This window comes from Miscanthus floridulus, chromosome 10 (assembly GCF_019320115.1).
Source record: "Miscanthus floridulus cultivar M001 chromosome 10, ASM1932011v1, whole genome shotgun sequence".
Classification (NCBI taxonomy): Eukaryota; Viridiplantae; Streptophyta; class Magnoliopsida; order Poales; family Poaceae; genus Miscanthus; species Miscanthus floridulus.
This window is the reverse complement of record NC_089589.1, coordinates 54,235,694-54,301,985: the sequence shown is the minus strand read 5'-3', so window position 1 is coordinate 54,301,985 and position 66,292 is coordinate 54,235,694. Positions and strand designations below refer to the sequence as shown.

General features: G+C 45.2%; 3 protein-coding genes across 5 annotated transcripts; 2 read left to right on the top strand and 1 right to left on the bottom strand.

Moving 5' to 3' along the window:
- Nucleotides 1-12,673: 12,673 nt before the first annotated feature.
- On the bottom strand, nucleotides 12,674-20,258 carry LOC136486610 (transcriptional corepressor SEUSS-like). 2 transcript variants are annotated; one of them, XR_010766897.1, is made up of 11 exons: nucleotides 19,888-20,258; nucleotides 18,158-19,503; nucleotides 17,938-18,057; nucleotides 17,747-17,795; nucleotides 17,455-17,669; nucleotides 17,292-17,360; nucleotides 17,087-17,181; nucleotides 15,562-15,655; nucleotides 15,255-15,324; nucleotides 13,088-14,595; nucleotides 12,677-12,945 (listed from the first exon to the last, which is right to left on the bottom strand). XR_010766897.1 is itself a non-coding variant. In XM_066483552.1 (10 exons), the coding sequence occupies exons 2-10, from the start codon at nucleotides 19,355-19,357 to the stop codon at nucleotides 13,679-13,681; spliced, it is 2,829 nt and encodes a 942-aa protein (XP_066339649.1). In that variant the 5' UTR covers nucleotides 19,358-19,503; nucleotides 19,888-20,258; the 3' UTR covers nucleotides 12,674-13,678. The 2 variants fall into 2 exon arrangements, 1 of the variants encoding a protein (XP_066339649.1); XM_066483552.1 differs by having other exon boundaries at nucleotides 12,674-14,595.
- A 33,694-nt stretch (nucleotides 20,259-53,952) lies between these two features.
- On the top strand, nucleotides 53,953-58,497 carry LOC136490260 (pentatricopeptide repeat-containing protein CRR2, chloroplastic-like). Of its 2 annotated transcripts, none has more exons than XM_066486744.1 (3): nucleotides 53,953-54,115; nucleotides 54,899-54,985; nucleotides 57,208-58,497. In XM_066486744.1, exons 2-3 carry the CDS (start codon nucleotides 54,971-54,973, stop codon nucleotides 57,808-57,810), a joined length of 618 nt encoding a protein of 205 aa, XP_066342841.1. In that variant the 5' UTR covers nucleotides 53,953-54,115; nucleotides 54,899-54,970; the 3' UTR covers nucleotides 57,811-58,497. The 2 variants fall into 2 exon arrangements, with proteins under 2 accessions (XP_066342841.1, XP_066342840.1); XM_066486743.1 differs by having other exon boundaries at nucleotides 54,848-54,985.
- Nucleotides 58,498-59,342: 845 nt separating this feature from the next.
- Nucleotides 59,343-60,270, top strand: LOC136490259 (uncharacterized). Its single transcript, XM_066486742.1, has 2 exons — nucleotides 59,343-59,881; nucleotides 59,965-60,270. The coding sequence occupies exons 1-2, from the start codon at nucleotides 59,618-59,620 to the stop codon at nucleotides 60,106-60,108; spliced, it is 408 nt and encodes a 135-aa protein (XP_066342839.1). The 5' UTR covers nucleotides 59,343-59,617; the 3' UTR covers nucleotides 60,109-60,270.
- The last annotated feature ends 6,022 nt before the right edge of the window (nucleotides 60,271-66,292 follow it).

Here is a 66,292-nt window from a genome sequence, read left to right as displayed (position 1 = left end):
TATGGGTTTGCTGTTTTCTTTTTGTTTGCAAAAAGCATTACTAGAAGTACGTCCTTAAAATCAAGTTTAATTAGCAGTCATGATTACTTCATTAGCTAACCATTCTAGGCAAACACATGTTCTACTTTCAAGCAAGGGTTGAGCAATCAGAATCAATTTACCATCTTTCATATTCTAGTTCTTACTACGGTGCTAGACCATAGCCAAGTCGTACCATCTCACAAAAACAGCGATTCATGAACCAATGTATCCCAGCTGGGTACCCCAAAACACACGCCCTATTTATACCCCAGGCACAAACAAGACCAACCCATTCCACTCCTGTCACGGGGTCCAGGTCTCTGTCCAAACTTAGACTTCAAGCCCCCACACTTGAGACCCGGTCTCAATATGGTGCTTAGACATCCACCTTTCCCCGCCTCCATTCAGTTGGTCCGGAAAGAGCCGGAACCCACGACAAGAGCGTAACGAGCCTTTTCGCTCCCATAAGCAAGTATGTGCTTAGGATAATAAGTTTGTGACCTGACTACCATCCATAGCAACGGACGGTCCTCAATCGACATGAACAGAGAAAATAGTGTGACCAAGCTAAGCCCCATGGCCGCGGGACACAACTCGTTACACCCACCAATACCCATACCATATCCCTATCCGGTCTCCATTTTCCTTTCATCATTCTTATCATGAGTAATTATAATAATCACCTATTGTGAGTAACTCCTCTTCCCTCGCGGTGTAGGATCACAAGAGCGAGAGGTTCCAGAGACCCGCTCTTCCTTCGCGGTGCAGGATCACAAGAGCGAGAGGTTCCATAAACCTAGTCTCCCAATTATCGAAGCACACCGGTGATTGGGGTGGAATAGACTACTTTGGTGGCGCAATAGAGAGTGGGGGGAATCTAATTGACTACCTTAGGGATTCCAAAACCTAGGGGCTCCCTATATATAGTATAGTAGTTCTAGTGTGTCTTTTCTATGAGGGTACCTCCACATTAACTAGTAATACAATACTAATTGATTTTGCACCTTCTACCTCTACTCATGGGCTTAAATATTATATCCCATTAGGTAACATAGGCAATGGCCAATCTATACATATGGGCTTAGGTGATCTAGCCCATATAAATTCTAACAATCCCCCACCAAATCTCAAATGCCCAATATATATATTTTCCTTGTCCTGCTACTGTTTATATACCAATATTTCACTAGAGACGGTTAAGTTGAACATCCACCTAGAGCTTCAAGGATGCCGTCAGGGTAAATTCATCTTTAATGATAGTTTCTTCAGGCTAACGCTAGTAGAAATCATGTATTATGCTAGCAATTCTCTTAACCTACCTTTAGGGTAAGCTCGATTCCTACTAGCGGCATCCTTAAGAGAACTACCAGTGTAAATACATGATTTCTATTGGCGTTGGCCTTAAGAAACCACCGATAAAGATGAATTTGCGCTGGCAGTTTACAACCTTGGGCCCAAAGTTTCATTTCTACTAATGCTTATACATTAAAAATCGCAAGTGTCAGCAGATATCGTTTCTGTACTAAGCATCCGCAATAGTCGAGTCAAGTCAGTGCCATGTCATGTACCTAAATAACCTTTTTATTTTTCTTTAGCATTAAAGTTTTGTTTCATGAGTGAAATGGGAGGAACTAAAGAGAGAAATCTGATAAGTGAAGCTTGCATCCCATATCTCTCTCTCATATGATGTCTCTACTACAGCATGTTTTATCGGAAACGCTGCAACTCAAGCGTCCGGTGATCCCAAAAATATAGGACTGACTCAAGGCTCATCTCAACCACTCATTCTCTACGTTAATTTTTATCCACTCATTTCTCAGCCACCACCAGCACCGTCGCCACCATCCACACCGCATCCACCTCCACCACCATGCCCCCCGCCACTGCGCCGCAGCTCTCGGCTAGGGGCTGCAGCTCGCCCCTGGCCCGTGCAACCGTCCCCTCCGCCGCTTGGGGTGCGCCGCCGCCGGCCCCCCTCCTTGGATCTTGCCGTTGGGGGAGGGAGGGAGGGAGGGTGAAACATCCTCAATTTTCCACGAAGGGAAGATCCACAGAATGAATTATAATATGATAAAACCAAGAACTGATTCCATCATATTATCATATTTCAGTCGATGTCACAGTCATACATCGTAAGATTACAAGAATACAAGATATTACATCATTGGGGAACACACCTATTACAGAGTTAATCTAGTGGAAGACTATCGAGTGAAGGCTCCTCCTTCATGGGCATCATCAGAGTTGGCGTAGTGCAGCGTAGATTCCATCTTCGAACCAAACTTGAGCGTAGGCACGAGACCTCCTAATCCTTCTAAAGTCAGCATCTCTGAGAAGCAGGAAATCTGCACACCGCCAGATGTGTGCAGGCCATGGTCAGCACCGATGAGCTTTAGTGGAAAAAGATAAATAAGGGATCTGGCGATCCTAATATTTGGTTGTGGTTTGCATTCTTAGCGCATGAGAAGTAAATAACAATTGTATTATAATAATAATATCCAATTTTAACACATTCACCACCACACCATCCATATCCATCCACCAACCATCCATCCCAAACCATCTCCACACCACCACACCTCATCTCATCTCACACACTCAGGTCGACAGGCCAACTCCCTCTCAGCCTTGTCTCAACGGCCCGCAACCCCCAAGGCTCACGACCGGAATATACCCCAACCCTGGAGGGAGGAAAGAAGGACTCATCTCCTATCTAGTTTAAGCAAAACCCAGGAAAGGTCCATAGCCGACAAGTCGGCATATGTATCGATCGATCAACCAAACACTCTGCAGAGGTTTTACATACCCACAAGATAGCCATCCTCGACGGTGCCCCGTCTAGGTAGATTCCGGCCGCTTGCTAGCCTAGAACGATGCCACCCTACCTCTCAGCCCTGGTACATCCCAAGTCTAGTCTGGGATGGCTGATAATGTGAGTCGTAGACAGAGCCGGGGCCCATCGGATGTCAAGAGCCAGGTCCACAAGGCCTCCTGAAGTCTCGGAAGGGTATGGGGAAAACCGCGCGCCTCGTACCTCCTTGCACACATTCGCCTAGCAGTAGTGGCATTGTTCTACCAAGTAGTCCGACCATCCCGCACTATATAGGGCGAGTGGGATGTAAAGGATTCCCGGTGAGTCTGAGTACTAGTAAGTCCTTAGGGATTGACCAAGCCAAAATGTCTCCATCAGGGTTTCCATTTTATGTGCCACCACTGCACCTCTACCCTGGGCTCCACCTCTCCGAGGTTCACACCCAAGGACACCTCCAATTACCATTTACCCGCCACAGGTATTCCACATCCAAGTGCCCAGGTAGCACCACATGGCAAGACTCGCCCCAGGCTCGTCGTTATTCCAGCTCGGTCGACACAACCCTCACTCTCCATGCACCCAAGGCACACACGCAGCACGCTCTCACACCACCTAGTTCGGCACCCATGGCCAAACCATTCCTAGGGCGTTCACCACCAGCATCATATCCCCGATATAATGCGAAGTGGAGTTAATAATAAGTATAGTGGTGTAATATGCAAGCAAGCAGGCAAGTAAGCATATATAAGCAAGCGAATGCGCAAAGCAGGGTGACATGGTAGAGTGGGTTGCATCAGGGTAATAATGGCTCAGGTAGTAGCATGCATCAAAGTACTAGCAAAGGAATAATTATAAAGCGCTAGCAGTTCTAGATATTATGCAATGTCTAATAGGATTCTCTAAAAGAGGGTACTGCCATGACACCTGTGATGTAGAGGTAGTAGTGGTACAATTCTCCATCTATTGGTGTTCAATTAGTGGGGTCGTCTCCTCCTGAGTCGACTCCAGTCCACAGTCTTTGTCATCATTCCCGTTCTTTTGATCCGATCGCTAGCTACTTCGCGAAGCGACATGCAAAGCTAGCGAACACACAACACTTGAAAAGATGACAAGACATAGGGTGACCCAATAATACCAATGGCACACTAAAAGATTCACAGCTTAGCCCTCTCGGCGGTTGTCCAATTTCCTCGGGCCAAGAATCACAAGTGGTGGTTTGCTAAGCACAAGCTTAAGTCATGGCCAAGCCGGTATGGCTTTATGATAAACGGTTTAAGCTAGAGCTTACCCAGAGCAAACTCCACGGCTCACGATCTTTCGATCCCATGTCATTGACTTGATGGGGATTGGAAGTCGAGCCCCAAGAAAGAAGAACGACGGGGTTTGGCTCTTATAGCCTTATCCCGCAGGTCACAATTGGACACGAGTAGCAAACAAGAACGATTAACACTATTGTAACTTGGCTCCAATGTACTTCGGCTCACCCGCTATGGTAGAAAGCGGTAGCGCAAAGAGATTGGACATCAACGGGTTCTCTCGATCCTCACGACATAATAACGTTGGGAGCCAAGAAGAGAGTTGCTCAGCAAAACAAAAGAAGTGGGGGTTAGCTAGGTACATCCATGTCATGTTCTCAGACACATCTTCAGGAAGATGGTTTTAGACGGCTGATCGGGTCGACACGCACGGGTCCGAGGTACGACATAGACTATAGCTTTGCTAGCTAAAAAGAGATAGTCTGGTCTTTGATCCAATCGCCATGGACACAGCGGGATCGAACAGAGCAGCTAATAGGGCAATAACAGCAAGGAACTGAGGTCTGCTCCTTCCAACACACACGCCACGACAGAAGACAGGGCATCGGAAGGAGCGACTCACTAAAGAGTACAAGTGCGCAAACCACTCGTCGGGTACCCGACTTAGGTGCACTAGCACTAAGACATCTCTCTAATTCATAGCGGTGCGGTTGTCACCGCGGGAATCAAGGAAATGCGATGGTCATACAAGGTACAAGCATATGGGGGTTTGTGCACAAAGAGGCAAGTAAAAGTAAAAGAGTGGCGTAGCTCCATGGTCATGGCGAGGCGAACTCGCGGCCATAAGCTATACCAACGGGTTGGCACCCATCGTTCCACGATTGTTATCTCCAGGTCATCTCCCACAGGACTTGGTCATGGAGGGCTCAAGGCGTGCGGGTGATATCCGCATCGATGTTAGTATCGACATTGAATCCATCACGACCATGTTCTAGGGCCGAAGGCAAGAGCTAACACTCATGGTACTATGAAGACAACTAAAAGCAATGGGTCGAGTTACACTCGGCATCACGGTCATGGCGAGACGGATCCCATGATCATAATGCCCGAACGAGGTACGATCCCTCAGCCAGCTCGAAGGCTCGGCACACCGGCAACAACACCAACAATCAGCGATAAGAACCAAATGCGACCAAAGACGCAACAACTCGACACGACTGTGGAGTAGCACATTCCATAGTGAGGGGGATGGGTAGACCTGCACAAGGGCACGGTGCAGACAGATATAGATAGATTAAGATCACGTATTGTAAGTGTACAAACGAGTATAGGAATGAGCAGGAAAGGGCTTTCGTCAATGACGGGGGTGTCGTTCGACTAGGATTCATCTTTGCGGCAAAGATGTGGCAGCCCAAGGGTTGTTGTAACTTGTCTCGGAGGGTTGTGGCTTCTTCTGGCCAACTGAGGCCAGCTACGGCCTGCTGTGGCTAGTTGTGGCTTACTGCAGCTTGCTGTGGCTAGCTGTGGCTGGCTACAGGTGGCTATGGTTGGCCAAGGGCTGACTATGGTTGGCTGGGCATGGCAGCAACTGGCTAAGATGTGCCTGCTATTGTCAAATACCGCAAGGGTTAGTGAAGAAAGCGTCCAGCAAGACGATGGGGTCTTCCCGTTGGTCTGAGAGAGGCAGGTCGGAGTGGTCGCTGAGGTGGTTGGAGAGGTCACCAACGTGGTCGGAGGGTACTTAAGGGTTGGTCCACATCATGGTGCTCGTCTTTAGAAAAATTATGAAACTGGTTTCATAATTTTTCGACAACGTATGAATTTTCTATGAATTTCAAAGATTAAATCCATTCCTGAAAAAGAAGAGGGAGGCCACGGTTTCTACTGGGCCACTACTAGGCTGCTGTTGGGCTTGGCTTATGCGAAGAGAAAAGGCAGGCCGGCCTGTTTGTCGGCCCAACTGCAAGGAAGAGAGAGGGGGCCAGCACGGGGCCACTAGGCCGATGTTGCAGCTGCCGCAGTCGGCCCAAGAGAGAAGAGAGGGTGCTGGTGCTGGGCATTGGGCCGGCTAGCCTTGGTACTTTCCCGCAAGCCGCTCATTAAGGTAGGGTCTGGGACTGGGGCTGCTCGCGACGCGTGCGTCCGCGGTGATGGTGTCGCGCGCGACGTTCTCTGAGGCCTTGGGTGAGCAGCTCGTGACCATGCCCAGTGGTGTTTGACCGAAGAGCCTAGGGACACGGACACAGTGCGTGCTTGGCTCGCCGTGACGCTGCTCGGTGCATGAGTGCCACCGTGGCCAAGGTCGGCCTTTGGGTCTGTGTGTGCGTGCGTCCGAGCGGTGGCCATGGTCGTGAGTGTGGTGGCAGGGTCTGAGGTCACGGAGGTGTAGGGGTCGGCTGAGCTCACCATGGTGAGGCCGCGATGGCGGTATGTGCATGGGCGTGGTCATGGCCATGACGAGGTTTGCCGACGGCGTGGCGTCGAGGCAAGGCAGGGTCTTGTCAAGCGATGGCAGTGGCTAGTGTGGGTGTCAGCGCGGTGCTCCTGGCAGTGTGATGGCCATGGGCGGCAAGGTCTGTGTAGCAAGTCAGCCGAGCATGCCGACATGCCATCAAGGGGCCAAGAGGGTGGAGCTTGGCCCAGGATGAGCTCACCGGTGCATGGTCGTACCTTGGTCGTGCAGCACTGCGTGTAGGAAGGGCTCGGTGCACGGAATCAAGGCAGATCTCGACGGCCAGATCCCACGTCACAGGGTGGCTGGGGATGGGGGAAAAAGGTCCATGGCACGATGGTGGCTTGGTCTCGACACAGGGCTAGAAGGCGGCGCTGGGGCTCCAGGCGGCCGGCTGCGTTCCCAGGCGCCATCGGCCCGGCAAGGCAAGGCCGTGGCCGTGTACGTGAGTGCGCATGTGTGTCCTGGAGCGGGGTAGCTCCGGGGTCAAGCCGGCGTTGAAGGCCGGGACAGGGTCGGCGCTTGGCATGGTCACTGCCGTGGACGAGGCGGTGCTCCGACGGTGCACGGGCAGGCATGATCAGCGGCTCGAAGGCCGGCCAGGCAAGCGTCAAGACATTAGACAAGGGTGGGGTTTGGGGAAGGCTCACCGTCCGCTTGTGTAGGCCGTGATGGAGTTGAGGTGGTTGGCGGCTCGATGTGGATCCGTGGCCGCGAGGTCGTGGATTTCCTAAGGTCGCGCGGCTCGAGGACGCGCCCGGTGTTGCAGGCTTGTCGGCGAGGTCGCGTGGTGCGGCTGGTGGCGTGGTCGCAGCATGGCAAGGGGGCTCGGGACGACGCGACGGGGACGACGCGGCCTCTGAGCGACACGGCTTGGCGACGAGGCCGCCATGGCGGAGAACGCTGTCGGCGTCGGGTGGTGAGGTCGTCGCGGTTCGGGGATGCTCGACGCTGTGACGTGCCCCGACACGCCACGACAAAGCAGAGGTGGTTGGCGTGCTTGACGACGTTCATGCGGCTCTGGCGTGGCATGGATGTCATCGCCGTGGCGATGTCGGCGTGGTGAGGCGCTGCGGTCTCCAGCTTGGCGTTCGGCGAGGACGTGGACGACGTCGTCGTGGCGAGGCACCAGCGGCGGCGCGGGCTCGAGGTGGAGGAAGGTAAGCGCGTGCGCCATCATTGGCTTGGCGAGACCGAGGTGGTGGCGAGGCCAGCTGTGGTGGGTGGAACGGCACCGCGTGGTGCCGGTGGTGGGGTTGCTGAACATGGGGAGGCTTGAGGCGGCTGGGGAAGGGAGAGGGTGCCGGCTGTTGGGGCTTCTTATGCTCGCGGCGCTAGGGCTTCCAGGGGCTCTGTCCATCCTCGACGTCCGTGCACAGTCAGAGACACGCGGCGCGCATCAAGCGGCGTGGAAGCCAAGGCGCGTGGGGTCGCGAGCTTGCATGCGGTGCGCGTGCGCGTGGGTCAGAGCGAGCGGCGACAGCGGCGACTGGGAGCGGCTGCTCTGCCCTAGGGTCGGTGGGGCGTGCGGATGCTGGCCAGGATGGGCCAAGGCGGGTTGGTGCGGGGGCGACGCGGGCCGGCTGCGTGGGAGGCCTGCGAGCGCCACTGGGCTTATGGCCTTGCTGGGTCGGCCGGTTGATGGTCGGGCCACGCGGCCGGGAGAAGAGGCTGGCGCGCGAGCGGGCCGAGGGCGAGCGGGTTGGCGGGGCAAGCTGGGCCGAGGCCGAGGACGAGCGGGCTGGCGCTTTGGGCTGCTGCACCGGTCGGGCCAAGCAGGCCGCGCGCGCGCGAGCGGGCCAGAAGCAGGGTGGGCTGGTTCGGTTATTTGGGCCAGGTGCCCCTTTTCTTTTCTAATTTCTTGCTACATTATATTTGCTTCCAAAAGCTCCTAAATTGGTATACATGGGTTACCAACATGTACAGCTCCTAGTGGGGTCCTCTAGGGATTATCTATGGGTTAGTGGGGTCCATGTCGAGGGTCGGCAATTCACAGGCATTGATTTACAAGGAAGGTCGATTGGCTTTATGAGTTTGGTTAAGGGATTCGAATGAGGTTCAAAAGCAAGAAGGTGAATTAAGAGAGATGAAAAAGGGTTCTTAAAATATTCTAGAAGGGATCAACAGGATTTGCTACGGACTTGTGCTCTCTAACACAAAGCACTAAACCAACAAAAGATCTCCGGCAAACTCCTACAAGTAATTCTATATGCAAGCAACAATTTGTTTATAAATTGTTCTTAGTTTGACCTAGCGTCTACATGCTTCACACATTGCAGGAAAAAATTTAAAAAGTTAGTATTTTTGGCTTCTCCAAAAACCCGGGTTGTTACAGAGGGGGCGGCACCTGCCGTCGGATCTCGTTGGTGGGGAGCGGGACGGGAGGGGCCACGCCGGGGAAGAAGGTAGGGGAGGGGGAGAGAGGGAGGGGCTGGCACCGGCCGCGCCAGATCTCGCCGGTGGGGAGCGGGAGGGGAGGGGCCACGCCGGGGAAGAAGGGAGGGGGAGAGGGAGGGGGCGGCACCGGCCGCCGGATCTCGCCGGTGGGGAGCGGGAGGGGAGGGGCTGCGCCGGGGAAGAAGGTAGGGGAGGGGGGAGAGGGAGGGGCGGCACCGGCCGCCGGATCTCACCGGTGGGGAGCGGGAGGGGAGGGGGCGTGTCGGGGAACGCCGGTCACGCCGAATCTCGCTGGTGGGGAGAGGGGAGGAGGGGAAGAAGGTAGGGGAGGGGGGAGGGAGGGTGTGGCACCGGCCGCCGGATCTCTCTGGTGGGGAGCGGGAGGGGAGGGGCCGCGCCGGGGAACGTCGCCCATGCCGGATCTCGACGATGGGGAGCGGGAGGGGGGAAGAAGGTAGGAGAGGGGGGAGAGGGAGGGGCGGCACCGGCCGTCGGATCTCACCGGTGGGGAGTGGGAGGAGAGGGGCCACGCCGGGGAACGCCGGCCGCGCCGGATCTCGCCGGTGGGGAGCTGGAGGGGGAAGAAGGTAGGGGAGCGGGGGAGATGGAGGGGGTGGCACCGGTCGCCAGATCTCGCTAGTGGGGAGCGGGAGGGGAGGGGCCACGCCGGGGAACGCCGGCCGTGCCGGATCTCACCAGTGGGGAGCGAGAGGGGGGGAGAAGGTAGGGGGGGGGGGAGAGGGACGGGGCAGCACCGGCCGCGCCGAGGAAGAAGGGGAGGGGCGGGATCCGGCGGAGGATGGGCGGGTGCGGGTGCGGGAGGAGGGGAGGGGAGTGTACGGGGGGCTGGGGAGGGGAGGGGAGGGTGCGGCGGGAAAGAAGAAGAGGAGTGAGGGGAGGGTGTGGGTGAGGGAGGGGAGGGGCGGGTGGCTTTTTTGTTTATACAATTTTTTTGGCTTTGCCAAGTGTTGCTTTGGGACACTCGGCAAATCTCCTTTTTTTGCCGAGTGTTTTTTTACACTCGGTAAACCCCCTATTTGCTGAGTGTTTTTTTGTTTGACACTCGGCAAACCCCTTTTTGCCGAGTGTTTTTTTTTTTTTTTTTGCCGAGTGTTTTTTTTATAGCGCTCGATAAATAATTTGTTTGCCGAGTGCCCGAGAGAATACACTCGGCAAACATAAAAACACTCGGCAAATTTGAGGTTTCCGGTAGTGACAGCGTGTTTGGTTTGGCACACAGAGTCAACTCATCCATCACCAGATGATTCCCTACAGCAGTATGAACACTGCTCACAGCGTTGTCATTTTTATGAACACGGCCTCCCTAATGATCCATCACAATCCAACACAGTGTTCCCTCATAAATGTACTGGGAGATGGTAATGGGCCACATCCCTAATGATCTATCAATTTTTTGGACTCTTTGTCTTTGGTTCTGCTTCAAAGAATGTGATTCCTAAAAAAAATATCTTAGGCCCTTTAGGATGCCGTGTTCAAGCACAGGCAGACGACCAATTCACCTCGTAATGACAAGGTTTGCTCAAAAGAAACTCATAATGACAAGGTATATCTTTTTTTTTTACAAAATGAGGTTGTATGTATTATATTACCGCTGGGAGTAGGGTGTTGAGACCCTGAAGGGACTTCTTCAAACTCAACATAGATTTATCTGTTAAAAAGGCCACTAGATACCTAGCTGCGGGATTAGACGGGAAATTAACACAGATGCATGTGTGATGGATTCGTCAAGAAATTAAGCACAGATCCAACTGATACTTGAGCATCGTTCAGTAAGTTCCTACCTAAAAACAGCGATGGCCATTTGAGAAATAGATCGATAGCTAACCTGGTAGACGGAGGGCACGTGCGAAGGCGGCTAGCTAGCTGCTGCTATCCAAGAAGGAAACGTTGGCTCGCGTTCGTCGTTGAAGCAGCTCGCGCAGCCAGTGGAAGGAAAGAAGAAGTATTTGGTCTCCTTAGCTATCTGAAGATGAACAGGCCCGAGTGTTTAATAAGGTACACCTCACTCGAGAAGAAACCGTATTAAAGAGGGCGGTGCAAGTTGACCCAGGCATCCATTGACTTCACAAAAGCAGGTATAGGAGAAATGGTATAGGCACATTATTATAAACTATAGTTTAGGCCAGTCCCAGCCGGGGTTCATGTTCTAGTTTCTAATACACCTATATTTTGAAAATAGTGCAGAAGAGCTTCATTCCCATGAAACCTTTATCATGATCTTTCTTCATCAAAATAGTGTCATGTTAGCGTATTTAATACCCATGAAACTCTATGAAACTCTCATTGAGACTGGCATAGACATTAAATAAGCTGATGTGATGTTGTTTAAATGAAGAGAGATAAAAATAGTTTCATGGGAGCCCTCGCAGGCTTATTAGCATCTGAAAATGGCCATCATTTTCGTCCCTGCTTATTTGACAACAATATCCCGTGTGATACGTGTCACCACCGGCGGCGTCCGTTCAGATTGCACGAACTGCTCGTCCGCGGAGTGCATATAAGGTTTGCAGGGATGACAAAGTGAGGCGAAAAACCCAGAGCACTGTTCAGAGTAGCAGCAGTGGAGGTGATGACCAGCTGTGCCAGAAAATTTGGAAATTAAACTGTCCAAACAAAGTCAAGCGCTTCATGTGGCGAGTTGCACACAATAGCCATCCGCTGAGAGCAAACTTGATCCGAGAGGCATGCGAATTGATCCTAGGTGCCCGGTCTGTGGACGGTTTGATGAAGATGGAGGGAATCTTTTTTTCAAATGCAAGACAGTCAGACAAGTCTGGGGTCACCTACAGCTGGAAAATGAGAGAGTTTTGCTGGCGTCAATGGAGTCGGCAAGGAGTGCTGTGAGTTTCATCTCCAAGGTCCAAGCACAAACTGAGAAGAGACTTACAATGGTCTTCCTTCTCTGGGCCTGGTGGTCAGAGAGGGAGGGAACCGTCGTTTGGCTTCCGGTATTCTCAGTTCATTAGACTGTGTGGCTGAATCACTGAACAAGCAGGCAGCGGCATCTGCGGCTGTTACAAGGCGCAAGGAACGTTGGGGCAAACCTCCTGTTGGCCAACTGAAGCTGAACTGCGACGCATCCTTTATCCCGGGTGCGGCCACGGGAAGCTGGGGATTTGTCACAAGGGACAGCGATGGAGACGTTGTCTCAGCAGGTAGAGGAAAGGTGGAGCACCTACTTGGGGCCTTCCAAGCTGAACTTATATCATGTCTGCATGGAATTCAGGAAGCCATCAGGCTGGGGATCGTTGACATGGTGCTGGAAACGGATGCTAGTGCTGTTGGTGGGCTGCTCGCCGAACTTAAATTTATGGTGCATGTGAACTTCAATAGTTTCAGGTGCCTAGAGACAGTAATAGGGTGGCACATGCCACTGCCGCTAGTGGGTGGTACGAGTGTGTTGAGGGATTTGGGGAAATTCTAAACTCTGTCCCATCAATGTAATTGTTGCTGACGAGTTGTCAGCCCATGAGTAATATATCTACCCAGTTTCAAAAAAAAAAAAAGAGTGCATACGTACCAGTGAACCAAAAAATATTTTACCAGCAATAAAAAGAAGGGCAAATCAATTGAATGCAGGAACTGCACTATTCTGTGGCCGATCCAGCGTTGGCAGCTACGTACTGCCTTCCAAGGCGTAAAAGTACCGCCTGCGGCGCTGCCAAACATTGCAGCCCAAAAGTACACGAGAACCGCACGGACGACATGGGCTGCGTAGGTTTTGACTTCTTTATATATACATATCTTCAGCTCAGACTTCAGACACCGTTAACAGTTGCGCAGAGCGGAAGGAACTCAGAACCGTGTTTATCATGCACGTCGACTCGAGACCGTATACAATTCAGTGTAAATTAACTGCAGAGAAAAACAAGTTCCCCTCCCAATCAGTTAAAGCAACGGCCAACAGGACTAAGAGAACATCCATTCCATGGTGGTACTTCGATCTAGTCAGTGTGCCAATCATACAGCAGTGCAGCACAGTAAAGCTGCAAAGAGAATTCTCCACAAGGGAGGACAGAGGATATCAGCATCAGCAGCTTCGTAGGAAGAGACAGGTGGTAAATTACAGAGGATAAGATACATGTCATCCAACATGGAAAAAGGCGAGGGACAACTTCATTTTCGTACCACAAAGCACAATAGGAGCTGATAGATGGTAGCAGGTGCAGGAGGCTCGAATTCTTTCAGAGTATCTCTCTCAAAGATAGCTGGAGCAAGCAATAAGTGACGGGCACCCAGCTCAGACCGGTTTTAGTGGCCAATCCTGTGTAACTCTGGCTCTCCATTCCACAATATGTCAATGATGATGACCGTATAAATAGACAGAGGAAACACTAAATCTATGAGCTAATAAGGAATTACCACACATACGCCTATTATAACATGCTATAGCTACTTAACCTTTTTTCACAGCATTAAAGGGGTAAAGAGTGGACAAACAATGTGACACATGGCGGAACTGCAACTCCCAGTAAAATCGACAAATGTTATAAAACCGAGGGAGTAACGCACGAGGAGATAGCTAAACTGACTGTTACAGACTTACATGTACCAGCCGGGATGCTTGCTATCGCTTATGGTGCCCTTTCATGGCAGCATTAATGCTAAGGCCCAAATGCCCAAGGGGAGGTTATGGCACCATAAATGTGAATGCTCCACACGCATTGCCAGCAAAGGGCAGATGCATCATCACACTGAACTCTATGCTTTCTGGTTGCTCTATTGTGAGGGTTTCCAGTCATATTGAATGTTACTGAAGCTGTTTGCTGATCTAAATCCACCAAACAGCTGGTTTCCTATGTCATGCTGCTGCTGATGCTGGTGTAACTGACCCAATTGCGATAGGTCATGTGCACCCTGATTCATTCCCATCCTTGCACCCATTGCCATCGCATTGTTTGTCATTGCCGTTCTCATCCCATGACCGAACCCACTCATGGCGCCAAATCCCATTCCTCCCATCCCTGAGTTATTCGTGACAGCATTGCCAACTAAGCAATTAACCCCATTGACACCATGGGTTAGTCCATTTGGTGTCTTTATATCATTCCCCGAGTGGCCAACACCATTCATCTGTGATGACATCAGATCTTGCAAGATCTTCTGAACCGAGCTTTGCGAGTCACTTGGCTCAACCTCCTGAGGTCGAGTAGCAGGTGGCTGCATCGGAGGTATGCTTGACAATGTAGTTGGGGAGCTTAGTTGATTTGTATTTTGAGGAGCAGGCATCATGCTGTTATTGGATGTTGTCGGTGCTGGGGAAGGGAAAGAGGTAGATGGATTTGACTGTAGTGAGCTTGTAGAGTTCACCTTCGGAATAGCCACATTGCCTCCATTATATGGGCCACCATTAGTGCTGCTCATTGGATGATTTTGTCTAGAATTCATTGAATTTTGCAAGAGCCCAACAACTGACGGTGAAGGTGCAGATGTAGAAGGTGCACAACTGAGAGAATTATTTGATGTCACATCACAATTGGCAGAGGCAGAAGGCTGCACAGCAGCCATAGGAGCAGAATTTTGACCACTCTGGTTTGAACTCTGGGGAATGGCCTGCTGCTCCTCAGTTTGCTGCTGCTGTGGTTGAAGGGTGCTGACCCCTGAAGGAGTCCTCCGAGGAAAATTATGCAGGCTATCTGAATAAACAGAAACAGTGTTAAAAAAAAAAACAGGAAAGCATACCATACAGCTAGAAATTACTACTTCCGTCCTAAATGATAGGTCATTTTGATATTTTTAGACAACTTTTGCTATGCACCTAGATATATGCTATTAACATACATAGTAAAGAGCAAAGGCCATAATGTGGCAAGTTACTGGTTCAGATGGGGTCAGGAAAGTTTGAAATCACTGACATTGAATCCCAGTTGTAAATTGTAAGTGGTGACCAGACCAATAAAATGCACTTTGATTTTGCTAATTGACAAGTTATGGTGATTAAGCACATAATACACAGGTTGCTGATACAACCACATTGTTTCGTCAACTCGCCTAATGTTAGATTATCAGATTATATGCCAAAATATGGATCAACTAGGAGAACCTTGCAACAACTTTTGGATACAGGCATGTGGATCCAGGTTGTTGCAAAAGGAATCTTGCAAGGAATGCAGCTACAAACCAAACTGGCACCTAACATGGTCAAACCCTCCTAATTTGAGTTTCAGCAATTCATTACTATCCAAAGCAGCACCAATGACGATAAAAAAAACACAGCACCAAAAAATTTAATAGAAGTATTGTGAAAGATGAGAATAATGAGATTGTCCTCACAAAAAAAATCAAAATATCATACCAATGGGTCCAGATCCAGTCTGCCTGCTGTGATCAATCAAATCCTTCATACAATTTACAACCTCAGCAATCTGGAAGAACCAGCATTAAGATGACAAGAATAAAAGTCAGCATCCTAAAATGAGCTCAATAAGATCAAATAAATTAACAGGCATTAAAATAGAAGAAAACGGAAATCATCATATGCAACAACAATTTATCAGAATCATCATATGGACCAAATTAGAAATTTGCATACAACGCAATATTAACTTCAATTGGATAATCTAAGAACAAGCACAAATAAAAACTGTTCTAGATAAGATTACCTGAAGGCAGCGAACATATCGTTTTGTGTACCCTAAATCATTTACTAAAGGAACCTCCAGTGCTTTGGCCAATTGTCGGGCACATGCAACAAACCTAAAGCACAAGATTAGGTTAAGAGAATTTGTACTAACTTGAAAAATTCAAAAACAGTGATTACTTGGTGCAAGCAAAAATTCAGCAAGAAATGTATGCAGTTCATGAGCTACACTAAGAAGCACGGATACCTCTACCCAGATAAGACACAAGTTATGATTGTTGAAGCAAAAGATAAATGTGCCCAAATCAAATCATAATCAATTCAAAGCAGGATATCCATAGTGCATATAAGCCAAATATTGTAACAAATGTTTATCAGCATACAGTAACTTCTTTTCTGTTGCATGTAATTACTAGTACCTCCATCCCAAATAAAAAACTTGATATTCTAGGTTTGTCATAAGTCAAACTATCTTAAGTTTAACCAAGTTTATAGAGAAGATTGTCAGCATTTATGACACCAAATAGTCATTCTATGCCAACAGACTAATAAGGGCTGTGGTAATCATTGATCACTTTCTGGTGCGCGTCAATATGGTACCAACTTAACCATGGAAGTCGACAATCATAAGAGTTATCAATGACACTGGTGAGCCCTTTGATCTTGGGTTGGGTTGAGACTCTCAAGAGTGCCTCGTCCTTTCTGAAGTACACGGTATATTACCCTAATGAAGAGTGAGACTATTCTTGGAGATGCTCTTACAGCATAAAGTGGTGTGATGCCCAATTGAAAGCCAATGCCCCATTAATGCTTGGAAGGGTTGCACACTTTCAGCACACATGCATTTACATACCTGGGCATTGGGTGGGTTGCTGACAGCCACCTAGATATTGATTTCTAAATTCTGGACAGCTACCCTTCTTCATATCACATTATCTCTAGAGCTACTTGACATTTCAAATGCTTTGCTAGTACCATAATAGTCTAGAACAACTACGAATGTTCCGTGCTAACTCCAGAAACAAAGATATTAGTATGATAATACCTGGGAATTGGGCTATCAAAGTTTTCATAACAATGATAATACTATTCTGTTCCAGAAGCTGGTTTAATGTTGACATACGTAAATTTGATCTTACACATCAAAATTGACTATATTATAATACTCAAAGATGAACTTATAATTCTGGGTGCGGGAATAACAATCACCAACACCCACCACAATGACAAATTGCCTCACTAGCCCATTTGCTTCATGTCCTTGTGTTCCAATGAGAAAGTAGAAGTTGAGGGTCTGAACACCCATAACCTCTATCACTAATCTATCCAACAATCAGGCTGAAAACAATCTGAATCAATTGTTGTGTAAGCTAATGCATCTGGAAGTCTAGAAGTATGTCCACCCTTAAATCAACTTCTTCACCAGGGTAGATACTAAGTTTCTGAACCAAGATATGGATGTTCAAAATGGTGGAAAACAATTTGATCGTAGCAAAGAAGCGATGATGGAATGGACTATGTAGCACAGCAAGGGCCAATCTACTTACGAGTTGCAATTATTCTGCATGTCCTGAGCAGACAAACTCATTGAGTTTTGTGCAGCAGCCTGGTACTTTTGTACAACCGCGCCAAGGTTACTAACCTACATATAAAGATCAGGACGCCAAAGTCTGTGAAAACCCTTGTGACCAAAATCCAAAATTATGAATAAACTATGACCTGAGCTGTCTATATTCTTGAAATACATCTTACCTGTGGTATTATAGATCTCCGTGGGATAAGTTCTTCATGACGCCTAGCACAAAACTCCCAAGATGCTATCTTTAATAAAAAGAAGATAGGAAAGAATGTGCTTTAGCTTCAAAGGTACTAATTTGAAATAATATTAAAAAACTAGAAAGCTGAACCACAATACCTTAAGGTCTGGATTAAAAACTATCCTTAGATGCCCCTCTCGCACAACACGCAATTGTTCAAAGACACTTTCTTGGATTGCTTTCGTGTAGTCCAAAATAATCTGGCCTGACGTATTCTGGGACTCACGAGGCATGTCGATGTACAAAAGTTCTTCCAGTGTACCACTGGCGTATTTAATTTGGCATAATCGCGGTAGTACCTCAACCGTTGTTTCTGTTAAAAGCAATACAGGATCAAAATAAAGCATGAGAGAATTAAGAGACAGCTTTGCTGAAGATTATGAAGCTTACCAAAACCACGGCCAGGTTTCCGATTACAAATCTCACAGTGCCATACATCCTGAAAGATAAGAACTGTATGAAAAAATCTAAAATAACTTCAAAGGCAAAGCTTTCAGATGCTAGACCATTCCCAAGTTCAATAATGAAGATTCCATATTAAAAAAAAAATCAAAGATTCCATGGGAACAGGCACACTAGACCTGAGGGAAAACTCCAGTAGTTTGACGACCACTTCCATAAAGCGAGACACACCACCTCTTTTTAGCATTTGGAGCATAATACTCATTGACAAAGTTTCTCCAGTACTCAATATTGTTATCCTGAATCAGAACAACAGGTGAGATATACTATGTTGTTAGTACCTGGCTTTCGCTTGGAACACTAAATTACTCCTTCAAACAAGCCACAAAAAAAACTTACTTGTGGTCTGTTTTGTTGATGATACATGTAATGAGTCAATCTCTTTGCACAGGTTCCTGGCTCATAAGGAGGCGACTTTCCTGGAGTTCTCATGTTTAGACTCTGTTGACGAAGTAGCTGCTGCTGTTGCTGCTGTTGTTGATGCTGCTGTTGCTGTTGCTGCAACTGGTTTCTCTGCAAAGGCAAGTTCTTAAGAATCTGTTGTTGTTGCTGCTGCTGTTGCATATGCAGGATCCGTTGCTGCTGCAAGAGGGTCAGTTGAGCAGCTGCAGCAGCTTGAGGGTTTGCAATTGTGTTTGGTCCACCCATTGATACAAGGTCTGGACAATTTCGAATCTGCTTTGTCAGCTGCAACAAATGACGTTGTTGTTGCTGCTGCTGCTGTTGCTGCTGCTGCTGTTGCTGCTGCTGCAAGAATGCTGATGAATCTGAAGTCTGTTGCTCCATCTTGACTGAACTTAAACTCCTCATCATCTGGGCTTGCAGCTGTTGTGGCTCAAGTTTCATACTAGCACTTCGCATCATCTGGGCAGGACCATTCTGGTCAGGTTGCCCCATCTGCTGCTCTGACTTGATGCTAACCATGCTTCCTCCATTCTCCAACTTCACGGTAGCCTGTGGCTGCTGGAGCTGCTGTGAATGTTGTGGTGGCAACTGTTGCTGGTTGTAAGACATTGGTAGCTGCTGCTGCTGCTGCTGCATATCCTGCACTGCATCCATCTGCTGCTGCTGCTGCGAAGTCGCCTGCAGATTATCTGACCCCATCTGATTGCCCAAATTGACCTGTGAGGAAGACGGGAACGACAGAGGATCCGACCCTCCCGCACCAATGAAATCGCCGGCACCATCCAGCCCAGCTCTCTGCTGGAGCGTACTCATCTGCATCCCACCACCCTGCATCGACACTGGACCCGGCATAGGGCCACCGTTCCCGAACGGCGGCCGGTTCAGCAGCGAGGAGACATTCGAGGCGCCTCCAAGCAGACCATTGCCACCAAACTGCGTGCGCGGGGAGACAAGGGAGGAGAAGGGCGACTGTGAAGAAAGCATGCCACCACCACCACCACCACCTCCGCCGCCCATCATCCCCGGCTGGCCACCGCCACTGAGCAGGGAAGAGTTCGTCCGGAGCAGCGACGCCGCCGCGCCGCCCACCGGCTGCCCAGGCCCCATCGGGTTCGGCGGGCCCGACGGCATCATCTTGGTCGTCGTCGTCCACCACTCGCACCAACCACTAGGAGATCGCAAGCAGCCTTGTCTGTACTCACCTAGCCATCGTTTCACCCCACCCCCAGCACGCCCGCGAGATCCGCGGGAATCTAGCAGGGACGGGGGAGCATCATCCCCTGCAAACAAAGTAGAGATTGCAAGTTAGCGACGCAACGCAAGTGTGGGATCTACGCCATTACTACCCCACCTCGCAAATCTGCGAAGGGAGAACGCGCTTGTCCCGCACCGCTCCCTCCCCGGAATCGAGCGCTGCCAGCTGGGAAGAACAGCAGCACGAAGAAGCAGCGAGACGAGGGCGGAGTTGCCCTCCCCAAATCCACACCCCCCCGCAACAACGAAGAAAAGCAACACCCGCGAAATCCCCGAGACGGCAAAATAAGCGGAATTAAGCGGCAGTCCCCCGGCTCCTCCCACGCCGTCGCCCTCAACAGAAACACCACACGACAGAACGCCGCCGCCGCCGCCGCAGCAGCAGCTCCAGTGCCAACAAACACACTCACCTCCGCGGCGCCGTCCGCAGCACGGGCCCGTTCCCCGTCGCACCGGAGCTCGAATCCGGCGAATCGAGCGGGCGGCGCGCGCGCACCTGGCCGAGAGACAGACGAGGTGAGCCGCCTTAGCAGCTCCGGCTCCGGCTCCCGGCTAGGGTTTAGGCCGCGGGACGCGCCTCGGCGGCGGCACAGTAACAGGGGCACCAGCAGCACCACCGGGCACCACCACCACCACCCGCAGCCAAAAGAATCCGTTGGCCTGGTTTTGTTATCTCGCGATGGGATTTGGCTTGGTGGGGAGGAAGCGAAGAGGGGGGAGGGGGAGAGAGAAGCCGAAGAAGCGCTAGCAGGCTAGCAGCGGGAGGAGAGAGAGACGAGGGGGGAGAAAACGCAGCGACTTTGTCCCTCCCTGCGGACGTCAGAATTCCATTGGATTTGATTAAGAGCGGCGGGCCGCCGACCCGCGCGGCACCCGCCTCCCGCGGCTGACGCGTAGGGCAGGAGGCTGCGCGGCGCCCGCGTGGAGGCGAGACAGGGTGCGTGGGAGATGGTTCGATTAGGAGGCTGGATTTCTTTTTCCGTTTGCTCGGGTTTTGTTATTATTCCTGTGTGCCGGGGTCGCAAAAGGAAGCAGGCCCGGCCCCGACGCTGCTGGTATGATGGCAATTGGCAAAGGCACGCTGCTGGTTGTCCAGCTCCAGCAGGAGTCCTCCTCTGCTCGCTCTCCTTCCGCGACGAGAGGGGAGGAACGGCCTCTCGGTCAACGGCCGTGTTCAACTTGTCCCATATTTGATTTGTTTGAATTTTTTTAATTGGAATAGTGTTTTCATCCTAGTGAATAGGGCCTACTTATTGTTCTGAGTAGTGTACTTCTGACGGGGTTTTATGCGGGGCCTTCTGCCCGTGTGCCGGTACCAAAGATGGTCCTGATCTATGTACTACTGAAAAGTTAGAACACGTTTTGATGTTGTGACGCTAAACTTTTTTGTCTTCCACGCTATTTCGTTCACCTTCTATCGTTTTTTCACCGTGTGACTGCCCTGACACATGAGCTCAACCAGTGAAGATGTCCAAAATACTCCTCTTTGCTTATTCAACATGTCCTTCCTCTTCCCAAAACGCAGCGCCGCATGCACTCTGACCACTGCCCCTATCTCAATAGTTGATTGATTGGTGGGTCCCACTCGTTTTTAGATACGGCACATGATATGTGCTAGGGTCCAATAGGATTGTGATTCAATAACCTATAGGAAAGAAGACGAATCTAATCTAATACTCAACCCAACAGCACAAAATCGAGATAACGCAACACCCTATAGGAAAGAAGACGAATCTAATATAATACTCAACGGTCAAGTGACGATCGGACGCTGCAGCTCAAAGTGACCGGACGCTAGATTTCAGTGTCCGGTCGTTTCCAGTAAGCATCTAGAAACGATTTTTCACGACCGAACGCGTCCGATCATGCTCGACCGGACACACCCAGCGTCCAGTCGCTCGGCAACTCCTCTGTGCGCGACCATGTCAGTGTGACCGGAGGCAGCCAGCCAGCGTCCGGCCGTTTTAGCGCCAGCGTTCGGTCGACGATCGACGCTGTGCTTCTTCTGCTGCTACTGACCGAACGCGCTGGTCCTTCAGAGACCAGCGTCCGGTCACTTACAGTGACCTCCATCTTTTCTGTCTAGGGTGACGGTGGCACCGTCGGACTGTCCGCACTCTACGGACCGACACTCCGCCGGTGAAGTTTCTAACCCTTGCTCAAATATGTCAACCACCAGTGTATCACCTTTTGCACATGTGTTAGCATATTTTCACAAATATTTTTTAAGGGTGTTAGCACTCCACTAGATCCTAAATGCATATGCAATGAGTTAGAGCATCTAGTGGCACTTTGATAACCGCATTCCGATACGAGTTTTACTCCTCTTAATAGTACGGCTATCGAACCTAAACGTGATCACACTCTCTAAGTGTCTTGATCACCAAAATAAAATAGCTCCTACCATTTATATATTTACCTTGAGCCTTTTGTTTTTCTCTATCTTCTTTTCAAGTCCAAGCACTTGATCATCACCATGGCATCACCATCATCATGTCATGATCTCCAATTGCTTCACCACTTGGAATGTGCTACCTATCTCATGATCACTTGATAAACTAGGTTAGCACTTAGGGTTTCATCAATTCACCAAAACCAAACTAGAGCTTTCAATCTCCTCTTTTTTGGTAATTGATGACAACCCTTTTACAAAGATATGAATTGAAATTCAATTGAATTCATGTTCCTTGCCCAAGCATATTTACCATGTGTAAAAGGATATGGACAAGTTTCATGAACCCTAAATGGTAGCAATTGCTCTCCCTACATATATGCTAAGAGTTTGGATTTTAGCTTGCACATATACTTAGATAGGAAATATAGGAGACAATGTCTACCAAATGATGTTAAGGTATAAAAGATGGATCTTTGAAGCGTGATACCAATCAGAGTGCACCAATATACCATCCTTAGCACCATGGTTAGCTCGATACCACTTGGAAACACTTGGAAATGAAATCACTAGATAACCTATGCATGTTAGATTTTTATTTCATCATTCAAACCGATAACTAGCATACACCACACAAGCATGAATATTGAAATTTAAAACTTGTGACATGCAAGCAAACATATGAAATGCATATTCAAATGCACCATACAAGTTCATGAGCTTGCTCCCCTACTTGTGTGCTCAAAATTTTAATTAATCCCTTTTCTTTGTAATATTTCTCCCCTTATGTCAAGTTCTCCCCCTATCCCTTGTATCTTTATTTCTCTCCCCTTTGTGTTGTCTTTTCACTATCTTTGTGCACTATTTCTCTTCCTTTATCATCAATGACCACAAAGGTTCAAAATGTAGATAGGTTGAGATTATCAATGTCAATCAATGGGGTGAGGATTATTTTCCTAAATTTGGTCCAATCTAGATCATTTGCCAAAGATATTTAACTCGGTTTGATCCAAGGACAAGCTTCTTCACACCTCCAAATAACGGTTATCTTGTACCATATTGAGTTAAACACTTATATCTCATTTTCTAGATCAAACACTAGGTTTACAGGCCCACAAACATGTCATATGCTACCACTAGATCAAAATAAGCATAGAAGCAATAGTGGTACCATACAATCATCAAATTCATTTGATTTTCATGAATGAGCCTATTAAATATGAAAGATGTCTAGATGCACTAAACAAGTCCTTAGCAAGGATGTATGCCATGCCAATCAACTTTTACCTTGGATTGCTCGAAGGAGAGGCATGGTATATGAGTGGGGAGTGTATCAACATATATTTGAGAAATCCAATATGTTCAACTCATTTCTTAGCTTGCAAAACATTTTCTCATCCATTGGCTTGGTGAATATATCGGTAAGTTGATCTTCGGTACCTACACTCTCAATGTAAATATCCCCTTTTTGTTGGTGATCTCTTATGAAATGGTGGTGAATGTCAATATGCTTTGTTCTTGCATGTTGAACCGGATTGGTGGTCAACTTGATTGCACTCTCATTGTCATATAGCAATGGCATTTTCTTAAACTTGATTCCAAAATCACTCAAAGTGGCATTCATCCAAAGTACTTGTGCACAACAACTACCGACAGATATATATTCGGCTTCGACGGTTGATAATACAACACTATTTTGCTTCTTTGATGACCATAAAACAAGTGATCTTCCCAATAATTGACATATGCCCGAGGTGCTCTTCCTTTCAACCTTGCATCCCGCATAATCCGAGTCGGAGTAACCAACTAGCTCAAACTTTGCTCCTTTGGGATATCACAAACCAACATTTGGTGTATGCTTCAAGTACCTCAATATTCTCTTTGTAGCCTTCAAATGACTTTTCTCTTGGTGAGGCTTGAAATCTTACACACATGCATACACTAAACATGGCATCTGGCCTTGATGCGGTCACATAGAGTAGACTTCTAATCATAGACCGATATAATTTTTGATCCACCATATTTTCACTTGTATCACTATCCAAGTTCCCATTTATACCCATTGGTATGCTAATGGCTTTACTATCATTCATGCCAAACTTCTTGATCATGTCCTTGATATACTTGCCTTGACTTATAAATGTACCATTCTTCAATTGCTTAATTTGAAGACCAAGAAAGTAACTTAAGTCTCCAATCATAGACATCTCAAACTCATTAGCCATCATCTTTCCAAACTCATCACAAAAGTCTTGATTGGTTGATCCAAATATGATGTCATCAATATAGATTTGCAACACAAATAAATCTTTTTCAATCTTCTTGATAAAAAGAGTGGTGACAACATTGCCCATCATGAACCCTTTAGAGAGTAGGAAATCCCTCAATCTCTCATACCATGCTCTAGGTGCTTGCTTTAAGCCATACAATGCTTTCTTCAACTTGTACGCGACGGCGGGTATGGGAGGCGGAGAGGGTGGTGGGGACAGGAAACAAAAAAAGAGAAAGGGAGAGAGGAAGAAAAAAAGCGACAGGGGTAAAAATGTCATTTCACCGCTGTTTTCTCTCCTCATCTGGCTATAACCGGTCCGCGGTATCCTGTGGCTTAATTTCACCGAACTAGAGTGTCTTCTGGCAAACTGCTTAAAATGGGGTATCCGCTAGCTAACGACCATCACTTTGGATGTTCGCCAGACAATTGTCCCTTAATATTATTAGGGTGTGTTTTTAGTCATAATTGGTGTCATTTTTTATTTGTTTTACCTAGTTGCGTTTAATTTTTTCTTCGTGGTATGTATATAGAGATGAATGTCCTGTTCGGCTGCACTTATGTGCAGCGCTGCAGCGAACAAGAGAAAAAATATATATTGTAGCGATGAATTGAGATAAAAAATATATATATATTGTAGCGATGAATTGAGATAAAAAAAACCGTCAGCTGCAGCTGTAGCGTGAAATTCGAACAGGCTGAAGATCAGATCAGATCTAATACAGACGGATATCATTGATCTGCATTCCATCCATGTCCTGCAATCTATCTCATATTTCTTTGTCAGATCTAAGAGCCGGATACGGATCATGTTAGATATGGATATCTATCTGATCACGTACATATCATAAATCTGATTTTGAGTATATATAGAATGAATGCAAATGGGTTTGTTTCACTAAGCCTGGTTATATCTCTACGGAAACCTAAACAGTATGGCAAGTAAAAGATAGAAGGATAGGTTGGCTCAATAGAGAATAGATGGCCAGACGCGAAAGCAAGATCGTGTAGCGTGGCTAAGGTCCAACGTGACAAATAGACGGATAGATAGGCATGGCGACAAGATACGAAATCCGGCTGGAGGTTGATGAGAAGGGTTAGCTAAGAGGATGATATAGATAGAGGTGGGCACGCAACTAGATCTTAACGAGCCCCGCGTTGCGAAAGCTGGGAGCATGCAGACATGGAAAACTGGCCGAACAACTATGAGTCGAGCAGTGTTAATTGATATATTTGGACCTCCACAAAACCAACATGTGGCTCCTCTTTTTTTTTTTTTGGTTTTACGTTTTTATACTAGTAAATATTGCTCTGTTTGTACAATCAAACCCTTGATCACTCTATAAGAAACGTATACGACTAATTAAGTAGCCTAGTCCGAGGGGAAAATGGTTTTGGAATACCTTTTCAGCTAATAGTCGGCATATATACATACCTTTGGGGTGAAACGTGAACTTTACCCCCACCTCAAGATCAATTCCACTGGCAGAGAAACGACTTTTGATTCACTTCGAAATTTAGCTTTAGTTCCGGTATTTTTTGCGCCCGGGACTAGAGAAACATTTAGTCCCGGTTGATAGCTCCAACCGGGAGTAAAAGTTGGCTACTACGGCAGGCTTTTGCTGCAGGGGACCTTTAGTCCCGGTTGGAGCTACCAACCGGAACTAAAGGTTAACTTTTACTCCCGGCTAGAGGCTCCGTCCGGAACTAGAAAGGGACCTTTAGTCCCGGTTACTGTCTCCAATCGGGACTAAAGGTCCCTTCGCTTACTGTTGTCTCTCTTCTTCCTTGATTTCTCTCAGATTCAAAGCAACTACGGAGGAGCAGGCCAGAGCCACGAGCGGGGGTGGCACTGGCGCAGCTGCGGCGCATCGTTGCTGTCGTCGTCCTGTGGCGAGGAGGCGGTGGCGTGCGGCCCTTCCGCTGCCATGACGAGTCGCCATCGGCAGCCTACGGCGAGGAGGCGTGGATCGGAGCCAACGCGCAGGGGCGGCCCTGGCGCTCACCTTCCTCGTGTTGAAGGACGTGCTGGGCTCATCTTCAAGAACGTTGCTGTGGAGGCAGCAAGATCCCTAGGATGTGATGCGACAAGAACAAGTGAGTTCGATGGGTTAGGCTTTTTTCCCCTCTCGTTGTCTCTTCCTTGCTTCTTTTTTGCTTCCGCATTTGATTTGGTCTACTGATCCGCATTAATCTACTGGCCGCAGATAGAGAGGCGTAGGCGGGTGCGTGCAGATCCAGATCCGGTGGGCGGCGAGGACTGCAACTTTGATGTGCTAATTTCCAAGTACTGCAACTTTGTTGTTGTGGTAAGCAAATTTTCAAGTACTTCTATTTGATGTGCTGTTACTGGGACTTGACAGAATGGGGCACCCATTTTGTGCTTACAGCATGAGTTGCTTGATGAGATGATGGATTTTGGGTACCCACGATACACGGAGGCGAAGATCTTGAGTGAGTTCATCAGGCCAGATGCATACAGGATGGAGGTCACGCAGCCAAAAAACCAAAACGAATCATTAATTAAAAATACCAACCGGAAAAAAAACCTTTAGTCCCGGTTGGTAATGGGACTAAAGGGCCGGCCCACGTGGCCAGGGCGGGAGGCCTCTTTAGCCTCGGTTGGTATTACCAACCGCGGGCGAGAAACCGGGACTAAAGGAGAGACCCTTTAGTCTCGGATTCGTACTTCCGGTTGGAAAACCGGGACCGAAAGGGTTTTCCAACCGGGAGTACAACTTGTTTCTGTACTAGTGTTCTGTTTCCGTGTGATGTGGCAGCTTTAATTAATAATTAAGGCCTTATTTAGTTCCTTCCCTAAAAATTTACACACTATCCCATCGAATATTTTGAACACATGCATGGAGTATTAAATGTGGACTAAAAATAACTAAGTATACATATTGCGACTACTTTGCGAGACGAATCGTTTATGCCTAATTAGTCCATGATTTGGTAATATGGTGTTATAGTAACACATGTGCTAATGATAGATTAATTAGGCTTAATAAATTCGTCTCGTGGTTTAGATTCTGTAATTTATTTTTTTATTACTATCAAATACCTCACGTGATACCCTGATATAACACCGGCCAATCCAGGTTGCGCGGACACGACGAGTGTATGTAGCAGACGTTACACGGAGCACGTGTATAAATAATCACCAGAAAGAGGGCAGAGCAGATGATCGAACCAAGAATGATGAACGGTCACAAAGTGGTGCATGCATGCATGCAAATGCAACGGAGCGAAGCGAGCCAAGATGACCACAGGATGAAATGCGTCCTGTTCGCTTGGTGTACTTTTTCGTCAACGAATTAGTCAACACTACTTTTAGTTAGGGGCTGTTTAGTTTCACTTCACTTTGCCAAAATTTTCAAAATTTCTTATCACATCGAATCTTTGGACGCATGCATGAAACATTAAATATAAATAAAAAATAAAACTAATTACACAGTTTAGACGAAATCCACGAGACGAATCTTTTAAGCCTAATTAGACTATAATTAGATACTAATTGCTAAATAACAACGAAAACGCTACAGTATCATTTTGCCAAAAATTTTGGCAACCAAACAAGGCCTTAGGGTTCATCGACTAAGTAAACAGGGCAATGATGTGCAGTTGGCCACGGGTCATTTCATTTCATTTCCAAATCATATCAGTCATGGCGCCGTGCCGGGGCCGGTGCGGGTGCCGCGCAGCGTGGCGACACCCCCTCCCGGGAATGGCCTGATCCACTGATCCTGATATGGGAGGCGATCAAGCACGGTCGGCACATGCGCACACAGGTACGGACTCACGAGAGCTCACGTCGCCCGGCCCCGACCTTCTCCGTGTCGTGCTCCTGCAGTCGTGCTGATGGACTGGGGTTGCTGGGTCCCGGGCCCACCAGGCCCCAGGGCAAGGCATGTGTGGCCTGCAGCTCTGCCACTGCCTTTAGTCACACTAAGAATAAAGTTAGGCTGTGTTTAGTCGTAGAAATTTAGATTTTGGGACTACTGTAGCACGTTCGTTTTTATTTGACAAATAGTGTTTAAACATGGACTAATTAGGCTCAAAACGTTCGTCTCGTAATTTCCCACCAAACTGTACAATTAATTTTTCTTTTCGTCTACATTTAATACTCCGTGCACGGGCCGTAAACATTCGATGTGACAGGTACTATAGCAACTTTTTGAAAGTTAGGGTGGAACTAAACAAGAGTTTAATAATACAGACACACTACGAATAAGGTTAATAATATAGACAGCGGCGGTAAGAATCTTTACAGCATATCTCTCCGTCTACTTATATAGTAATTAACTCTTTATTATTAATATATAATCTACTTATCTCTCTTATAAAGTTTCTCTATTCTTATAAACTTACGACTCGCTTTTCTTCTCTCTCCTCTTCTCTTTCTTTCGTATCAGTATTGAGCATACTTACGGCCTCTTATTATACTCGGTCTGAGGGCGTCCCAACAGTCCGGCTAAATCGCCAGCAGACGTGGACGGAGAGGATTAAATAAAATAAAGGCCGCGTTTAGTTCCAAACTCAAATTCCAAAAAAATGCTACAGCAGCCATCACATCGAATCTTGCGATACATGCAAGGAACATTAAATGTAGACGAAAAAAACTAATTGCACAGTTTGACTAAAAATAGCGAGACGAACGTTTTAAACCTAATTAATCCATGATTGAACACTAATTATTAAATAAAAACGAAAGTGCTACGATAATCCAAATTCCAAAATTCAGCCCACTAACCCGGGCAAAAAGTCTGGGAGCCCACTTCGTAGGAGAACGCGAGGGCAAGCAGTCAGAGACCGTGGATTCCTTGGGCAGTGTGCGAGCTATAGTCGATTTCTTCGTCGCTAGCGTCATGGATTCACATGCTCTCTCTCCTCCATGTGTGATAAAAGCTGATGTCAGCTAGCAATTTGAGCACCTGTTGAGGACGTCCTAAGATTATTTCCAACGACAACACTCAAAATACAAGATCTATTCAACATTTGGTTAGCGCTACAGTCAAAGAGTTCAATATCCATTCGACATCCTCTCCAACAATAAGGATCCAAAAGAGAATCATTTCTACAAATAGATTTCTAGTAGATTGGATACTCATATTTAGATTGTGCCTCTCAGACAACATAAAATGGGTCTTCCGTATAGGTACTCTGTTGGAGACTGATTTTAGATCTCTTGCTACCCATTTTGATTTTTAGTGCCCATATGAGTCACCTGTTGGAGACAGTCTAACAATAGAAAACAAGAGGCCCGCTCCAGTCCAGTCCGATCGACTACGGGTGTCAACCCGAACTGTTAAACGGGATTTTTGTACAGGTTCCTGGGTTCTGTTTCGATAAAGGTTCATGGGTTCTGTTTCGATAATGACACGGAAGGACGGACGCTTTGTTCCGAAATACGCGTATCGTTTGTGCACCGTTGCTGCCACCTCCACCTGTCCTCTAGGTCGTTGCAATGCGCCCACCCCACCCCCTACGCGTTGCCGCCTCCATGCCCCACCCGTCCTCTGCGTCGTCACACCCACTCCACCATGCACTCTGCGTGTCGTCGCCCAGCACCGTTGACATCCGTGCCACCAGCGAGCTCCATGCACCGCCATCGAGCTCTGCGTGCCGATGAGCCTCCGTTCACCCGAGCAGAAGAAGATGTTCTCTGAAAAGCCTATGTTTTGAATGTGTTTTCGAGTGCATGTTGCGAGTGTTTTGGGCGCATGCTGCATGTGTTTGTGTTGCATGGAGATGTTGCTCTGCAAGCCTATGTTTCAATTGTTTCAAGTGTTTCGAGAGCATGTTGCAGGTGCTTCGAGCACATGTCGCAGGTGTTGTGTTTACGGATGTTGCAACAATGACATTATACATGTTTCAACAATAATTTGGGCATGTTTCATTAGTACATTGCTGATGTTGCAGCATCGATATCATACATGTTTCAATAGTAATCCAGGTATGTTTCATTAGTACATCGCCGATATTGCAACGGTTGGCCCCAAGGGTGTCCGTGCGTAAGCCAATATCCTCTGCGTGCCGCCGCCCACACCCGTACTTGTGTCATCGCGGCATGCCCACCCTGCCCTCCGCGTGCCGCTGCCGCCCTCCCCCTCCCGTTCTCTGCGCCGTGGCCATGTCCCATCCTACTCCCTGTGCATCATCGCCCAGCTCCGTGTGCCACCGCCTTGTGCGCGCTGCAGAGCTCCGCGTCACCGGCGAGCTTCACTTTGCTGCCAAAGACCCACGCTCAGACGCTCCATCTTGAAACACACGTGCTCCTGTCCTCTGCGCACTGCTGCTGATCCCCACCCATATTGTGCGTCGTCGCCAGCCCCAAGGGGAAACAGACTTCCCGGCGCTAGTCGTTCCGGTTCTGTTTTCTTACTTTTCCAGGTTGGATTTTGGCCGCTCCTTTAATCTGACGGGAACGTCACGAAAACTCAAAATCTGAGTGAGACCTTGCCTGCTTGATTATTTTCCAGCTGTGGTCTCTTGATCTTCTTATTACACATGTGTATTCTTACTTTTCCTTGCTTGCTTGATTTGTTTCCCAACCTTGTGTACATTGACGTCCCTGGTTAGGCTGTGCCCAGAAAAGGCTATTAGAGATTAAATGAACACCCCAAAAAAGATAAAATTAAAGTTTTCATATGGTATTATTATGGGAATTTCTAGAGTCAGATTGCAAAGGGACCAACCACAATTTTCTGTTATAAAATAAAGTCCCTATAACTCTCTAACTAGTTGCTGATTTTTTTTTTTAAAAATATATCCTCAAACTTCAATACCGACGCCTTAACTTTCAAAACCAGGTAAAATGCCCTCGTTGACCATTCAAAAGTGGTTTTACTGACGTGGCGATGTTGCCCACATATCAGGTCTCAGACATAAAAATTATGACTTTTTATATAAAGTCAGATGGATACAAACTTTATATCAAAATTGTAGACCTCGATGTGATCTACAATTTTTAGTTGACAATCTTTTTATATTTAGGGGCTCAAATATTTGTTTTAAGTTATCCGATTCTAAAATTCAGAATTTTTAACTTTTCAAACAGCCAATGGTGTTGACATGGTCAATACCAAAGTTAAGCTCTAAATGTGATCTACAGCTTTATACATCCTCCATTCCTAATTATAAGGCGTTTTGATTTTTCTAGATTCATAGTTTTTGCTTTACATACATAGCAAAAGCTATGAATCTAGAAATGTCAAAACGTCTTATAATTTGGAATGGATGGAGTAGTTGACAATATTTTTTATCTGAGTAGATGTCCCAATATTTGTTTTAATTTCTCATATTTTAATAATATTTTTTAAACTTTCCAAGCAACCTTAGATATTCACATGGTCTATCTAATGTTATAGATCTTAGTGCGATCTATAACACTTTGGTTGAAAATTTTTCTGTTTGAGATTGATTAGTGGCCCGAGTAGTCATTTTAAGTCTTTGATTATGAAATTCATTTTTTTAAAATTTTTTTCAAACAATCTCCTATGGAGACAAGCTCTACACCAAATTTGCAGTGCTTGAAGAGATTTAAAACTTTCTAATTGATCTTTTCCCCATTTGATAGCATTTTGGAACACACGTATGCAATAAAAGGTCACATGACTAGAAAAACAAAAAGTTATGTGAGGCCTTGATGCCACGTCAGCCAGAACCACCATCAAAATCACTCTAAACTATTTCAGGGCTGTAATTTATCTGGTTTTAAAAGTTAAGGGGGGTAAGTTGTCCGATGTTCGTGTTCAAGTGTGTTATTTCAATTCATCCAAAAGTTTAGGGGGCAAATCAGACTTTACTCTATAAAAAAATTATTCCTTGAATGATTCATTATCTCTAAGGCCAGTCTCAATGGCTAGTTTCACTACACTGTTTCCAACATGGCCACATCATCTAGAGTGGGATGAAACGATGAATGAAACAACCTTCACATTGCAGCATTTTATTTTACCAATTCCAAAGCTAAGTAAAGCATTTAATTGCTGCAGGATGCTGGGATCAGTAGCTGCTTTCTCATCAAAGGCAAAATTGGGGGCATGGCCCTCCATCCAGCTCCTTGCGGTGGCCGTGCTGGCACATACGAACTCGGCACAGCAGGGGTGGTGGGGAAGGCATGAACGACGGGGCGGGAAGGATTGGGGACGGGGCGGGGAGGAGGGCGGGAAGGATTGGAGTCGCGCGCCCGGAGCACGGGATCAGTCGGATGAAATTTTCCGCCTCAACGCTGGTTTCACGCGATTTCCAACGACTTGGAAACGGAGCTCACTCGTGTCGTGGGGATGAAACGTTTCCCCTCTCTCTCCTCGTTTCATACAAAAACTCCAAATCTGCTGATATGTCGCCCTATTTAATGTGCATAAAATCCCCATAAAATGCCCATTGAGACTGGCCTAACCAGTCTCGGTACCTGCATTATCTCCGGATGGGTGTGGATGAGTTATGCCCACATGGAACAGCCCAAAAAGAGGTTATGATATTCCAAAGATGCGGTGTGCCACGTCTTCCAGTACCAAAATATAAAAGTTTATTTCATAGTTAATGCTATACGTACGCTAACGCCTCTTACTGTGTACTAGGAGCACTACTAATCACAGATCAGACTTGATTGCTTACGTGGAGCCCAACCTCTACTTAAATCCCTCCCCAACCAACCTCTTTCTTTATATAGATGGTACATACGTTGTATCCTTAAATTTGAGGATGCCCATTTGGAACCCCCAAATAGTACAAGGTTCCATTATATTTGATGTACCCGCCGGAGACAAGTGCCAAGGTCTTTGGGATGTTTCACAATTCAACATTTAGAATGTGTTAAAAAAAAGGCAATGTGTCAAAAGCAAAGGTCGTTACAAGGAGTTGTTTGGCACTTGTGGTTGGTGGAGTTGTAAAACACTGGAACATTGGACATTGGTGGTACTTCTGTGGGCTAGCTACCTGCACATGCCATCTCTTGTGTCTTGTCCCTTTCTAACCAAGTAAAGCAACTGGCTGCTAGAAGGCTTCCAATCCAACTTAACTAGTTATGAGAAGCATTGGTTAGTTTTGTATATTATATTAGATTTCCACATGTAGTTGTTTGCGTCCTAAGAATGGTTATTCAAAAGGTTGTTTCTACCAATACGGCAGTACCTAATGGACCAGGATACCCCTTTTCTCATAGATTTATTTGGAAGCTGGAAATCCCTCTCAATTTTTTTGATATCTTGAGAGAGTGAGAAAAAAGTCTAAGGGTAAGGCCATGTTTGGTTACTACAGGAAAATTGTAGTCCCTGTCCCATCGGATGTTTGGACACATGCATGAAGTATTAAATATAGATAAAAAAATAACTAATTGCACAGATTGTGGCTAATTTGCGAGACGGATTTTTTAAGCATAATTAGTCCATGATTTGACAATGTGGTGCTACAGTAAATATATGCTAATGGCGGATTAATTAGGCTTAATAAATTCGTCTCGTAAATTAGTCTCCATATATGTAATTAGTTTTATAATGAACTCATATTTAGTTCTCCTAAATAGCATCCGAACGTCCGATATGACATGGACTAAAATTTAGTCCATGGAACCAAACACCCCCTAACTTAGTCCAGAGAAATTGGCATGTCAAATCAAAAGTGTTGTTTCCGATTGCAACAAAACATTTAAGTACATTTTCTTTTGTTTGTCAACATGTACTTGGAAAATCGTTCATACAGCTATTATTCTGATAGAACCCCTAAGATTCATATCTCATATGCTAGAGATTTGTCTTGCTAGGGGAAAAAAAAGAAAATGGAGATATTCGGTGTACTATATGGTTCGTTTGAATGGTTGAGACTTAAGACTTCTGTCCGTGGCTCAATTCTTGTTTGTGACAGGAAAACACAATTCTGAGACTACATGACTAAAAGGGGTTTCAAAGTTGATTTTTTTTATTGTTCTGATTCCTGCAATCTTTTTTGAGAAATGCTATATGGATTTTACAGTTCTATTTTGGCGGATCCTTGCAATTTGCAAGTAGAGAAGAAGATTATACCAAAGCTAAAGTCAGTTGTATGGCTTTCAGAAAGGACAAGGACATAACTAACAAAACCATATATGGGCTTTGATCTGTGGCAACTGGCAAGTCTGGCTGACTGGCGCATTAGTCCTCATTTTCTCTAGCCTAGCCCAAAGTGCATTTCTTAGATTGGTGGGCCAAGTTGTTGAGCCAAACAAAATTAGACTAGCTCACTCGCCTAACCGTTTTGGGTTGGGGTTTTTCCTTCTTTCGACTCACTGCTCTAGCTTTTCTTTACTACTCACTCTGTCCATAAGAGAATGCATTTCTCGTTTTTAAGAAGTTAAATAGTCTAGACTTCAACTAAATTTATATAAAAAAACTACAAACACTCATGATACAAGATAAATTTTGTTAAATTAGTTATAGAATATATTTTCATAATAAATCTATTTGAAGATATAAATGCTAATACTTAGTCCGGTGCCTTCTCCTGGCCACCACCAGACCAATCCGGTGCTGCACAACAGCCTCCGTTTTGCTTCGTTTCTTCGTGCGTTTTCGTCCGGGCTTCTTTTATGTTGTGTCTTGGACTTCTAGCACTAGTTTTAGGTCTTCTACATGTCTTCTAATGTTTTTGCTTGAGGTGTTCATCATCTAGATCACCAATTTGCCTATGTCTGAGTCAATCTTGTATCCATTTGAACTATACCTTGTATATTAGCAAACAAAATTAGTCCAAATGGCCATATTGTTCATTAAACACTAAAATCAAACTTAATGGCACATATAGGGTTCATTGAGTTGTACTTTAGAGCTCACACAAGTGTTGAATCAATTAGAATGCCAAGAGGGATCTCAAGGGTTTGGCCAACCACTATTTATAGAAACCCCTTAAAAAACTAGCCGTTGTGAGCTTTTTCTGGTGGGTTGTTTTCGGGGTCACCAGGAAAGACCCACCGGAGAAAGTGGCGTGAGATACGACGACCCAGATTCAATCTAGGATTTAAAGTCCTAGCGCTTTATCTGGTGCAAACTTAAATGCACCCATCGGAGTTATTCAGTCGACCACTTTTTTAAAAGCTTCAAAACATTTTTTGTGGTTTCAAAAATCTTATATAGTATTTATCAAACTTTTTTAACTAAAGAAAGTGACAAAACCGATTTGAAGACCACTATAAACCAGGATATTATAGAGATAATTTGAGCAATTTTAAAAATTTAAGGGATATAATTTGGGATTTTGATGTTTGAAGAGAAAAACATAACCGGATTTCTAAATATCTTCCGGCAGATTCTTGTTTCCGTTATCTTCCACTTTTTGTATGGTGCTGATTTATGTTAAGATTCGTGCTCAGGCAAACAACAATTTCCCCTTTGCTTTCTGTTGTGTGGTCCCGTTGCTTCTTTCTCATTTTTGTGGTCTGGGAGTTGTAAACGTTAGCCGTGGCTTTGCCGGCGGCGTTGTCGGCGGTGGCGGTGGCCGCGTCGTCTTTGTCTCCGCATCTGCCCGGTCGCTCGTGCTCCGCTCGCCTCGTCCGCCATTGTCACCCCTGCTCCGCTTGCCTCGTCTGTCGGACTGTCGCCCCTGCTCTGCTCGCCTCGTCCGCCGCTGTCGCGCCTGCTCCGCTCGTCTCATCTACCGTTGTCGTCCCTGCTTCGCTCGTCTTGTCCGCCGCTATCGCCCCTGCTCCGCTCGCGTCGTCCGCCGCTATCACCCCTGCTCTGCTTGCCTCGTCCGCATCTGCGCCTCTCCCTCCCGCGTCGTAGTTTGTCTGTCTTCCGTGCCTCGTCCGCCGCTGTTGCCGTGATTACCCTCGCCTGCCACCCTTCATCGGCCGCATATACTGATATAGGTGATTTTCAGTTTGCATTCACTTTCGTCAATCTAGTTTTGATTCAGAGTTTTAGAGTTGTAAGCCTGACGTATGCTGGTCCATGCATTCAGTTCGTCAGATCTAGTTTACTCAGTCCAGTTTTGATTCAGTTTGCATTCAGTTCCATTTTTGGATGCCAGTTGTGGGCCAAAAATAGGATGAACGTTTGAAAGTTTAAATGAATATCTATACCTGATTAGTATACGCCTCTCATTCTTGACTTCATATTCCTGATATTGGTGTTCTAGAAATATTAATTAGAAGTTCTGCACATCATATTATATGTTGACTGCGTGCATCTATTGAATGGAAGTATCTTACTCTGAATTTGTCTCATTAGTACTGATGGATAATTTCATTTTGAGGTTGAGTGTTTCTGTTTTTGCTTCAAGGTTAAGTGTTCCAGATATTAGTATTTCATTGGTATCTTTGTTTTTCTGTTTGTTTTCCGTGATTCAATTTCTTAATTTTTGTTTTACATTTACTCATTTAATTATTAAGCTGCTAATGCGGATGTGTATAATTATTTAGCGGATGGTGATGATTTTTTATTTTATGTTAGTTTTTATTTTGAGGTTGAGTGTTTCAGTTTTTGCTTTCAAGGTTAAGTGTTTCAGATATTAGTATTTCAGTGGTATCTTTGTTTTTCTGTTTGTTATCCGTGATCCAGTTTCTCAGTTTTTGTTGTTCATTGTTTCAGTCCTGAATATTTATTTTGTTTGTTTATATCTATGTTTGTTTGTGTATTTGCGACCTTGTGGGATTCTAACCTAGTACAGTTTGGTGTGCGTCGATGCTTAGTTACTTACCACTAAACTTAATCACCTGCTCACTAGCACATATCACCTAATTTAGCACCAATAATTGGCTCTGCCTATTTACATGCCTGTGCATTGGAGCTCTCCACTCATGCTATAGATTGCAAGAGCAATGCCATTATGATGTCATGGAAGCGATTATCCTTTGTCTTACAGGATATGTTTATTTGCTTACTGTTCATACCATTATGCTTATGATCCTGTTTGTTTGCCTTGTGATTTGAATTTTGTTATAAGTGCACTTTGCAAGTGCTATTTTGAAATTTTATTGCTCAACACTTAAAGGGCGTACCCAGTGCAAAGAGCTCCCGCTCTGTGCGGGGTCTGGGAAGGGTGTTAGTGGCAAGCCTTACCCTCGCCTGTGCAATGCGAGGAGACCGCAACTCGAACCTGGGACCTTCCGGTCGCAGGCGGTAAGACTCTACCGCTTGCACCAGGCCCGCCCTTCATTGCTCAACACTTACATTTAACTAAATTCATGAATGCTGGTGGCTCTAGTTTGCTATAGCTAACTTTGAGTTCTCATAGTTTATATTTTTAGTTGTTTGGAATAAAAATACTGACAGCAAGAAATAATTATTCGCCTGAGTGTGAACTGTCTGTTCATCCAAATGCCGCTGATATTGCTGTCATTATGGACATCCTTCAACTGTTTGGTGCAGCATCTGGGCTCAAGACTAATCTACAAAAAAGTAACGTACTTCCTATCAGTTGTGGTGAACAAGAGATTGAGGTTGTGCAGCAGCAACTCCCTTGTGCATTATCTGATTTTCCATGCAAATATCTGGGTTTACCCCTCTCATTGCGAAGATTAACAAAAGAGCATGTTCATGTCATCATTGACCGAATAGCTGATCAACTACCGGGATGGAAAGCAGACTTGTTGACACGAGCTGGGAGGCGAATCCATGTGCAGTTTGTTCTTACTGCGATGCTCATTTATCTTGTGATGGCCATTGATTTGCCTCAATGGGCCATTAAAGCGATTGACAAAATCCGAAGAAGTTAGCTGTGGAGAGGGCGCAACGAAGCACGTGGAGGGTTTTGTCTCGTGGCATGGGAGATAGCTTGCTCTCCAACTGAACTGGGTGGTTTGGGCATTTTCAATCTCAGAAATCTTGGTTGGGCGTTACGCGCAAGATGGCTCTGTTTATAGAAAAAGGAGCCACACCACCCTTGGTCTGCACTGCCTATACAGGTACCTGTTCAGGTTCAGAAGCATTGTTCAATGGCAATTATCTCAGATGTTGGCAATGGCGAGAATACTTTGTTCTGGACTGATAGGTGGCTTCATGGGCATTGCATTAAGGATCTCGCGCCTCGACTCTTTGCTGTGATTCCACAGAGAAAGAGAAAGTTGCGTACTGTGCAGCAGGCTCTAACCAACCGGACTTGGGTCTCGGACATCCAAGGTGCTTTCACAGCGGGGGTCATCGTGGAGTATTTTCAGCTTTGGGACCTCCTCTATGATTTTCAGTTACAACCTGAGATGGAGGACTCTCACATTTGGAAACTATCAGATAGTGGACAGTACTCCGCCAAATCCGCATATGATAGCTTATTCATGGGGAGAATTCTTTTTCAGGCCATGGGAAAGAATTTGGAAAACTTGGGCTCCAGCTAAATGCCGATTCTTCCTATGGCTTGTAGCGCACAAGCGCTGCTGGACCTCAGATCGTCTTGCACGACGAGGACTGCCTCATCCTGAGAAGTGTCCACTTTGTGATCAAGCCGACGAAAGCATAGATCATCTCCTAACCGAATGTGTATTTTCAAGGCAATTTTGGTACTATATCTTGAGACAGGTCGGTCTCCACTCCCTAGCTCCACAGCCATCTGACACTTCATTCGATGATTGGTGGGAAAAAGCAAGTGCAGCAACTTCCGGTTTAACACAAAAAGGTTTGAACTCCCTAATAGTTCTGGGAGCATGGATAATTTGGAATCATCGCAATAGCTGCGTCTTTGATGGGGCAACTCCTAACATAGCTGAAAGCTTAAAGTTAGCCGGTGATGAGCGTCGACGGTGGACAATGGCAGGGGCTCGTGGGCTATCCCACTTGACTGCCCCCGCCCAAGCTGTTAGTTGATGTGTTGTAGGTGCAGGGTCATTTTTTCTTTCTTTACCGGCGCAAATGTATCTTATGAGATAAAGACAAGGGTGTGTGGGTGTGTGTTGTACTAAGGGTTCTTTACCCCCTATTTCTTCTTAATATAATGAAGTGCTGCTCTCCTGCGTTTTCGAGAAAAAAATAGTGTGAACTGGCTGTTATGGTGGTTTCACAAAGAGGCTCTATTTCTACCTTTTGTTTTTGGGGGCACAGGGGTAGGGATGTACTGTGCAATTTTGATGGAAAAGTGTGTGGTATCAATTACTTTTGGGGTCTGCACTGCAATATCTTGACCAGACAATTTTTAGTATCATCTTGTGTGTTTTGTCAGTTTCGGTATCATTGCTATTTAATTGCATGTACTCGGCTTCAGTTTTCAGTCATGATTATTTAATTTATCGTTTTCATTTTTTGTTCACTTGATGCAACTAATTTATTCTCAATCCCACTGAGTTGTTGCTCAAGATCTGAGCCTTTCATCTCAGCAGCTTTGACACTTGCCTGAGCTTCTTTTAGCTCTAAGTTGAGTGTCTCTTCAGCTTCACGCATTGCCTGTATTTGTGCTTCAAGCTCGAGAATCTTCTGACTTGCATTTTCTCCAAAAGCTTTTGGATTTACCATGCTGCTCACCGAGAGAGTTCAGATTTAGCTTCAACTCTTTCTTTTGGTGACAGTGCTTCTGAGAGGACCAATTGTGGTTTAACAAGCACATCTCCAGCCTGATGCAGCATGGTTCATCTTCAGTGTGTGATTTTTTGTTCTGCAAATTGTTTCAGAGTTTCAGTATGATTTTGAGGTTCAGTTTAACTTAGTTGCAGCAATCAGGATCAAGTTTAGGTTTAGTAGTCTTAGTCTAGTCTATTGGGTAAAGGTTCTGGTTCAGTTTAGCAATGAGGTTCAGGTTCAGTTTTGTTCAGTCTTAATGCCTAATTAATAAGTTTACTACATTTGTACGGTTTTGTCTCTAAGAACACATGACTGTCCTACTTGCTAGGATCTCCTTTTCATGGCTATAATTATATATCCTTCCTAGGCCATTCTCAATAGTGATATTATGATATAGTCAATTTTATTTTTCTACTGTAGTCTAGATTGTTCGTGAAATTTTAGCGTTGATTTTCTGATTGCCTTTACCTGAGTACGAGATGTAATAAATGACACAGAAGAAAAATCAGAGTATATCATGAGCTTTGTTTTTTCGAAAAGGAAATGCAACTTCAATCATTTTAGGCAAAGTGCTTATACAACTTAAAGTTTTGGAAGTATTTTGGAAGTAAGGTGTTGAGATATCTTCACTTCCTGCATGTATTACACTGCAAGAAAGTCAGTTTGACAGGTGTAGCCTGTGGCTAGTTTTCCATTACATTCCATGCTTGGGTATAATAAAGAAAAGAAAAGCCTCCAGGTTGGTCTGAACTGAATTGCCTTGGCGTGCGAATTGTCTCAACATTTTTTGTTTCTATTATTCCTGAGTTTTTTTGTCAATTTTTTTTCTCTTCTGGAAGATAACAGCTGTAAAAATCTTCTAGAAGATAACAATCATAAATATCTTCCCAAAGCTTAGACTATCTCCAACAATATTACCCAAAATACAAGACCCATTCCATGTTTAGGTAGCGCTACAGGTAAATGATTTAATACCCATTTTTTGTCTTCTCCAGCAATAGGACCGAAAAGAGAACCCTTTCTGCAAATGAGTCTCCAGGAGAGAGGATACTTATATTTGGTTTATGCCTCTGCTGTAACAAAAAATAGGTCTCGCATATATGTATTCTATTAGAGGCTGATACATGTATTCTATTAGAGGCTGATACAGTACCATCCACGACCAATTTTGGGTTTGGGTCTCCATATGGGTCATCCATTGGAGACAGTCTTATCCTGTGACGTACATGTGCTACTTTTTCTTTTCTTTTTGGTTGTGGTGTATCATTGTCGATGTTTGACCACTGATAGCCTGCCACGGGGGTACCCGGGGCAGTATGTTCGGGCTTCAGCGTATGCAGAACTTGATGGTTAACGCAAGAGACAGTCGATTTATCCTGGTTCAGGCCCTCGACCGTAGATCGAGTAATAACCCTACGTCCAGTCGGTGTTAGCTTTTGCGTTGGATTGATTATGAAGTGTTGTGTTGTATAATTGTTCTGTTGAACTCCCGATCTAAGGAGCCCTGCCCTCCTTTATATAGTCAGGAGGTCAGAGTCCTAGTCGGTTTACAATGAGAATTTCTAGTAGGATTACAGAGTAACACTGCTACTAAGATTACAGGGGAAGAATCCTAATTAGACTAGGTCTTCTCCCTTCCTTGCGGGGTATCCTATGGGTCCCGCACCGACAAGCCCTCGAGCACTTCATGGTTGAGTTCTGGAAGCCTCGTCTTGTTCCTTCAAGTCTTGTTGAGCAGGAACAAGCGTCGTTTGAGTGCTTTCTTGATTGAAACCGTGTAGCACTTCATGAGATCTTTGCGTGGTGTGTACCTTTTTGAAGAAAAAAGTACTCCCATTTGGATATAGCCCCCAAGCCTCTTGCTGTTTGGCACAAGGAGCTTGAGGATCTTTTCTTGAAACCTTCCTAATTTTTCGTCGAAAGGCTCCCCGACTTCCTTGTTTAAAATGGCTCTGATTTAGCTATGTTCGGGTTTTTTTTGTCTTGTGGCCCTGAAGCCGTCTGTCTTGAAGAAGCATTCTGAGTGATGTGCGCTTTTTTGGAGAAAAAAAGTGCACTCAATGAGTGTAGCCCCCGAGCCTCTTGCTATTTGGAACAAAAAGTTGGAGGGTCTTGAATCTGAGTTGTTCGATAGAACTGTATACCTCTCCTTTTGCAGCTCCCGAACATATATCTGGGTTGTTTTGTTCAAGAACTCGGAAGCAGAGTTTTGGCATATTCTCTGGTAGTCTACTGTTGTTAGATGTAGTTGTATGGTGGTGGTTGAGTGTGAATGCCTTTTGTTCATGGGTTGTACTGTGTCGGTATATTCTTCCGAATATGCTCGTCTTCGAGTACTGTTCCTTCTCGCCTGAGTCTTCCATTATTGAGTCATGTCTTTTCGCTGTGTCCTTTGTTAGGCTTATTTCGTTGGTACTCCTAGTCCATGTGCACCGCTCCTTTGATCTATAAATACCCCCCCAGAGTGCTTATTTTCATCCATTGAACATTCTGTTGAAACCTTTGTGATCATTAACATGGTAGTTTGCGAAGTAGAGCAGCCCCGAGCGTGTTTTGTAGTTCCTGTGTGTCTTGTCGTAGCTAGAGGAAGTCTTGTGATAGGGATTAGAGATAGGCTAATCCCGCAGCAGCAATATACCAGGATGTACGTGGTGGTAGTTAGAGAAAGTCTTGTGATGTGGACTTTGTTCCTTTATCTGGCAGTTCTGGGTTGATCCTCGTCGCCTGTCTTGAGACTGTCCGGTGCAGATCAATACCATATCCAACATCATATCAGTCTTGGGTAGATAGATGCCTGCTGGCCTTCTCTGCTCCATGTTGTCCTACCGTGCTGTTGATTTCCGCCTTGGATGCACTGCATCCGTCCTTTGAAGAAAATAGTATAGCCGATGGCGGTTTGTCCTTCCGAGTAGCAATTTGGGACACATAGTCATTCCAGAGCCTAGCCGTGTCCGTGTTCTTCTTTGCTACTTTGCTTTTTGTGGTACCGAGTATGTTGGGTCTTGTAAGATTTGTAATCTTCTATTTTTGAAGTCGCTTGTAATGGAAAGAATCTTGTCTTCTAAGTTGTCATTTATTTTTCTGCTGTAGTTCCGGTTGTTCACGATATTCCCGAGTTCTTTTCGTAAGAACCGAGTTCTTATATTCCTTGTGAAGTTGTCCTTCTTTTCTTCTTGGTTGATGGGTTGTTCTTGCAGTTATCTGATAACTCTATAGTAGTGCTAGATGGATAAGTCTGAAATCTGCCCGTTGAATTGTACCGTTGTGTGAATTTGTACCCTCCGTCATTTTAGCTGTGTCAATAAATGGACCGTTGCATTTTCACACGGTGCTTTAACGGGCCTAGTGGGCCGTTTTTAACGCTACAAAATCTATTTAAAGACCCTTCATCTTCTTTTTCTTTACTGCCCTTCTCTTGCCTTCAAACCCTAGCTCTCAGTCATCCGCCGTCGCCATTGCCGCCGCCGTCTTAGCGCTGCCGTCTAAGCTTTCTCTTCCCCTAGTCGCTTTTTTGCCTCCGTTAGTACATGGGTAAGAAGAAAACCGCAAGCAAGTCCCAGTCATCCTTCGTGGACGAGGAGTCCTCACTCTCCGTGATTGAGAATCAGGAGTTCGTGGCCATGAGGGCTGCTCAGAAGTCTTGGCCGGCTCCGACAACAACCGAAGAGCAGCTTCACGAGCTTGTCGGTGATGGCTTGATTCATAGTAAGGCCTTTGCTGAATGGAGAGTTCCAGGCGAGCATCGGGTCCCTGCCCCAGGTCCTGGTGAGATCGTTCTTTTCGTCTCTTTCGTTCACGCTGGACTTTGTCTTCCTGCCTCTGCCTTTCTTCATCAATTTCTCAACTATTTTGGAATTTCCCTGAATCATCTTGCTCCTAATGCAGTTCTTCATCTTTCTGTCTTTGTTCATCTTTGTGAAGCTTTCCTTGGAATTCCCCTTCTCTTTCTCTGGTTCGTTACTTCTTTCGCCTGAAACCCCAAACCCGTCGTGAAGAAACCAGTGTTCTTGGTGGTTGTGGGATTCAATTTCGCTAGGGTCTTAAGAGCAAGTTCTTTGACTATGACCTGGTTGATTCTGTAAGGGATTGGCGTGCCGACTGGTTTTATGCCGCCAATTTGATCCCTTCTCTTGCTGTCCACTCTGGATCTGGTCCCTTGGTTAATGACCGATGGGATAAGAACCCTGTGTCGTCTGCTAAGGTTCAGGCAATCCAACCATTCCTTGATAGGATTAGTATGCTGAAACGGCAGGGCTTAACCGATTTCGGCATTGTCTCGAGTTTTCTTTGCCGCCGAGTTCAGCCTTTGAAGGAGCGAGAGCACCTTGGCTTCGAGTACTCTGGGGCTGAGGATCCTTCACGTATGGTCCCAACTCTTGAGTTGATCGATGAGGAGGTACTCGAGCGTCTCCAGAAGATGCTGAAAGGAGCAAGTGTTGTCCCGCTTACTGTCTCTGAGTTCTCTGCCAATAACCCGCCTCTAGCTGTAAGTTGTTTTCTCTTTGTTCGGGTACTTTATGTATTCTTGCTGTATCCATTTTTGTTTAACTTTTCCTTGTCTTGTTGTTTTATTATTTTTTGTAAGAATTTGGGCGCAACTTTGTTGACCCGATCCCTCTTGATGTCCTCCCTGCCGTGGCGAACACTGGGGAGAAACTTGCTGGAGCTTCCGCAACCAGTAAGTTCCCAATCTCCATAGCATTTCCTGGAGTTTCTTCCAGATTTGTTGATGTATATGAAGAATATGTTCCTCGTCTAGTCCCCCGCGGTCCTCGTAGTGTCTCAAAGAGGGGGCGAGCAGATGGGTCTTCATCTGGCCTGCCTGCTTCCAAGAAGTCTCGCAAGCCAAGTACTCCTCCAGGTACTCTAGTTGTAGCTAGCATGCTCTTAGGTGAGCATATTTTATACTCTCTGTCCCTTTGTTTTCTTGTTTTATCTTGAACCGAGTACTTTTATTCTTTTTTCAGCAGGTGCCTTGGTGGCCTTGGTCGAGACCGAGGGGGAAGAGGATGATGAAGTACCCCTTATCATGCGGCGGTGAGTTGTCTTCATATTCCTCTACTGTTGAATTTCTCCTCTTTGTCTTGACTTTTATTCTTGATCTTTTTGTAGTAATCGGACATCGGGTTTGGTTTCTTCTGAGGCTCCTATGCCAGCTTCCTCTGAAGCTCCAGTGTTGAGTCCTTTGGTAGCTCTGGTACTGAGTTCTTCCACGGCTTCGATGCCGAGTTCTTCTGAGACTCCGGTACCAGCTTCTTCCGGGGCTCCGGTATCGGCTATACCGCTCCTGCCGCCAAGTGGCGGGGACATTTTTGCTGTCGTGGTCCCCCCTGCGAGGTCTTCTTTTGGTTTTGCGAAGAAGAAGGTGGCTGGGTGAGTGGATTCTAGCTTCATCTTTTTGCTTCTGTTCTCCTTTTCTCTGGTTCTCATCGGCGATTTCTTTTATCAATTTTCAGTCCTTCGTCTTCTCTCGTTTCTTCGTCGACTTCTTCTCAGCCCTCCATCATGCCATCAAGTACTGTTGGTGCAGTGGCTGCGGGGGCTACGAAGCTTTTTGGCGATGGTGCCGCTGCAGACTTGGCTGCCCCGGAGGTGACATGGCCATTGCGTCGGGTCCTTCTAAGGGATTGGCCTTGGCTTCCCAGGAGGTTGCTCTGGTCATTCCTTCTTCGCCTCGGCCAGCCTCTCCTTCTCCTTCTCTTGCCTCTGGTGGTCTGCCTTTTGCTGATGATGTGGTGCAGCAGTTTGATGCCACTCATCGGCTATTGGAATTAACTACTGCCTGGGGGAGCTTATCGTCCCTTGCGACTTCTTTTGGAGAAAAGTTCCAGGTAAGTTTTTTTTTCACCATTCCTTCTTTGGATGTTTGCTTTTCTTTGGTCCTCATTCTTTGTTTTTCTTTGTATCTTTTTGCTTAGTCCTTCTCTCATGATCATACCGGCTTCTTTTTCTCATCTGAAAACAAGAAAAAGTTGTCTTCAGAAGTGGGCGCCCTAAAAGCTGATCTTGATCTCCTCCAGGCCGAGATGGAGGCTGAGCGTCAAACGCATCAAGATGAAGAAAAATCTCTTTGTGCCTGGGCTGTTGAGATCGAGAAGCAGAGGGATGTCGCTCTTCAGGAGGCTCAAAAGAACTCGGAGGCCGTGAAGAACTTGGAGGCCATGAAGAAGGAGTGCAACGATATTGTGGGTTCTATTTGTTTCTTTCTGTATTCAAACTTTCCTTTCTGCTAACTTGTTGGCTGCTGTTCCGCCCAGCTCTCCGGGTTGAAAAGCAGAAGCTCTCGGAGGGCGTTGAAGAAATGAAGACTCTTGTTCGTACAAGTCATAACAAGGCCGAGGAGGTAATTACTCATGCTGGAGAGGAACTCGCGCTTGCTAAGTTGATTAGGCGTGGAGCTGATAGAGATCTTGTGTAGGCCCAAAAAACTATTGAAGACTTGTCTGGCAAGTTAGCGACGGCTACTGAAAACTGGAAGGCTTTGTGGAAATCCTTTCGTTCAGTAGCCGATGTTCTTCGAACTCCAGCGGATGACGGGCAATCTTGGGCTCAGTTGATTCCTTGAATTCCGACTCGTTTCCAGGAGTTTGTGAAGATGTGCGCTCAACAGTGTACCAAGAATGTTCTGGCCCAGGTCTGGGTTCTTTCTCCAGCGGCTCCTTTGTCCAAGATAGCAGAGGAAGCTGATAGTCAAGAGTACATTGATACCGTTGAGAGGATGGGGCCTGAGGTTGAAGACTTAGCTAGCAGAATAGTAGATAATCTCAACATTGTTCTCTCTTCTCCTGATGATGAGGCTTGATGTATTTGACTTTTATGCCCGTGCCTTGTAATATGACATTATACTTCTTTTTTGAATGAAGGTCTTTTTTGTTGATGTCTTCTTTGCCTGAATGCCCTGCCTATTCCTCGGATGATTTGTCGAGTACTTTTCTGCTCATGTAAACAACTCGTTATAGATAGATCTTTGTGTTGACGATCTTTCTTGATCTGTCGAGTGCTTGTCTGGCCTTCTCTTGTGCCCTACAAACAACTCGTTATATGTAGATCTTTGTGTTGACGACCTTTCTTGATCTATCGAGTGCTTGTCTAGCCTTCCTTTGTGCCCTGTAAACAACTCGTTATATGTAGATCTTTGCGTTCTTGGGATGCTCAGGCGTATTTTCAACCATTTTCCATTTTATTTCGGGTGTTAGCTTGTTAGCTACCCTCATCGGTGGGCTTAAGTGTCTTTTCAACTATTTTGCTCTCGGCCGGGATGCTTAGGCGTCTTTTCAGCCATTTTGCATTTAAGAAATAACTTGGAGAGAGCCATGAGACATATGTTTGTCGAGAGATAATCATCTTTATTGATCATGAATATTGATGTGTTACAATGATACATAGCGGTATCTTTGTTGATCATGAACGTTGATCTCTTGTGTCTTGTATACATATTTTCCCTTGAGTTGTTTTTATGCGTAGAATCTTCATAGCTGACTGATGTGCCATGTATTGTTGACTTCTTTTCCATCTTCAATTATGAGCTTGTATGTGCCTGGTCCGATGACTTTTGTGACGATAAAAGGACCTTCCCATGGACTGAGTAGTTTGTGGCGTCCATCGGTTTTTTGTATTCTTCTTAGTACTAAGTCTCTAACTTATAACAATCGAGACTGGGTATTCTTGTTGTAGTGGCGCCTTAGTCCTTGGAGGTATTTCGCTGATTGCAGGGTAGCGTTTACTCTGACTTCTTCTGTGCTGTCGAGTTCTAATCTTCGGGTGTGTTCTGCTTCTCCTTCATCGTATTGTTCTATCCTTGGTGACATTCAGATCAGGTCTGCGGGTAGTACGGCTTCTGATCCGTATACCAGGAAGAAAGGTGAGTATCCGATGGCTCTGCTTATTTGAGTCCGTAGCCCCCATATGACCTTGGGTAATTCTTCGATCTATTTTGACCCATAGTCTACTAGTTCTTCATACAGTCTTGGTTTTAATCCGGCTAGTATGAGTCCATTAGCCCTTTCTACCTGTCCGTTGGCTTCTGGATGTGCGACTGATGCGTAATCTATGCTGAAGCCACAATCCTGTGCCCAACTTTTGAATTCTATAGCTGTGAAGGGAGAACCCAAATCTGTGATGATTCGATTGGGCATGCTGAAGCGGTGCATAATGTCTTGGATGAACTCGACTGCTTTGGCTGCGCTGTATTTTGCGAGTGGTTTGTATTCGATCCACTTGGTGAACTTGTCGATTGCTACAAAGATGTACTCAAAACCGCCCTTTGCTTTCTTGAGAGGTCCTACTTGATCCAGCCCCTAGTAGGAGAAAGGCCAAGCGGGTGGAATGCATATAACATTGTGGGCTGACACATGAGCTTGTCTTGCGAACATCTGACAACTTTTGCATCTTCTAACGAGTTCTTCTGTGTCTTTCAAAGCGGTTGGCCAGTAGAAACCAGTGCGGAATGCTTTGCTGACTAGTGTTCTTGAAGCGACGTGATTTCCACAGTAGCCTGAGTGTATTTTGTCTAGGATTTGTTTGCCTTCTTCAAATGAGACGTATTTTAGGAGTACTCCTGACGTTGCGGCTCTTCTGTATAGCTTGTCTCCTACTAGGATGTAATTCTTGCTTCTGCGGACGACTTGTGTGGCTTACTATTTTTCCGCTGGCAACTTATTCTTTTTGATGTAATCAATAAAAACCTGTGTCCATGAAGTGTTAATCACCAGAATCTGGTTGCCTTTGGCTGTGAGTTCTGTGGTTGTCTCACCGGGTTATTTGATAGAAGGAGCTTGTAACTCCTCTATGAATACGCCGGGTGGGACCTTTGCTCTGTCGGATCCAAGCTTGGCAAGAACATCTACTGCAATGTTGGAATCCCGTAGGACATGTAGAATTTCTAGTCCTTGGAAGTGTTTTTTGAGTTTTCGGATTTCAGCATAGTAAGCACCCATGTTTTCTTTGGTGCAATCCCAATCTTTGTTGACTTGATTGATGACTACTGCTGAATCGCCGTATACGAGTAGTCGCTTGATTCCGAGGATAATAGCCACTCTTAGCTCGTGTATGAGAGCTTCATATTCTACTTCATTGTTGGTGGCTTACCATAATATCTGAAGGACATACTTTAGTTGTCTTCCGTCTAGAGAAATTAGGAGGACGCCTGCACCGGCTCTGCCTAGCTTGAGTGATCCATCAAAGTACATCTTCCAATGATCAAGGATGGCGCTTGATACGGGTTGTTGAATTTCTGTCCATTCGGCAATAAAATTAGCAAGGGCTTGAGATTTAATTGCTTTCCACAGGGTGAAATCGATGTTGAGAGCACCGAGTTCAACCGCCCACTTGGATATGCGTCCTGTTGCGTCTTTGTTGTGTAAGATGTCTCCTAGTGGGAAATCTGTCACCACAGTAATCTTATGGCTTTCGAAATAGTGACGAAGCTTGTGTGAAGTGATCAGTAGGGCGTAGAGTAGTTTTTGCACATGCGGGTACCGGATTTTTGATTCTGACAGTACTTCGCTGATGTAGTATACTGGGCGTTGTACTTTATACACGCGCCCTTCTTCTTCCCTTTCCACTACTATTGCCGTGCTGACTACAGTAGTAGTTGCTGCAATGTATAACATCATGTCTTCATCTTTCTTTGAAGGTGTGAGGACTGGTGAGGAGGTGAGGCATGCCTTAAGTTTCTTGAAAGCTTCATTGGCTTTTTCCGTCCACTCGAACTTGTCTGTCTTCTTTAGTAGTTTAAAGAAAGGCAACCCTTTTTCGTCGAGTCTTGATATGAAACGGTTGAGTGCCGCCATGCAGCCTGTTAGTTTTTGTACGTCTTTGATGTTTCGAGGAGGGCCCATCTCTGTTATTGCTCGAATTTGCTTGGCGCTTGCTTCGATTCTGCGATGACTGACCAAGAATCCAAGTAGTTGTCCTGAGGGAACTCCGAATACACACTTGTTTGGGTTCAATTTCCACCTCCACCTCTTCAGATTCTCGAAGGTTTGTTTTAAGTCTTCAATCAGTGTATCCGGGTTCTTTGTTTTTACAACCACGTCATCCATGTATGCTTCTACATTTTCGCTGATCTGATCACCGAGGCATGTTTGGATGGCTCTTTGGTAAGTGGCTCCAGCATTCTTAAGTCCAAACGACATGGTCCTGTAGCAGTAGGTGCCGAACGGAGTGATGAAAGATGTCTTACTTTGGTCTTGTTCTTTTAATGCGATCTGGTGATATCCGGAATAGCAATCAAGGAAAGATAATAAGACAGATCCTGCTGTTGAATCGACTATCTGATCAATGAGTGGTAGTCCAAACATATCCTTTGGACAGTGTTTGTTGAGATCTGTGTAGTCAACACACATGCGCCACTCGTCCGTGTTCTTTTTCTGTACCCGAACTAGATTTGCTAGCCAATCTGGATGGAGGATTTCCTTGATGAAACCAGCTGCCATTAGTTTTGTAATTTCCTTTTTTATTGCTGCCTTCTTGTTGGGAGAGAATCGTCATAGTCGTTGCTTTACAGGCTTGGAGCCTTCATTGACATCAATTTCGTGCTCAGCCAACTCTCTTGGGACCCCTGGCATGTTGGCCGGCTTCCAAGCGAAGATATCCTTATTGTCCCGAAGAAAGTTGGTGAGCGCGAGTTCCTATTTTGCTGATAGGTGGGAACTGATGGTTGCTGTTTTTGCGGGATCACCGATGCCTAGGTTGATTTGCTTGACGTCGGCTTCTTTTGGTGGTGCTAGGATGCTTGGTTTTTTAGCCGGTATCTCTAGTTCTTCTTGGCTTATTTCTGCTGCGATAGTGGCTATTTCTTTTCTTCCATCATTTGCCTGTGCCTTTGCTGCAATTTGGATTGCCTGTACATCACAGTCAAATGCGCGTTTTAAATCGCTCCGAAGAGAAAGAACTCCGTTAAGCCCTGGCATCTTAAGCAATAGGTATAGATAATGCGGTATTGCCATGAATTTTGCTACTGCCGGGCGCCCAAGGATTGCGTGATATGATCAATCGAAATCTGCGACTTCAAATTTGATGAACTCTGTGCGGTAGTTCGAGGGAGTCCCAAAGGTAACCTGTAGAGTGATTTGTCCAAGTGGCATTGCTGTCTTGCCGGGTACTATGCCATAAAAAGGTGTGCTTGTTGGTGTGATCATCCCGGCGAGTTGTAGTCCCATCTTCCTTAGAGTTTCTAAAAAAATGATGTTGAGTCCGGCTCCTCCGTCGATTAGTACTTTCGTAACAGTCATCCCAGCAATGGTTGGATCTAGAACCAATGGGTAATTGCCTGCGTTTCCTACGCTGGTCCACTAGTCTTCTCTTGAGAATTGGATTGGGTACTCTGACCAGTTGAGATATCTTGGTATAGCGGGTTCTGCGGCCATGATTGTTCGTAGCGCTAGTTTTTCTTGATGTTTGCTTCTAGAGTTTGGAATCCCGGCAAAGATTACTACTACTGTCCCTCTGGATTTTTGGAATCCCTTGTCATCATGGTTGTCTCCTTCTTTTTTCTGATTGTCTTCTTTATTGTTTCCCTTGCTATCTTTTCTAGTGTATCTTTCATTGAAGGTGTAGCAATTTCCGATGGTGTGTTTCCCATTGGGGTGCAAAGGGGAACGCATGTTCTCAATGTCGTCATATTTTCTGAGCTTGGTAAATTTCTTTGATTTGTCAGCCATCGCTACTGTATTGTCTGGACCTCGCTTTCTCTCCTAATGTCTGTTGTTTCGAGGATTTTGCCTGTCCGGGTTGTCTCTGTTGTTCCTATCCAGGAATCTTTCTCTTGTTTTTTCTTCTGCAGTAATCATCTTTTCTAATGTTCTTCTGAATTCTTCATTATTCCTTGGGTTTTCTTTGTAGAAGTCTTGAAATTGCCACCTAGCCATGATTTCGTGAGAGAAAGCTTCGAGTACTTCTTGTTGTGTGATGTCATGTACTTAAGCTCGTAGTTCGCCAAACCATCGATAGTAATTTCTGAGACTTTCACCTCCTTTCTGTTTGAGTCCTTTTAATTCTGCGTGGGTGATTGGATGTGTAATAATTCCCGCAAAATTTTCACAGAAAGCTCTTTGCAAATCTTCCCAATTTCTGATTGATCTGGGATTTAATTTGTCAAACCATTGAAGCGACATGATTTCTAGGGCCATGGGAAAGAACAAGGTTTTGATGTCATCGTCTCCTCTGGCTAATTCAATCGATTGTGAGTAAATCCTGAACCATTGCTTTGGTTCGGTCTTGCCGTTGTACTTGGAGTGGTTGGACGGTTTGAACTTGTGAGGTAGTCGAATCAAAGCAAGTCTGTTTGTAAAACAGGGAAATCTATCATGTGTTCTGGCTTCTATATATTTTGATTCTGTGCCCCCTTCTTGCCAACTGTCATTTTGGTGAGAGTAGTTTTGTGTGGCTGTCCGAGTAGGTGCTCTACTTCTAGCCTTTCTTGGTTGCTCGACTCGGTTATTTTGACTGTGATTTCTTCGGTTCTCTCCGTTGTGACTTCCACTTGGTCCTAGTCTTTTGAAAGCAGACTTTCTTTGATTTTGATCTTCCTGTTCATGAGATATTGCCTTTCCATCGTTCGTTCTAAAGACTGTTGATCGAACGAAATCTTGGAGCTGTTCTTGTTTCTCATTGGGATGTGAGGTCGCCCTGAGTTCTTCTAGTGCTTCTTGGATCTTATCATAGGGTGTATTTGCTGCTCGTCCTTCTTTGATCTCTCGTTCTGATTTTCTTCTATTGTACTCGGCTAGGTCTGATTCATATTTGATCTAAGTGTCTTTTCGCTGTTTCGCACGGCGTTGTCATCCTTGTTTCAATTTGTTCTTTCTTTCTCTCGCTTGCCTCTGACTCTCGGTCTCACCATCGTGCCCCTGGATAAATGGTGAAATGTTGGACTCAGATTCATCTGAAGACCTTACGTTGGGTGCTTCTGGGGGGATCAATGGTGATCGAGGACGGCGAATCATGAGTACTTCTCTAGCGTGAGTTGTTCTGTCAGCGTCGTTGATTTCCGTACTGCCAGAGCTGTTGATAATTTCAGTAGATGTCTCAAAGTCATAGATGGAATCTCCTTCTTGGTAGGGTAGAATTGCTGTTGTCGTGTCGTCGACTAGTTGGGTGTCGTCATCCTCAGGAACGGTACCTGGCCAGTGAATGATGCAGTCTTGAGATGTTATGGTTAAAACGAGACCTTCTTGGGCTCCCTTCAGCGGCATTCTAAGCATGGGATAAGTGGATCCTTCGTGCCATGTTTGATAAGATGTTGCCATGTTGTAGAGCCTAAACGAAAATGGATTCGACTTCTTTGAAGTATTCTGGGTGTACTCCGAGTAGTATTCTTAACAGGTTGACGTCAGATTCCGGAGTTTTGTCAGAAAAGAACTCGGCTTTCCAAAAGAACTCGGATAAGACTTCGTTTCGGAAGCGGAACTTGAGTTTGAATCGAATGCGTGAATTTGTGAAAACTGAGTCGGATTGGACATTACGAGCTGTGCGAATCTTCCGGCAAGCTGATCTGTCGTTATCGTCGAAATAGGATGATCTTGATGATGATCTGAATCTTCGAGGAGACGGCCTTGGAGCTTGCCATCGTCGCCTGCCTCGCAGATCCATGAACCGAAGATGAAGGTTGATCCCTTCAAGAAGATCATGTTGTCGAGGTCCATCAAGCTCTCGGATGCAAAGTCGTCGAAAGCCCCTACCTGGCGCGCCAGCTGTCGATGTTTGACCACCGATAGCCTGCCACGGGGGTACCCGGGGTAGTATATTCGGGCTTCAGCGTATGCAGAACTCGATAGTTAACGCAAGAGACAGTCGATTTATCCTGGTTCAGGCCCTCGATCGTAGATCGAGTAATAGCCCTACGTCCAGTCGGTGTTAGCTTTTGCGTTGGATTGATTATGAAGTGTTGTGTTGTACAATTGTTCTGTTGAACTCTCGATCTAAGGAGCCCTGCCCTCCTTTATATAGTCAAGAGGTCAGAGTCCCAGTCAGTTTACAATGAGAATTCCTAGTAGGATTACAGAGTAACACTGCTACTAAGATTGCAGGGGAAATATCCTAATTAGACTAGGTCTTCTCCCTTCCTTGCGGGGTATCCCGTGGGTCCCGCACCGACAATCATGTTACGTGGCAACTGCTCATTTGTTGAAAATGTGAAAGACAATAAATAGCAAAATCTTTCAAGAGATGTGTAGTCAGTCCCTCCAATCATGATGCCATAAAGTTTATAGTGAGGTAAAATTGACCTTTTCCAGCTCCTTCGAGATACACTACTCTGTTGGTCGGTTTCGGCCCATGGGCCAAATCCATAAAACCTTAGCCCCTCGCCTTAAACCCTCCTCCGACCTGCCGTTTCTCCTCCTCCCCTCGTCCGTCCCTTACCGCAAAGGCGTCCAGAAGCAACCAGGCTGGCGGCGCGATGGACCCCTTGAGCGCGATGGAGGAGCAGGTCGTCCGGCGCCTCGGTTTCCCGTCCTCGGAGTCGGAGGGTTGTAGCGTTTGGGAGGGCGGAGCGAGATAGCTGCGGTTGCCTGGTAGGCCTCGTAATCTTGGATTGGTTATAGAACTTGGTGGGATTTTGGGGTTTCTTATTCTAATAGGGAATTGTAGGGTGGAGGCGGCGATAATTTTACTACTCTTGTTGAAATTTGTCCGGATTCTTTAGATTGGATTCTTTAGATTTTCCACTGATGGGGTAGTGTCCCGTTAGTCTGATGATACGGAGTATTGGAGGTTCCATGTTGTGCGAGTTTTGGGTAATTTATTCCGTTCTGATGCAATTACATGTCCCTGAATAAGTGCGCGAATTTGGTGGGTGTCGTACTTAGGAATGTCGGAAGAGCAGCATTGCAGTAGTGGAGAATGGATGCTAATTTCTGAGATATGTGAATATAGTTTTTGGTGCATGTGTTTTCTGTCATCTCTTAGAAATCTGCTAGTGTCACCTTATTGTTTTGTGCTAGTAACTAGTAGTAACCGTCTCTCCTGGAATTGTTCACTATTGTGTTTATTTTCTTCGCACAATTTCTAGATATGAGAGGAAATTACTTTAGACTAATTGTTGAAGTTACCTTGATATCCATTCTTGTGATGCCAGAAAAGGGGGTTGGGCTAGCAGTAGTAATTATTGGACTAAGGATAATTTATTAGTAAAACTGCTGATAAGCTTGATATCTTTGTAGGAGGGGAAGGTGCATGCTCCCAAATCGAAACACTCGAGTGCTAATTATTGTTTGAATATCTGTTTTATTCTGATTGGTTTTTAGCAAGCATACTTCAAGTGCGCATATGATTGCTCTGACCGGCGTCGTACTCAGGAAGGGATCAATAGCTGTGTGGAGAATTGTAGTGTGCCTGTCCTTATCGCCAACAATGTTGTTGAGAATGAGATGGCCAAGTTTCAGGTACTTCTAATTTCCTGCAATACAAGTATCATATTTTTTATTGCCAAATAGAACAACATAGAATTCCCTGTTCATCTTTTTTTAGGTACTGAATTCCTTTGTGTTTGTGTAGTACCGAAATTATGATTGGCTATTTTTTCTGATGCAGTGAAGTTAATAGTTTCATACCTGTAACTTTTTACTATGGAATCTTTCTGAATTTTAAGTTACTATTAATATTTGTTTTGTGTGCTCCATTTTGCTCTGATTTTATTGATCATTGCAACCACACTCGAATGCTGTGTGTAAAAGAACTGTCATATTTTCCAAGTTGTGTATGCATGATAATTTCAATGTTTTCACAGTCACTAGCACAAATACCTCAACAAGCATGCTGCATGGGTTTTGTTATCTGTGATAGTGTGCAATCAATCATCATATTAACTAGATGATACCCCGCGCGTTGCTGTGGGGATTTTGTTGTCTTATATATGAGAAAAATTTTATACATGAGAAGTAATAGTACTATCTAACAACAACATCATAATGTGTGGCAGTGGAATTTTAGGGATAAATTTAAATAAATAACCGAATAATAGCGTGGATATTGACATAGTAACAACTATTTTATTGGTCCACTTTTAAAAGACCACGGTGGAACTTATCAAGATCTAGGTAAAAAATAATACAGGGAAAAATAAAAAATAATACTGTAAAGTTCGTCATTTCTATTTTGTCATTCCTTTCAATAAAATTGCACCGCTTAAAATTGATGTCATAATTGCTAATTGACCGAGAGGCAAAGATCACATGAGGGACGCTGGACTGGAACTCATGTATGTTCTTGTGCCAAGCTAATGAATATTTTCGAGTAGAAAGAGGGGCAGATAGTGGAGGCTGCCGGATACTTTATCGTTTATCCATGGTCCATCTCTTCGTAAAAAATACTGGTATATATACCATAAAAAAAAAGAAATCGGGCAACAGTCTGACAGCTCTCATCCACTCGTTTCATCTTCCTCTCATCGTATCTTCCGGCTTCCGCCGCTCAGCCTGACAGCCCCCTCGAACAGATTAGTTCCATACCTTTGTGTTTCCCGTCGAAGCTTCTTTCTTCGACATCCTGATCCAGAGCCGATCAAACAACCATCTACCTGCGGCTTTGGAGAGCAGACAACAGCAATCGTAGTCACGCGCTTGTTGGGGTCGAAGTCCTCGGTGGAGGAGGCGGAGTGTGAACGGCGTCCAGAGGTAGACGGCGAGCCCTAGGCGATGGATCTCCCGAATGCTGGCCCATGCTGCGTCCTCCTCCAGTTCCCGCTCCAACATGCCCTCCATCCTTCACCTCCAGTTCCGCAACCATGCCCACGCTGCCCACCCGGGTCGCGGCTGCTGCCCCCACAGCATCGCCGGCCTCGATTTTTATTTTATAGATAGAAGGAAGATTGATTGCCCGTTACAAATGTGGAGTGGGTGGGTGCAGCGATGAGTGAGCCAGCGTTTGAGGTAATGGTGCAGGAGGTGAAGTGCAAGAGGCACGTAATTGCACGTGGCTTTATGAGGATGCTTCGGATGAGTTTTGATAAACACGACGGAGACTGCTGACTTAATTGGATGGATGATGTGGCTTCACCAAATTGCAGAGAGATCTGCTAGTGGGGATCTCCTATTTAGGTATAGGAGATGCCATTAAACGTCATATGGTAAAGTCCTCTTCGTAGAAGATAGTTTAGGATTCACGAGCAGTATATTTGTCGCTATAGTTATTTTGTTTAATGAATATGCTTTCATGATCTCAATGATGCAAAAGTACAAATTTGAGAAGGTTCCCCCCTGCAGCAATTTAGTTCTTGTTTCGTCCCTATGTACATTGTACTTCTGACATGCAATCTGAGCACCTTCTTTTGAGGTCCGCATCTCAACTGTTATCCAGCTGGTTAGTTTGTCATAAAAGATTTATTAGTGGGTGTCAGTATTATTGAAGATGGTTGTCGCAAGTATCCGGAATCATGTACAGACACAATGTTACGACACATCTTGTTACTTTGAACTGAAAACTATGTCCTTTTGTAGGCGGACAACTACATGAATAATGTAGCTGCCTAACTGTAATTCATCTTCCATTAGGTTCATAGGAACCTTGTTTTCTCCTATTGCTATTTTAGGGTTTAGATTATGCATGTATTTCTCTGCATAACTATCATGCCACCTAGATCTTTGTTGATCATTGCCCCTTGCTTCAGGAACGGTTGAACTGGTCATTGATGATCTGTCAAGACAAGTTTGAAGCAGCCAAGCTCCAGAAGATGAAAACAGATGCAATTCAGGAACTGGAATCCTGTGTCAACAGATCTATTGATGACAGCATCAGGGTCCTCCCCTATGTGGTGGACCAGATCAAGTCCACCCTCGTCCACCGCTACACTCGCCTCATCACTGCTTCCTCCGCCTCCACCCCAGTCTCCCTGCGCGCCCTCCTCCCCATCCATGCCTGCACCATCGTCCTCGGTGTATCCGCCAACCTGGCCTTAGCCACCAGCCTCCTCGCCGGTGTGGCGCCTGCCTCCCTCGCCTACGCATGCAGGGTGTTCGACGCCGCGCCTGTACGTGATGCCTACATGTGGAACACCCTCCTTTGCGCGCACGGCCACTCCCAGTCGTCGCACACCGCTGATACCCTCGCCCTCTACAAGTGGATGCATGCTGCGGGTGTCGTGCTAGACCATTACACCTACCCAATTGTGCTCCCGGCTTGTGTGGCTGCGTGTGAGCCGTGGCCCAGACAGGTTGCGCATGGTGACGCGGTGCGGTTCGCGCTCACTGGGGACGGGTTTGTTGATGGCTAGAGGGGGGTGAATGGTCTATTAAAAATTTCTACAACAACACTAAGACACTAAGGCAACACCATGATATTAAATAAATTACATCTGTTATGAAATATATTTTTACGATTTGTTGCTTTGGTTTAGTACATGTTAATGTGACCTATAAATTTGATGAAAGTTAAGATTATTTAACTTAGAACAAATATAAAAGTCCTTATATTCTAGAATGGAGAGGGAATATCAATTATTGGTGATATGTACAACTGTTACAGATACAAGACATCTGAACTGCAACTTGGACCCCAATCATTACTTAGATAATGGAAAATCTGATTAGCTTCACGTGGCTATTTGAGCACCACGCGTATTTTTATGTCTTCCATTGGCTACTAAAACATTTTGCACAGTCGGTTGGTGACCCATTTATAAGGACATTTAGCCAACTGGTTCGAAGATCAATGTGCCGTTGTACGTTTTTAGTTTACTGGTGAACTACACACTATTATGGGAAAACTTTGTACAAATGGCTAAAAGTGATTTCGAGATGGCTACAGGAACCGCTTCTATCCATTTGTCAAACCGCCTCTATCCATTTGTCTCCGCTATTACGGAAACACTTTGTATAGGTGGCTAAAAGTGATTTCTAGAGGTGGCTATAAGAACAGCCCGAATCCATCTGTCTCTTGAAATGGAAGCTTTCTAGAAGTTGTATCCAACGGCTCCTACCAAATTGTTTTTTAGGAGCAGATATGATTTAGACTGCCCTTAAAAATTAATTTCTAGAAGCGGCTCAGTAAGTCGTTCATCTCTAAAGATTGAATGAAAAAATAATAAAAAGACCACATGCCACTACTAGGACATCATGTGTGCCCGCGTTGGGCCAGCCACACCGCGATCGAGGACGCCAGGGACGACTGCACTGGAGGCCGGCGTGCATGGCGGTGTTGGGCTAGCCATGCCGGAGGTCGTGCCGCAGCCAAGAATATTGTGGAGTTAGAGAGATGGAATACATAGAGAGGTGGATGTCAAGAGGAGAGGAGAGGAGAGAGATGTCTTAGAGAAAAGAAATAGATAGAGGCAAATGAGTGAACGATGGAAGGGATAAGGATGGGATAGAGTAATGGCGGGCTCCAATCTTTCTCGCGTCCCGTCATAGAGTAGTGGCATACTCTACACCTTCCCCGTGTGTCTACACCTTCCCCGTCGCATGAGACAAATTTTGATTCTGCTGGCCATGCACACCTTCTTCCGAGTTCTGCATGTCTTTTCGGAGCTGGTTGTTCCATCCGTCTCTATAAATCGATTTTTATAGACATTTGTTATTCCTACATTGTTTAGAAATGAAGATAATTTTCAGAAGCGGCCAGTAAGGCCAGCCGCCTCTCAAATTAGATTTCTAGAGGCAGGTTTTTAGCTAGGGCCCCCTAGAGACATTTTTAATGGCGGATTTTAACAGGGCCACCTCTACCCAAAAATAGAAAAGGCTCTAAAAGATCATTTATGTAATAGTGTGAAATTTTTTTAGGAGGTTTATTTCACAAGTGGATCACATAAGTAACGGCTTTGTGCAAATAGTTCTCTCTGTGAACCGATTTTAGCAATCACTACATTTCTAGAGTAGTTACACAAGGAACCGTGTGTGAAAAATGTCACTCCATAATAAACGGTTCAAAATCTACAGGACACGTTGGCCCATCTAATAATTAATTAAGTGGTTGTTAATGAATTAAGCCGCAAGTCAAGTGGGTAGTGATATCTGCATTGTATATCGCGGCTATAAAAGGCCGCCCAATGGTATGTGCTTGAGACAAGAAAAGAAATTTTAGTCATGGACTCGTTCCAACACAAGAGTAAGGACGACGAGAAGCATTGTCGTCTTCAAGGCATGGAGGCGGACACCACCGGCAAGAAGGAGCACGAGCACGGCAAGGAGATGAGCGAGCAGCACAGCAGCCAAGTCCACACCCACGACCAGGGCAACAAGCACGGCCACAGCCACGGCCACAGGGAGGAGCACGTCGGCGGCGGGAGGGAGCGTGCAGACCCGGCGGAATACCTCGACATGGGTGGCATGACTCCAGGGGCCTTTCTCGTAGGCATCTCGTACCAGTTCAATTGCTTACGTTTCTCTTCTGTGAAGCTATAGCTTACTGACCTGCATTTATATACACACAGGAAATCAGGTACAGGGCCGCGACCGGGAGACCGTACGACAGAGTGGAACGGTTAATCAGCTCGGAGCAGATGGCCAAGCAGCAGAGCGAGGAGGAAGCCAAAGCCGGCAGGGAGGAGAACAAGGGCGTCATCTACGAGTTCTGATAGTTAATCATGACACACGGAGCCGGCCAGAGATTCAGATGTGCATGTGTTTGGTTGTTTCTCCTATCTATGTTATATGCTTTAAATAATATGCATCGATCGTTCTGGCGAAAATTGTTGGCAAAAGATGTACCATATATATACATATTATTCCACAGTTAATTAGGGCTTTTTTTTGCGAGGAAGTTATATTAATTAGGGTATTTAACCTTGCCTTAAGATTAGTCTCCTGGTCTATGTCATGTATCTTGTACATGTGCCTGTCCTCTTCGATGTGCCACACCCATTGCCACCTCCATCACAATGTTTCTCCGGCCGCTGAGAAACGCCAAGGTGCAACTAGTTGGTTCCCGTATGCGATCGACGGGGGTTGTGGCTATAGTGGAACCTTGACTGCTAGGAACTTTCGGAGGGCTGCAAACTAATGCCAGTTCTCCCGGTGGAGTCATTAATATCCGTGGCTCCGTAGACAGTCCTTGCTCCTCTAGCGCCTTCGCAACTAGAGCCTTCACTTGGAGCTCAAGATTAGTCTTCCGATCTCTGCCATGTTTCTTGTACATGTGCCTGTCCTCTTCGAATCCGTGCTTCCAAGTCGTCCTTTTCCCTAGCCCCCTGGTGTGGCCTGTGTGCTCCTTGTTTTCCAAGCCAAGGCTAAGCTCGTCCCTCTCTCTGGAAGGATTAAATGAGTCCTTCTCATTGTCTTCAGCATATTTCAGTATCCTTGATACTGACTCTTGGGTCTCCAGCTTATCAAACTTAAGATTACCGCCGAATAATTCTGTACTCCTCGCATATATCCAATTTCTTGAGCGTACCTTCAAATTCTTCACATTGATATTCCCAGCAGCTACGGCCTCTTCGTCCATCTTCCTAAACTACTCTTTCTTGGTATAGTAGCCACCGGGGCCTAGATAATGGTGGTGTTTATTCCTCTTTGCCAGCTCGGTGTTACGGGCACTGAGCTCCAATTCCTCTAGTGAAGTCTTCTGAGCCACGAGTTCCTCCTATTGACTAGGAGTTATGTTGCTGAACTCATCGAAGAGAGTTAACCCCTTTTGGATATACTTCTTGTTGAGCTCCGATCTCCAACGTTGGAATGACTCTCCCATGATCTTGAAAGCATTTTTTTACCAGCTCGTGCTTACCCTCCGAAAATCTAAAATTGAGCTTCAACTGCTTATCCCATAGTTCATCATTTTTCTTCTCTAGTACCTCTTTTCAGTTAGGGATTGCTGGGTTCAATTTATCTCTTACTAGGGCCCCGACCGTACTATGAAATCGTCCTCTGAATTTCTTTGGCTCAAGGATCTCCCCTGCTGGCCCGACCTCCATTATCACATAGCTTGCCTTATCTGGATATTGATTTGCTTTTCTATCCTCTCGTTTCCTCTTTGGCTTGGTAGTCGTGGTTGTGTCTTGAGGTTGCGGAGCAGAGGCCTCAATGTCCGTCTCTATGGCTGTTGTCTCTACTCTCCTTTCCTCTACTCCATCTTGTCTAGCGAGATGTCGCGGATGTCGACGTCATCTTTTTCGAGATTCAGGAGAGACCTATATATACGACATGTCAAAGTGTTAGCCGAGGTAACACAGCCAAAGCTTTAGCAAAATTTACAAGCTAAGGCTTTATCCCTACCTCCTCGTTCGGGTCAAAATCCTTGTCCAAATCTTCCTCCATTGGCCTCCTTCTGGCTTCACGTGGGAAGGGATCCTCGGGACTTACATATCCCTCTTCTGAGTCCTCCTCCTCTTCCTCTTCTTCTTCGCCTTCAGCAGCCTCTCCTGCTCTTCCTTCTGCTCCCCCTTCCTCCTCATCACACAGCTCCTGAGTAAGCATCACTTCTAGATCCTTTTCTAACTCGTTGTCGAACTGCTCCTGAGTAAGTTGGTCCTCTAGTGCTTGCTCCTCATAGGTTGGCTGCTCATCATGCTCGGGACATCGGGCTACACTGTCTGGTGTCCACGATATTATTTCACGCTTTGTTCTAATAGATGCAAAAAGTGTGCTTTAGGTACTCAAGAAGTTATAAGAAATCAAAAAGGTCTATGAACCAAAGTAGTCATATAAAACAAAAAAAATATCAAAAAAATGAGTAGTAGCAGTAGTAGAGGCCTAAGAAACATGTCACTCATCATTTGATCATAAACTTGGAGCATCAAGGCATCATAACACAGAATAGAGGAGAAGGTAATGTAGGGGCGGCTGATAATGATGCCAAGTTCCTCATAAGTTCTTGATCATCAGCTCATATTCCATATAATGTATGGACTTAGACAATTTCATCATCGGCAAAACAAAGGAGAGGAGAGGAGAGGGGAGATTTGACAAAAAAAAAGTAATAGCTGCTTAACAAACATAGAGAGAAAAAGGTGTAAAAAAGCAGCAGCAGCTTCCCAAATATAGAGGATAGGAAAGGTGTCAAAAAACAACAGCTGCTGATAAGTAGGGAGCCATTCGATCATCATGCCAATTTTGGTCCTGTTGTGCAGCAAGACTAGAAAAGAGCAGCCTTGTCCTAGAAATAAGGATGGCAAGGAGGAGGACTAGAATTCAGATGCAAAATCCAAAGGTATGGATAACTACTTAGCTTTACCATGCACAACCAAGCTAAATGGGTTGATACTACTATCAGTGATTACACTGAAGCATCAATTGGGAACTAGAATATACAATTACTAAATATCAAAGTTTATGGTGGCTATTAGAAACATGACAGTGACTCAACTGTCTTAGCTAGCAGGAAAATAACAAATATCAAAATAATGGTACTGCTGTCTATGTAGCACCAATATCAATGTTTACCATGACAAATAGAAACAAGATAGAAACTCAGCTCTCTTAGCAGGAAAATACCAAATACTTCTTAGCATGAGCATGTGTCTCACATGTTGTCTTGCCAACCAAAAAAAAAAAAAAAACCCAAGACAGTGACTCAGCTATCCTTGCCAACAAAATATAGTCAGTATGAGGTAGACAGAAACTATTCATCCTTTGAACCTAATACTTAGAAACAAAGAGTAAGACAATGACATATGTCATATCAGAAAAAGTAGCGTGCCTATATATCATTATCATATATAACAAAATAAGTATTTATGCACTCCGAAAATAATTATTCACCAGATGGTTTCAACTTGCAGTCGCAACAGAATCCACAAATTTAGTCACACACACAAAAAAAACAGAATCAATTAATAATTAGTTATATTGCACAAGCACATGACTCAATTACTTAGTCACTAAGCCACTTGGCCATTAAGCCACTCTGCCACTCGGCACTTAGTCAGTCAGATACTCAACCACTTGCCTACTCAGCTACACGTCCCCTCAGTCACTCGGTCACTACACGCTACTTGGCCACTTGCCCACTTGGCACTTAGTCACTCACTCACTCTATCGCTAAGACGCATGGCCAACTGAATCAATTAGTCACAACGCCACTCAGCCACTCGGTCACTAAGTAAGTTAGGCACAAGCCAGTTGCATATATATAGGTGAGGTGCCTTATAATACAAGACAGTACAAGTATAATGTGCAGTGGCTATACAATCTCTAATAACTAGAAACCAAAATATGATACATCTTTCTACACTATGAATATGCAGAACCAACGAATTCATTTTTATTCACATGAACGTAACCTAGGTAGCTCCTGGATCAGGGGATCTTGCCATCTATGGAATAAATGCAAAGAAGCCATTCCTAGTAATTGGAGTTGTCTCAGGTATCTTATTTACAGTAGTTTGCAGTTTTATATCATATTCTTTATACCAAGGTAATAAGATGTTAGCATTAACAAGATAGTGAAAAACAAGATAGTGAAAATGAAGCAGGTTGATATGAAACTGAAATTCTAATAAACTGTAGATTACTAGCAGCAGTTTATTTTTATTTCCTGAAGTTCTAACTAAGTTCTAGAGCGTTGTTTTTAGAGTGTCACACTGTTAATAGCTGTCATTAGTATCTCAGTGACTTTGCTAACAACATAACTTGGGTGTTTTCCAACATAAATAGTAGGACCATATTGATACACGGTATGTCAGCTATCTTTGACTACAAATAAGATGACTGCTCAACGAACAACATAGTAAATTCTAAAATGTTGATCTTTTAGGTAAGTTCAGCAAAGAAAATCCAGTACAACTTTAGTTATATCACTCAAGGACTGTTCTATAACTGCAAGATATAATATTCAGTTTCAAGCCATAGAGATTAATTTACATACGCCTAGGACTAGCTGGTCTCAGTGCAGATTCAGAGTACAAGTAGAACTTTTTGAGTGGTTGATACTTTAAACTGGCACTCAGGTTTTTTTTTTTAGTTTCGAAATGCCAAACCTATATAAAATAAAAAGTGAAAGACAAATTTCTATTTAATGCACATAAATGTATTTTTAAAGTTGTCTAACTTAGGAGTTTCAGATTTAGCTTCTGCATAATAAATCTAACATGAAGATGCTTGGCATGTCATGGATGGAATACAGTTGTTTTAATGCATTTAGCTTGCTTGCCATGGCATGGTGTAATAATATTTGCTGACAAATACGAATACAAGTGAAATTTTTATGACAACATCCATATCAGAGACAAAATGCGGTGATGTTGGCCTACAGAGAGAAGAACACAACCAAGAATCAAAGGGGTGATTTCAAGAAGACCAAATGAAAAGAAGTATGAACAGTAGACTGCGAACAGTGATGATTTAACAGTGAGGATTTACCAAAAAAAAACAGTGAGGATTTAACAATAGGAAACCCTAGAATGCCATTCGCGAAATCGAGGGAGGAGACAATGACTGCTGGATTTCAAAAGAACAAAAATGGGAATGAAAGGAAAGGCAGAACACTAGAAGCACAAATAACTGACATTTTTCAATCCAGCATGCGCGGGGAACTTTCAGTGCCCGATGACAAAAATGCAGTTTAACAACTTCTAACAAAACAAATAAAAGGGAATTTCAGTTTGGAGCAGCAGATGTAATGAAAACATGCAGTCAAATTTGTGCAAATATCAATGCTGGCAATGTGGCTGAGGGAGCAGCAGACTATTCACCTGTGAAGCTTCTTTATTGTGCACCAATCAGTTTTTATGCTTTGCTGTGTTAATACTCAAAATCAGTATTGTATCTGTTGTAGTGATGTAGGTTCAAATTTGTTTGCTAACTAGGTCCCATGTTCGTTGGAACATGGGTGCCATTGCTCATTAAACATCAGATCCAAGTTGGCAACCATTAAATGGTTTCAGCTGTAAAGGTGATGAATACCAAAGTTGTATAACTCGTCAAGATCTCCAACTTATATTTTAGTCATCTTTTCATTTCATAAAGTATTAAGTGCTTGTTTTAAGTGTTTGAATAGTAGTCCGAACATGTTGCAGTAGTAATAAGTGCCTGTTTCAAGTGTCTACGTGTTACAGCTGTTTTAGTAGTAATAGAGTGGATGTTGCAATAGGTTCATCTAGATGTTGCAAATGGTAGTCTCACACACATGCATAAATGTAGTCTCACACACATACATAAATCTATAGTCTCACACACATACATAAATATATAGTCTCACACACATGCATAAATGAAGTCTTACAAACACACACTTACACAAACACTCCACATTCAATAACTAGCTAGCCCGCTGTAACGACTTTTCCCTCCTTTTCGTTTCCATGACAATATGTCTTTGGGCAAGTTCTTTTCCACAACACTGATCTTCTTAGGAAAGTCTGTGAATAGTGGCATCTCATCATAGTTATTGTAAGCTTCAACATCGTCCATATCATCAACTCCAATAATATGCTGTTTCCTGGAGGCAACCACGTGCTTTGTCTTCTTCTTCGGGGGGAGGTTACTTTGTGGGTCAGTGTCGGTGCGGGACCCATGGGATACCCCGCAAGGAAGGGAGAAGACCTAGTCTAATTAGGATTCTTCTCCTGTAATCTTAGTAGCAGTATTACTCTGTAATCCTACTAGGAACTCTCATTGTAAACCGACTATGACTCTGGCCTCCTGACTATATAAAGGAGGGCAGGGCTCCTTAGATTGGGAGTTCAGAGAACAATTGTACAACACAACACTTCACTATCAATCCAACACAAAGGCTAATGCCGACTGGACGTAGGGCTATTACTCGATCAAAGATCGAGGGTCCGAACCAGGATAAATTGACTGTCTCTTGCGTTAACCGTTGAGTTC

Coding starts and splice junctions, on each gene's coding strand:
- LOC136490259 (XM_066486742.1), top strand. CDS start 59,618: ATGGACTCGTTCCAACACAAGAGTAAGGACGACGAGAAGCATTGTCGT. Junction 59,882..59,964: donor TGACTCCAGGGGCCTTTCTC/GTAGGCATCTCG, acceptor ATATACACACAG/GAAATCAGGTACAGGGCCGC.
- LOC136486610 (XM_066483552.1), bottom strand. CDS start 19,357: ATGATGCCGTCGGGCCCGCCGAACCCGATGGGGCCTGGGCAGCCGGTG. Junction 18,058..18,157: donor ATCAACAAAACAGACCACAA/GTAAGTTTTTTT, acceptor GTTCTGATTCAG/GATAACAATATTGAGTACTG. Junction 17,796..17,937: donor CTACTGGAGTTTTCCCTCAG/GTCTAGTGTGCC, acceptor CTTATCTTTCAG/GATGTATGGCACTGTGAGAT.